Source organism: Aquarana catesbeiana, linkage group LG01, assembly GCF_042186555.1.
Source record: "Aquarana catesbeiana isolate 2022-GZ linkage group LG01, ASM4218655v1, whole genome shotgun sequence".
In the NCBI taxonomy this organism is placed as follows: Eukaryota; Metazoa; Chordata; class Amphibia; order Anura; family Ranidae; genus Aquarana; species Aquarana catesbeiana.
In genome coordinates, this window is record NC_133324.1 from 444,236,026 (window position 1) to 444,308,114 (window position 72,089).

The following is a 72,089-nucleotide window of genomic DNA, read 5'->3' on the forward strand; positions in this document are numbered from 1 at the left end:
GGCTCCCTCTCTGGTGGTGCGGGTACAGTGTGGCTCTCTCGTGGTGTGGGTACAGCGTGGCTCTCTGGTGGTGCGGGTACAGCGCGCCTCTGGTGGTGCGGATACAGCGTGGCTCTGGTGGTGCGGGTACAGGGGTACAGTGTGGCTCTGGTGGTGCGGGTACAGGGGTACAGCATGGCTCTGGTGGTGCGGGTACAGGGGTACAGTGTGGTTCCCTCTCTGGCTTCCCCTAGCACAGTACTCTTTTTCTCCTCCTGTAACCCCCCCCCCCCCAGCAGAGTGCATGCATCCTGGGGGCTGTAGCATGATGTCTGTGGACACACAGGGGCCGCCACTCTTCAGGGACTAGTTTTCCCATTAAGCACCCAGAGTCTTCTGATTGGCCCTCTGCTGTGGCCAATCATGGGGGGGGAACAGCGGGCAGGAAGCTGGGCAGCGGCGCGGTGAAACCAATTAGAGCCGCTCTCTCTCTTCTGCGTTCGGCTGACAGAAAGGGGAGGGGGAGGCGAGCGGGGGAGATACACAGACAACCCGCATCTCTCCTCTCCCTGTCACAGCGCTGCTGCTCCATTTACCAGAGAACTCGGAAGCAGCAGAGAACTCCCCCGCTCGCCCCCCCTCCCCTTTCTGTCAGCCGAAGGGAGAAGAGAGAGAGAGCGGCTCTAATTGATTTTGCCGTGCCGCCGCCCAGCTTCCTGTCCGCTGTTTCCCTCCCCATGATTGGCCACAGCAGAGGGCCACTCAGAGAGAATCACAGCTTTACGGGGGCGGCTTGATGGCTCCTGCTTAAACTGCTTTCTGGCCCCATCTGCAGCCGCGACGCCACTGCACTCCTAAGCTGTACTCTCCCGATGTGCCCTGCTGTGCGGGAGGAGGGCGCGGGTGCCGTTTTGGGGGGGGGGCCTTTTTTGCCGCCCCCAGCAAAGTGCCGCCCTAGGCCTGGGCCTTGTTGGCCTAGGACAAAACACAGCACTGGTGGTGCTGTCTGTTAAATACCTGGCCATCGGCCATTTTCTTGTAGTTCAAAACATATGATTTTCAGTCGGCCATTTTCTCATCCACGGCTTGGCACTATTAAGGCATGCTATAGAGCGGTGCCCTAACGCACCAGACCCATGTGAGTACCCTATAATAGGGCTTTGTTTGCATTAAATAAAATCTTTTAAAACATTTTTGAGCAGTGTTTGGACCTTGCAACCTGACCTGGAATCCGCTTTGATGATTCAAAAGTGTGTACTAACCAAATCACTGCTGCAGATCGCTTTATTCACAGTCACCTATCAAGTCACGTTTATTATCTCTATATTAAGGTCGCTGAAAACTGACCTTGGGTGGTCAGAGTATCACGGACTTATATGCTCTTGAGCAATTTATGGATCACTTTTGTATCAATATTTATATTTTTTGATATGTGTGTATATTCACGATATATGATGTAAGCTGTATGACAACATCAGTCGCTTATATATTTTTTTAACCTTGGGTTTGATTTTATAGGCATATCACTTTAGTTAACAATTTCGTTTTTTAGGTTTTTGCTGAAGATCATTAAGGGGATAGCGCAGAACATGATTTATCTACTTATCTTTGGATCTCACATAAGACATTTTAACAGGGGTGTGTAGATTTTTTATATCCACTGTGTGTATATATCTATATACCGTATTTATCGGCGTATAACATGCACTTTTTTCTCCTTAAAATCAGGGGAAAATCGTGGGTGCGTGTTATACGCCGATCCCCGCCGATCCCCGCTGATTGTTTGTGATCGCTCCGACCTACACATCTGAGTGTACAGATTTAAATATGACGCCAGCGGACTCGGCGGAGCAGAGCGAGCACCGCTGAGATCGCAGGGACTGGGCGGAGCCGAGATACACATAGCCGAGTGTACTCGGCTCTTCTCGGCTCCGCTCACAGTCACACTAAATCCCGCCATTGGACCTGTGTTATGTCCATCATAGGGCGGGACTGGGCGTGACTGTGAGTGGAGCCGAGAAGAGCCGAGTACACTCGGCTATGTGTATCTCTGCTCCACCGAGTCCCTCCGCGGCGCCATATTTAAATCTCTACACTCGGATGTGTATGTCGGCGCGATCACAAACAATCAGCAGGGATCGCAAGGCTGCTCTGGGGCAAGGCTGCATAGGGGCAAGGCTGCAAGGCTGCACGAGGGCAAGGCTGCACTGACAAGGCTGCACTGGGGCAAGGCTACAATGGACACTGGGGAAGGCTGCACTAACAAGGCTGCACTGACAAGGCTGCACTGACAAGGCTTCAATGACACTGACAAGGCTGCATTGATGGGCATTTAAATGTAAGTTTTTTTCCCTTAAAATTCCCTCCTAAACTTGGGGTGCGTGTTATACGCCGGAGTGTGTTATACGCCGATAAATACGGTATATAGATATATATATACGCTTTTTTCACTATATATATATTTTTTTCACTATTCATTATCCTTTGCACATAAGTGGATGTTACTGTTATGTTGTTTAGTTTTGTTTGATTGCACAGAGTTTTAATTTATTTTCATTGCATTTTTTGGTGTGGGAACACATGACAACAGCTGCAGCAATCATTTATATTATTTATGGAATTTTGGTTCACAATTTGTGTGGTAGCGCAGGAGACTCTGGCATAGTATTATTAAATAGATAGGACTGGATATGAACATTACAGCCTGAGGGTGGCAGTGTTTGTCTTCAGGATGAAGGATTTCTTTTTTTCATTAGCGATTCCAGCCTGCATCTGATCATTTTATCAGAGCAGACAGTGATCACTTGATCAGTAAACACTCTAATTGGTTTCCAATTGTCAGTGGGGATCCCATCTGTTACTGACAGCCAGGATTGAGAACAAACAGCCAAGCAAACTGCTGGCTGATAAATCTCAAAGGGGATAAACTGTTCTTAATGGGGCATTGTGCAGAGGCATAATATTTTACAAATTGTGGACAGGAAGGGGTTAAAGAGGGACAGATTCTACATTCAAGATAATTGATTACTGCTTAGCTTGATGCATCATATTACACTATAAGCTCAATTCGCAAAGCTTATTTTAGCTACATGCCTGGAATTGTCAAATCCCATTAGACTCAATTTAAAATAAACTATACTCTTACCCTGGTTTGTTTACTATGTATAGGCATTATGCATATGATCTTGTGATATGCGTTCAAATTTCCCAGAAAAAAGAAAGTGGCCAAAGAAACTTCCAGACAAAACACATCTGGAGGATGCCCTAGCTGTTGTGGACTCCTGGCATCCTTTTCCTTTGCAACTTACCATGTCCACTATGGAAATTAACATTGCATGTGAAAACACTGCTGGACCAATATTGACACTATGGGGGTTATTTACAAAAGGCAAATCCACTTTGCACTACAAATGTACTGCAAATGCACTTGAAAGTGCCCAGTTACTGTAGATCTGAGGGGGACATGCAAGGAGAAAAAAAAAAAAAAAAAAAACATAATTTTAGCTTGCACATGATTGGATGATAAAATCAGCAGCGCTTCCCCTCATTTCAGATCTTCCCCTCAGATCTACAGCGACTGCACTTCCAAGTGCACTTGCAGTGCAATTGTAGTGCACAGTGGATTTGCCTTTCGTAAATCCACCCCTATATGGCTGTATACACTTTCACCTGTAATTTTTTATTTTTTATCCATCTACTGTGATTCTAACAGACTGTTAATTTACAACAAATTGACCATTGAGGTGACAGGTGAGTATACAGTATATGAGTATACACCTATCATAAAAGGACAACCTTATATACAGTATCTCACAAAAGTGAGTACACCCCTCACATTTTTGTAAATATTTTATTATATCTTTTCAAAAAGCACTGAAGAAATGACATTTTGCTACAATGTAAAGTAGTAAGTGTACAGCTCATATAATCAGGGCCGAAACTAGGGGGGGCAGGGGGGTCATGTGCCCTGGGAAGCCACATTGAGAGGGGCGCAACTGGTTTCATCCAATCCTCTCCCACATGGCTGACAGTTCAGTGCGTGTTCAATGATCTGCACTGGTCGTCAGTGAAAGAACAATCAGCGACTCCAATGTTCCCCCTGATGCCCGACCTCCTTCACATCACAAGTTCTAGAGCCGTAGCAATGATCCATGTAGCGGCGTGATGTGGAGGTGATTGGGCTCCGGGGGACATAGGATACACAGTGTGTTCTTTCACTGACATCCAGTGCAGATCGTTAAACATGCACTGCACTGTCAGCCATGTCCCCTGCCTGCCCTACTTTGCCTCACAACACCAGCCCCGCCCATTCGAGAACATCTCTGCGAATCCCGGGGTGGCACCGCTATTAGCCGCAGGGGAGTTACGTGGGAAAAGAGGGGGAAAAAAGTTCTCCTGGTTACTTTGCTTCCTCAGCGATGGCGAGTGTCCTGGTGGCGCAAGGAGAACGGGACTGGGAGCACCACATAGCAGGAGCACTAGAGGACAAGGATGATGCCCAGGAGAAGAGAGGCTGTGTTAAGTGCTTGAGGCTAAACCAAGTGTAGCACTGGTAGATTTTTATCTACCGCTGATAGGTAAATCTAGTGGGTCGCTTGTTATAGGAAGTTGTATTTGCCTCTGTTCCAGCTTGGCTGACGTTGCGTGTAGTTCCACACTGTGCCGGTGGGTGTCATTGTCACCATGGGCCAGTGTTGGAAAAGCAACGTGTTGAAGCATAGGAGTGCTCCTCTTTCCCGGAGATAACTCGGTGGAGGTGGTCCTCCGAGTTGCATTCTGGGAGAGGGTATTTATGGGACAGACGCCATGTTCTGGGGTTTGTTTTCCAGCCACCTGCTGGCCCTCCTGGCCAACAGGTATGCGTTAAGAGTACCACCTCATGGTCCTCCGGTCCGGAGGCCCACGTCGCTGCACCGTGTGGGTGGGCCCAGAAGCCTGTCTGGGGCCTACCACAGCAGCAGAGGAACGGTCCTGAGCTGTCTATCCTGAGTGAAGAAGCTGGACAACCGAGGAGATCCCAGGGGAGGACCCATCATGGAAGGATCATGCAGAGTGCTGGTCTGGAGAGGGGCCTGGTGACTCGGTTGGAGGACGTATCCTGAAGTAGTTTTACCGCATAGTACTGCCGGGTTGGCTTAAAGGTTCAAGTACTATGTCTGATATTCATCGCAAACCAATACATCCTGTGGCAGAGGATCATACGGGTTTTATTCCAAACAAGTCTGTGGCAGAGACTTTTGTTCGTGCTACGTACTGGCTGCTAGACAAGTGAGAGAGGTCTATCCAGGCGGGCAAAGATTGAATCCCACAAGGGGAGTGCATTCAACTACAAGTGTTCAATTACTAAGAATGTTCTGGAGAATACTAAGGAAAGGTATTTGAGCTTCCCTGCAGCTTTCCTTCTGCCTCTTTCCTGCTACTTCCTTTATTTGTTCATTAAAGCATTGGAAAACCTACTCAAGTGTTTGGTGCCTATATCATCCAGAGGTAAACTCAACGGAACCCTAGACCCGGTGCCGGTGAAACAGAGGTATCGAGAGTAAAGGTAACAAGCCCTCTTTAAACCAGCAGCTCCACTGAGAGTTAGTGCTACACAAGATAGAAGGCACATAGCAAAAGTAAGTGCAACTCCCTCAAATCTCAACATCTTTTCACTTTTTATGTTTCAGTCCAGTGTTCATCAACCTGCACTGGATGTCTGTAAAAGGACATGGCTCCAATGTTGTTACGCCTCTCTGACAATAAAGCACCATAGTAATCTATGTTCTAATACTGACCCCAGCCACTGCTCTACTGAAACCAGCCACTGCCCTACTGATAACGGCCACTGCCCTACTGACACCGGCCACTGCCCTACTGACACCAGCCACTGCCCTACTGACACTGGCCACTACCCTACTGCCCTACTGATACTTTTATGCTATGGAGCAGCAACGTGACTCTTGAAACATCTTCTTAATTCCAACCTATGTCAGAAATATTTTTTTAATATTGAACAGCTGGTGGATGTTAGAATTAGGAAAATACAGTCCTTGATATTCTTACTCTTTTCTTCTGGGTTCTTCTTCTCTTCATTCTGCCGATTGAAGCTACCCCCATATTTGTATTTCGTGGCTCTTTTGAACACTGTGGATAGATTGGCGTTCAAGAAGACTGAATAAATATGAACAAGCTAGCTGACAATACACACCGTTGCTACTGCTGAATATCTTTTTTTTCTTAAATCATTGTACTCACAATATGACACTCTAGCGATGATGATATTTCTCAGTTCTCACTGACATCTGTACATCTCAAAATATATCATGGATTTGCTTTTATAATGTGCTACTTGGATACTGCATTGTCTGTAGTTATTTCCATTGTCTCATACCTCTTTTCTTCAAGCTGTTTTCTCTGCATTGTATTGCTTCTTTTAACAACCTTTGTATATTGAAATGTATTGCTTATCTGTTTTCCATTCTTTATCGCTAGGATCCTTCCTTAAAACTTAATAATAAGAATGTTAATGCTTACTTGCTGTGGATGCATTCTATTGACTGTCTAGATGGTGGACATAGGTGACTAAAACTAATAACTGCTAGACAAGGCATTAAAAAAAAAAATATATATATATATATATATATATATGGAGGGTGTTTTATGTCCAGATGGGCTTGGGTTTTGCTCAGAGATGAACTGTAAGATGATTTTTGCCAAGTAAGTTTCTTTTTAAAGGTCACGGGATAGAAGAATTGACTGACAACAAGCTAGGCTCAAAGAACAGACTTGGGAATAATTTGTCCAGTTTAGGCATATCAGAGGTAATTGCAGACATTTATTTTGCATATTTGCACATTGCACATTTGCTTTGCAGTGACTTTTTGGTTTTATTATATGTTGTGTTGTACACATTAATCTTGAATAATGCTGCTTGCAACACACATTTTTTTCAGTTTCTTTTCCTAATAAAGCAGTATTCCCTGTTTATATTTGTATAGTTTTACAGTATGATGGTAACAGTCTGTCACAACTAGAAGGTCTTTGTTTGCAATGGTAATTCCACTAGGACCTTCTAGGTCATGTGTCACAACTGTAGACATCAGAGTTGAGTTTGGATTGAACATGGTGACATTGTTCTTCCATCTATCTGCTATAAAAAAGTTGCCATTTCCATCCACGCAGACTCCAGATGGGTTTACAAAACTGAACTTGTGTCCATATTGTGGTCCTATTGTTTTTTTAATAGATCGATCATTATCTATAACTTTAAGGCAACCACCTGAGTGTTGTCCAAAGAGTTGTCCTTCAGTTACTAGTAGGTCATCATCCTGAAAGACACAACATTCATGAATATGTTTATTGTACTGTCACTGTATACTTGCAGCAGTAACCATCCATAAGTTTAGACTACTAAAATAGGCATGTATCAGGAATAGTAATATATGCTGTCAGACTGGGGAGGATTTACTAAAACTGGAGAGTGCAAAATCTGGTGCAGCCGTGCATGGTAGCCAATCAGCTTCTAACTTACTTTAGCTTGTTCAATTAAGCTTTTGCAATAAAACCTGAAAGCCGATTGTTTTTTATGCAGAGTTGCACCAGACTTTGTACTCTCCAGCTTTAGTAAATCAACCCCTTTGTCTAAAGAGAGATTAAAAGCACTTATTTTTTAATAGGTTTTACAAATATAATAATAAAAAATGTGTCACTGGTACAAAAATCCAAACGAAAAAAATAAAGATGGATCAAATATTCTGTGTGGTTTGCTGCAGCTATGGTTCTTTCATAGTGTGAAACATGCTCATATATTGGTGAAATAGAGGCATAGTGGTGCAACGCACACATCACTTCCTGCCTTTGTTGCCACCGAATCTGAGATTTGAGACGCACGCTGGTTCCTATGCACGGAACGGCATGCAAGCCATCAATACAGATTGCTGTATAGACTCCATGCCGGTCAGAGTCACTTTTATATGTGAGTTAGTATTTGTTAAGTGGGTGTTTTTATGCATTAATGAAGAAAAACATGTTGCACAATGATAGACATTTTCTTGAGAAACTGGATATACACCATTGATGGACATTTGTTTGATAATTTGAATGTTTTAACATCTGAACACTAGCACTATAGTGGTGTTTGCACGTATATGAGCTTTATAGTTTTCACTTGTATTTTTATTTCTTGTAGTTAACCCTTTCAAAGGATTTGATATTAGAGTTAGCGTGCTATTTATTTAACCAATATATGAGGTTTTACAAATAGAAATTTGAAATAGCAAAAAGGAAAAAGGATATACAGTTGTGCTCCTAAGTTACCTCTGCTCCTTCCCTGGCGGAATTTATGATTCTATGGCCATTTTTCAGAGAATATCAATGATAACACAAAAACTTTTCTTTCACTAATGGTAATGTTTGGCTGAAGCCATTTATTATCAATCAACTGTGTTTACTCTTTTTATATCAAAATGGCAACAGAAACTACCCAAATGACCCTGATCAAAAGTTTTTCATACCCTGGTGATTTTGGCCTGACATGCACACAAGTTGACACAAAGGGGTTTGAATGGCTATTAAAGTTAACCATCCTCACCTGTGAACTGTTTTCTTGTAATTAATGTGTGTGTATAAAAGATCAATGAGTTTCTGGACTCCTGACAGATCCCTTGCATCCTTCATCCAGTGCTGCACTGATGTTTCTGGATTCTGAGTCATGGGGAAAGCAAAAGAATTGTCAAAGGATCAGCGGGAACAGGTAGTTGAACTGTATAAAACAGGAAAGGGATATAAAAAATATCCAAAGAACTGAGAATGCCAATCAGCACTGTTAAAATCAAGAAGTGGAAAATTAGAGGTTCTGTTGAAACCAAACCACGGTCAGGTAGACCAACTGAAATTTCAGCCACAACTGCCAGGAAAATTCTTCGGGATGCAAAGAAAAACCCACAAATAACTTCAGGTGAAATACAGCACTCTCTGAAAACATGTGGTGCGGCTGTTTCAAGATGCACAATAAGGAGGCACAGAAAGATGTGCTGCATGGTCGAGTCCCCAAAAGAAAGCCATTACTACGCAAATTCCACAAAGTATCCCACTTACAATATGCCAAACATCACAGAGACAAGCCTCAAACCTACCGGTACAAAAGTCATTTGGAGGGATGAGACCAAAATTTATTTTTTTGGCCACAACCATAAATGCTACATATGGAGAGGAGTCAACAAGGCCTATGATGAAAGGTACACCATTCCTACTGTGAAACACAGAGGTGGATCGCTGATGTTTTGGGGATGTGTGAGTTACAAAGGCATAGGAAATTTGGTCAAAATTGATGGCAAGATGAATGCAGTATGTTATCAAAAAAAAACTGGAGGAACATTTGCATTCATCAGGGAGCTGCGCATGAGACGTACTTGGACATTCCAACATGACAATGATACAAAACACAAGGCCAAGTCAACCTGTCATTGGCTACTGCAGAATAAAGTGAAGGTTCTGGAGTGGCCATCTCCGTCTCCTGACCTCAATATCATTGAGCCACTCTGATCTCAAACGTGCAGTTCATGCAAGACATCCCAAGAATTTACAGGAACTGGAGGCTTTTTGCCAAGAGGAATGGGCAGCTTTACCATCTGAGAAGATAAAGAGTCTCATCCACAAATACCACAAAAGACTTCAAGCTGTCATTGCTGTTAAAGGGGGCAATACACGGTATTAAGAACTAGGGTATGTAAACTTTTGATCAGGGTCATTTGGGTAGTTTCTGCTGCCATTATGATTTTAAAAGAATAAAACACAGTTGATGGATAATAAATGGCTTCAGCCAAACACTAACCATGAGTGAAAGAAAAGTTTTTGTGTTATCATTCATATTCTCTGAAAAATGGCCAAGAAATCGTAAATTCTGCCAGGGTATGTAAACTTATGAGCACAACTGTATGTAAATAATAATAATAAATAATAATACAAAAAACACTGTAGGAGTACAAACAAGTCTGTGTTTTGTTAGAATTGCCTTCTGAGAATTGCTTATTTTTCTATTTATTTTAAAGGCAAAAAAGTTAAATAAAATAAAAAAATGTTTCTAGTTTTAACAATAATAGTTTTAAAGGGAATACAGTATATAAAGATTTTGTGTATGTTTTATCATGTTAATACTGCTTCTTTTCACCTGATTCCTTGTGAAAATTTACTCAGACAGAGAAAGCTGGGAAGAAGGATGGAAGCTACACCCAAAAGAAAGAAACAAACAAAAAAATGATACAAACTGACCTAAACCTTTACCGTTCGCGTTATTGCACATACAATCTATCACATTTTATTCTGTGATGTCTCCTGTTTTTCATGATGCTTTAAATATTTATCTTGAAAAAAGCATAGTGAGGTTACCTACCAATAAGGTAAAGGAATTTCTATTTTAATCTTGAGGTGTTTGCCTTAAGCCTAAACTCCAGGCAAATTGCTAAAATGTATAGAGAGCTGTTTTACCTGCTCATAATGATCAAACTTTTCTCCACTACAATACTGTATAAGTTGGGTCACCTCCTGCCCCCAGTCTGTCACCGGACAATGAGAGATTATCAGCAGTTCATCCCTCTTTTCACATGATCTCTTCTTCTGTCAGCATGTTGCTTGTCAGCACATGTGCATGCAGCATATCTGATTGGCTTCTAGTTCTGCCCATCTATCTCTGATGGGTCAACTTCAATGAATGATACCACACATTTTTTTTAACAAATGTAATGGTTTTTAATGAATATACACCTGCATTAAAAATGTATTCTTTAAATCTGAATTCTAGGTATGAATATTTTTGCATTTCACAATTGCAGCAGGGCAGACACTTGGCATGGGACCCAAAAGCTAATGAAGATGGGAATAGCAGTGTCTACTACAGTAATTTCCAGCTTCTAGAGGGATCCCATAGGCATGGTATATGCTTAGTTACATTGATCCAGTGTAACTATGTAAAAAATAATTGCCCAGAGTTCATCTTTAAATCCACCTGCGGTTCAATGAAGCAAACAAGTCCAATAAACATTTGGTTGTAAGCATACAAAGAAATTAAAGAAAACAGCTAGCTGGGAGAACATAGTTAAATGGGGCTATTTAGGGTTAACTAGGGTAAAATTAAATGGTAATGGAAACCTTTATGCCCTGTACACACGGTCGGATTTTCCGATGGAAAATGTCCGATCAGAGCATGTTGTCGGAAATTCCAACCGTGTGTGGGCTCCATCGGACATTTTCCATCGGATTTTCCGACACACAAAGTTTGAGAGCAGGCTATAAAATTTTCCAACAACAAAATCCGATTGCGTCAATTCGGACCGTGTGTGACCAGTTCCGACGCACAAAGTGCCACGCATGCTCAGAAGAAATTCTGAGACGGAACCGCTCGGTCTGGTAAAATTAGCATTCGCAATGGATACAACACTTTCGTCACGGTGCAATGTTAAAAATGGTTTAATACAGCGCACTCTCTTCTTCTTTATAATGTGAGAAGAATGAAGTAGTTTTGCTGCTCAGATTCACACAGACTTCTCATAAACTTCTTTCTTTATTATTTATCGGGATTCCCTCAATATATTTTGACTTGTCACATCTGACAAAATTATTTTTGTGTTGTATTTTTTTATTTTTTTATTTTAAGGCATAATTTGTTTTTTTTTTTTTGTTTTTTTAGGTTTGTATTTTTTTAAAGGCTGATCTTTGTTATTTATTTTATTTTTACTTTTACTCCAGAATATTTTTGTGTGTGTTTTGTGTGTCAAGTTACCACAACACCATTATTATCTTGTATTATTTAATCTCCAGGAGATTGGTTGGTGTTGGTGTCTCTTGTTAATTTCACATTGTATTTTAGAAATGTACCTGAATCCTCACAAACAAACTGTGCTTTTTGAAGGAAAACAAACATAGGCGAGTATAATTGAAACAAAAATTCCTTTATTAAGGGCTCAGAACCAAACAAAGAGGGAGGCAACGCTGGAGAAACAGCAGAAATTAGTGCAGCCTTGGACCCCCAGGGCAGACATCAATTCTTTACCAGCAAAATTGGTGGCCTGAGGAGTCCATATGTAAGGGAGTGCAGTCTGGTCCAAAAGTCCCCGAGATCCGGAAAGCAGCAGATGACATCTGTGTCCCCAGGCTGTGGTACTACAACAGGCTGCATCTTTTGCCAGACCAGACTGAACCCAGGGTCATCACTTTCTGTTCTTCTTTCCACGCTTCCTTCCTGGCTGTGGCTCTGCTGTTGGAGATGTGGCAGAAGGAGGAGTAGGACCTGGAGGAGGAGGAGGACTAGTATGACCTGGAGGAGGAGGAGTAGTAGTAGGACCTGGAGGAGGAGGACTATGCGTGATGTCACAAATGTGGGTAGCAGATGTTATTTGGCCCCTCAACCCCTTATTGAGAGCTTCCAACATTAAGGACTCACACATGAGTTGTTGGCCCTCCTCCATCCACTGCATTTTGCAGGCAATTATGCCAGCAAAGTCCTCCTCCACAGTGTGGGGGGCTGTCAGGGCCTCTGTAGCCTTCCAAAAGAGGCCTATGGCAGCCTCCTCCAGGGTACTCCTCTTCCTGCCACTTTCTCTTTGCGGGTGTAGGGGAGGGACCTGGATATCAGGCAGCCTGCTTGGCCCGGCCACCTCCTGGCTGAGACTTCCCTGTGTATGAAAAAGGGACATGGTTTTACTTTTTGCATCATCAATCACAATCATAAATTAGTACTCCAAACTAACATCTAGTTAACATCATTGATTGGACAAGCAGAAATATTTAGAGGAATGCTATACCTGGCTCAAGCTGGGCTCCTCCACATGTTGCTGCCTGGAAGGCCCAGGTTGGGCATCTGAAGCCTCAGCTGGGTGGAAAGGAAGCGTGGAAGGAAGACTGGAGAGTGCTGGCCTGGGTTCAGTCTGACCTGCCAGAAAATGCAGCCTGTCATAGTACCACATCCTGGGGACATAGATGTCATCTGCAGCTCCTGATCTCTGGGAATCCTGGACCTTCTTGTGCTCCTTTAGATAAGTGCTCCTCAGGCCACCAATTAGGATCTTCAAATAGGTCATGTCTGCCGTGGGGATCACCGTCTTCACAAATTCCAGCAATTGATCCAGTGCTGCCTTCCTCTTTGTTTGGTTCTTATAATGTGGGTGGTTTATCTCCCAAAGATCGGTATCTTTCAAGATATCCATTTTTACTGCAAGACACAACACAAGACAAACCCTAATGTCAGGCAAAACTCTCCTAATCTAGTTACAATATAGGCCTCAATCTAGACGCAGTATAGGCCCAAGTTTGGCTCTTACCTTCGTTATCACGATCAGCGCCTCCGATACTCCTTCCTCCGCTCACAGATCGTACGTACTACGCACGCGTGTTACGCTTTATACACACTGCGCATGCGTGTAACTCCGCCCGCCCCTGACGTTCTTTCTAGTCTATTCCCCGCCCCTTTTCGTTCGGCGCAGTAGGTGAAGAGCACATGGCGGAGTCAGAGCAGCAACGAGGAGGAGGAGGAAAGCCCGGATCCGGAAACGTCCCGATCCAGAAGGAGACGATTTAAGGCCTCAAATATGTCCTTTGGTGAGATGTTGGAGATGGTCGACATAATGAAGAAGGCCGACTATGATGGAAAGTATGGACCTTACCCCAACCCCAATATCAGAAAGGCCAAGATCATGGGGAAAGTGGTCAAAAGTCTGCACTGGAATTTCAGGGTACGTCGATCGAAAGATCAGCTCAGGAAGCGGTGGTTGGACCTGAAATTAAGAGAGCCCGAGCAGTACAGAAAGATCCGGAGAGTGCTGCAAAAAAGTAAGTAGTTGTGCTGTGTTCCTATTCTTTTTGTCTTTCTTACGTTCGTGCTGCTCCATGTGCTTTTCTTAAGTGTTGTACAGTTTAAAATGGCAACTTTCATGTTCCTGGGCACATTATTCATTCATATCAAACATTTTTCTTTCGGCCTATAAAACACCATTGTTTTGGCCATATGCATTTGCCCACATTTTTTAGGGCCTACTTGTATGCAACAAATTTGGTTGTGTAGATGGGTTTGTTACTAGAATGAAATGCAAACTAGATTCTGTGTAAGGAGAGGACACTCAGCAGCTGTTTTCACATCTGGAAGCTGGAGCACTAGTGTGGGACACCAGAACACCCTTTTTATTAGGGGGTCCCACACAGGTGCTCCAGTGGATACTATAGGGGTGTCTCCATCTGTGAAGCTTGTACCAAACAGGTAAAGTATTGAAGCTTGACAAAGGACACTCAAAATTCTACATCTTGGAACTCCGACAAAATAGACAATTGTACCCCACTTCTAAGCAATGTTTCATATTTATAGTTCTGCCATCAAATATCTGTGTGCTAAGTATACCATTTTTGTTTTACATAGGGGAGAAAAGACTTGGAGGACACCCCTCATCCAAGGAGACCAGAGACCCCCCACCTCGGGAAGAAGGGGAAATACCCCCAACACAAGAAGAGCAGGAGGAGGAAGACGTGGTGGAAATAGGCACCACAACAGGTGAGTGTCTGCGACCACAGACTCAGGTAAGCGATGGATGCCGGCATATTTATAATCCCTGTTTTTTTTTTGTTTCTATCTTTTTAGGTGATTGTGATGTTGTGGATCCAGGGCATTTCACCTCGGAAAGTGCACAGATCCTGATCGGGGAGATTATGGGATATAATTTAGCATTGGAAAATATCAAGAAAACCAGCAATGATGTTATTCAAAAAAATAATAACATCATTGATGTCTTGGGGAGAGTTTAAAACCCCTCCAAATGTTTTAGCGATTTTGAGAAAAGCCAAATTTTGAAGATGCACACAGTGTGTCAATATGTGCTATCTGCCATCACGGGAGATCAATGGACGTGTTTTGGGGGTGCAACCCCCTTCCTCAATAATAAAGTAGCTGAGAGGAAGGGGTTTCTCCCCCAAAACCCGTCCCTTGATCCCCCATGATGGCAGCTAGCACATGTTGACATTCATAAATTGGTGTGCATCTTCAAAATTTGGCTTTTCCTGGGGTGACTTCACCCCATCTGAACGCAATATCAAACACAGTTCCTAAATACTCATGTCTGATATTGCCTTCAAGTTCTACCTAATGTGAACTTTGTAAGTTCAAGATTTGTGTCTTTCTTGTTGTTTTGAAACATGCCTGTTTTATCTTAAATGGACATTTCTATTTTTGATAATGCCACCACAAAAATTGTTATACAACAAACATGTTGGTTTGTTTTAAAAACCTTTTCTAAATGCACATGTGATTGTGCAGGTATTAAAAAGATTGTTAATCAAGAATGTGTGGATTATTGTCTCAACGCTACAACACTTTTGTGGTGATGTAATTGCTGCTTTCTGTGACAATGGGTGTTATTTCCTAAGGGCAAATCCACTTTGCACTACAAGTGCAGTTTCAGTGCATTTTCAAGTGCACTTGTAGTGCAAAGTGTCTTTGCCTTTAGTAAATAACACCCAACAGTGCTTTGTAAGGTTACTCAATCACGCCATTTTCAGGACTCACCACATTTCTGTCAGGGTCAGCTAAAACAAACACAAGCAGTAAATGTCACCAAAGATTTGCTTAATTTTTTTTTATTTGATCAAGGTTTCACAAATTGTCTGGCATATTGATGGCCCCCCTACCCGGAAAGAACTCAAGGTATCTTAGCCGGACATCACTCAGGGAGGGCAAGCCAGGACGGCCACTTTCAAGCGCCGTCAGGGTTGTTTCATTTATAATTCCGGCCTCAGGCCCAACTGAGCCAGCATAGTTGGCAGAATGTTGCCATAAAAAGTTATGTAGAACACAGCACGCCAGGATTATATGATTCAGTTTATACTCCGCCATATGAATGGGTGTAAGAAATAGGCGGAACCGGCTGGCCATGATTCCAAATGTGTTCTCCACCGCTCTTCTGGCTCTGGCCAGCCGGTAATTAAAAACCCTCTGGTCCGGGGTGAGGGTCCTCATCAGGAATGGCCGCATAAGGTGGTCCCCCAGTGCAAAGGCTTCATCCGCAACGAAGACGAATGGGAGTCCTTCCACATTGTCTTCTGGAGGTGGCAAGTCCAAGCTGCCATTCTGGAGACGCCTGTAAAACTCCGTTTGGGCGATGACTCCACCATCGGACATCCGGCCATTCTTCCCCACGTCCACATACAGGAACTCATAATTAGCCGACACCACCGCCAACATCACAATACTATTGAACCCTTTATAATTATAATAGTATGACCCTGAGTTGGGTGGTGGGACGATGTGGACGTGTTTCCCATCAATTGCCCCTCCGCAGTTAGGAAAGTCCCACCGCTGGGCAAAGTGGTAGGCCACAGTCTGCCATTCCTGTGGCGTGGAAGGAAACTGTGGAGGAAAAAAAAAATTAGTCTTTTTGCACATTAAAACGTGGAAAGCAGATTAGACACAAACATTCTTGGCCAACATCAAGATAACATTTATTAATGGGAATTTTTAAACACCAAAGTATAAGGTACACCTATCAGATTCCCCCTCCCCCACCCCCTCTCATGGGCCATTTCTAACATTATATGGGGGGGAGCTCTTGGACAGGTAACACTCTCCACTTCATTGAGAGATGAATGCCTAAATAATGGGTATTACTTTGAACAGCCCCTCCTTAGTTACACTATTGGCAGCCCACTGGACAGGTAAGAAGTTTCATAATACAAAGATATAAATACACATTGTACACATTTGAGCACATTTGGAAATTCTGCTATTACCTATCAAGATAATAATAGGATACAAAAACTTGAAACAGTACCATTTGAAAGTATACATGCAGGCCTTTGCACTACATGCTTTGGGGAATTCATCCATAAATCTGACCAACAAAGAGGTGGGTATAGTGTGTATGGGTTTGGCAAAGTCAGCAGATAGATGATTGAGGATAGATAGAGAATTGGTATCAGCTGACTTAGCAGTTGGGGGGAGGGAGGGTTAAAAATGATTTGGGGACCACCCAAAAAAAAGCCTCTGGCACTCTGCTTGAATTTAAAGCACCAATCACATTTTAAAACATTTTAGGGGGTGTTTGGGGTAAAGCACTACTATGGAGCTGACAAAATACATTGTTAAGTGACTACATGAGGTGAATATAGGGCCAGGAGAGCATGCTGGGGAGGTAAGTGAAGGCAAATATGTATGAAGGAGCAAAATAATAATTACATAAAAATCCAGCATGCATGACGACAAAGGGGACATTCACAACATATTCCAATCATGGTAATTAGGGAATGAGGAAAGAAATACAATATATTATCAAACAATAAATACAATAAAATGTGATATTAAAAAAAATCTTACCTTAATATACATCTTCTGCAGGACCTGTATGATGGCAGAACAGGTCTCTGGGATAATGATCCCCGGAGCCTGGGGGGAGATGCCTGTCGAGAACTTCAAGTCCTGCAGGCTTCTCCCTGTTGCCAAGCACCGCAGGGTAGCGACGAGCCTCTGCTCCGGAGTGATAGCTTGCCTCATGCAGGTATCCTGCCTACTGATATAGGGGGTCAGCAAAGCCAACAAACGGTGAAATACGAGGTCCGTCATCCAGAGAAAGTTCCTGAAATCATCAGGATTATTCTCACGGAGCAAAGGCATATGAGAGAACTGGTCACGCTGAAGCAACCAATTCTTGGTCCATGAACTCCTCCCCACCCTGTTCATGGACTGGACTTGTGTCAAGGTTAGGACCCCAACACCAAGCCCCCGCACAGCACGACCTCTACGAGGAGTACGTATACGCAACATGGCTAGAAAACGGTCGGCTGCTCAGAACGAAGTAACAGAACGCACTGAAGAACAGCAAGGCCTGTGAAGAGCGACCTGAAAAACAGTAACGAACAAACAAGAACACAATGACAAGTCACGCGTAGCTTGCTTGCACGCACTGAAGAGCAGATACAAACCCACAAGCACAAACTGAACAGCAGAAAACGATCTGAAAACGAGTCTGAAAAAGCGCGAATCGTCTCTCACCAAACTTTTACTAACACGAGATTAGCAAAAGGAGCCCAAAGGGTGCCGCGCTTGGTTCTGAACTGGCCTTTTCTAGTCTCGTCGTATGTGGTTTACGTCACCGCGTTCTTGGCGATCGGAAATTCCGACAACTTTGTGCGACCGTGTGTACGCAAAACAAGTTTGAGCCAACATCCGTCGGAAAAAATCCTAGGATTTTGTTGTCGGAATGTCCGATCAATGTCTGACCGTGTGTACGGGGCATAACTGTGAAAGCATCGCGTTACCTCGCTGTCATGCCAATAAAATTATGTTGATATTTTTGGAGTCACTGACCTAGAACAAGTATAAAAATAATGAGCTCAGATATCAATCTAGCTTTATTTGCTATTACCTGTTCTATAGTTTAATCCACTGGCCCTTTCATCCCTTCTGTGTCCCCTAGTAAGGTGCACATGAGCTGGGCAATATACAGGGTATTACAAAAGTTCCCCAGCACACTTTTTCTATTAGGCATCTAAAAACTAAACTTTTTCAACATCCGAGCCTCAGGTTAAAACAGGGCTTTTGCTTGCCCATGTGCAAGTATACACTTTACAGAGATGCCTTGATGCAGCAGTGTGGCTCTGTTAGTTGATGCAAAGGGTGAGAGCTTGACTTTGCTCCATTCCTCTATATGCTGTCCCTGCATTGTTTGGGGCTGCCTCAAACCAGGAATAAACTATTTCTATGCCCTGCATAAAAATTTTAGATTAACCTATACTGCATGTATAGTACAGTATGTTACAACCTGCATTGACCATAGAAAGGAATGTAGGTGCTACACCATTACATTATTTTAGGCCTTATCTGACACCTAGCTGAATCTGTAAAATCACTTCTATGCTGTCCAATTTTATAAGCCTTAGGCCAATGTCACATGGCAATTCTGCAGCTAATGGCAAATTGTCAGCAGCAGAATCACAGAGAAGAGTCTTACACTTATCTTAATGGAATTGCCACCTTGCTAGCTCATAACATTGCTTAGAGACTGATAACTACCTGGTTCAGCTAGCCAGGGAGCGCCTACACAACAAGAGATCTATGGTCTGTTAGTGATCCTGTCACCAGTGAAATGTTGCTAGTGACAGGATTACCCAAGTGACATAGGTTTTAAAGTTTAATTTCATCTTTTATAAACTCTGGACATTTTAGACCCCCCAAATACATACCTATTTTTCATGGATCTGCGTTATGATCATGTGACATCACAGATCCTCTTCCTCTGGTAGAGGGCTAGTTTTTAATACTGCAGAAAATGTCACATAATGAGATATCACCATTATCTGAAGTATTCGCTTATGAGCCCAGGGCAGCTTTGTCACTAGGCTGATGAAGGGGCCCTGCATGGCTCCAAAACGTTGCCTGTGTATGTACCATGTGACCATGTAATAAGGCTTTGGACCCCGTTAAGGAATTCTTGATGTGCTGGTGACATTTCTTTGCATTGAGGGCAACCTAATGACACGCCCTTAGGGGCTGGGTCATTCACACCCTTGGGTCACAAGAAATGTGTTGAATGGCGACCACTCAACCCAGAGGAGGGTTAACAAGAAATGACAGAGCGGGAAGTCTGTAGGCAACAGCACCACAGAAAAGGGGAATATTTCAGCTACAGATACTTTTTTATTTAAAAAAACTGTTGGGCAAATAAATGTTAAAGCTGAAATTGGGCTTTAATCACAAACGTCAGTTTCAGAATTTCTTAAAATCTGAACACTTTATCATTTGAAGAAGACTTTTGACAGTTGGTGGTAATCAGAAAACATATCCACATAAGGCATTAAAACACCTTGCCAGGAAAAGATTGTGCAGCCCATCCCAACTACTCATTGTATAAAATAAGAACATTTATCAGCTACACAAAAATGCTGTATAGACTAACAAGTTATTAAAACATGTTTTGACAAGTGTTTTGTCTAGCAACTCAAAGCTGGTAAAGTCAATAACAACAGAAAATTCCAAGTGCTAACCACATAGTATGACAGCACCCAGTAAAGCTCATGTGAGATTATGTTACCCAAACACATCAAATGCTGAAAGACTCGTCTGGCCCACAATGGCATTGGATTTCCCTGAGATTTGTGTTAGGGTTGCCCAAGTGATCAGAGATCTTAGCTGCAGTATAGTTTAAAACAGTCTGTGCATTTGAAATAAAGGCATTCTAAATGTAATGCAGTCTTTATTGCCCAAGGTTTTTCTCTGAACCCACACATAAATAATAAATAAATGTAAAATGATAATGAGAAAAAAAAGCCAGTCCGTCTTTCCCCTAAAATTTAAACACAAGAACAGATGGGGGGCTGGATTCAGATTTTCGAATGCAGCGTACACACAGCCGGCTGACTTTTCAACTGGACTGGTCCGACGGACCGAGTCCGGCGGACAATCCGATCGTATGTGGGCTTCATCGGACCTTCAGCAGATTTTTCCAGTCGAAAATCTGACGGACTTTAAAATTGGAACATGCTTCAAATCTTTACGTCGTAACTCTGCCGGACTCAGAAATCCGCTCGTCTGTATGCTAGTCCGACGGACAAAAAAAGACGCATGCTCAGAAGCAAATACGAAACGGAAGCGCTCGGTCTGGTAAAACTAGTGTTCGTATTGTAGGTAGCACATTCCTCACACTGCAAATTCTGTGATCGTTGAATGCAGCACATTAATTGTCTTCTTAATATTGCTAGAAGAAAGAAGTTGTTTTGCTGTTCATATTCACACAGAGTTCTCACAAACTGATTTCTGGATTATTACTCTTGATCTCATGAATGATATTGTATTTATTAAAAGCCATATCTTCATACTAATGTTTACACAATTGTTTTTTAGAGTTATCTTTTATTATTTTTTATTTCATCAAGATCTTTTTTTAGGATTGTTTCAAAATTATTTTCTCTTTATCTCCATATATCTTTTTTTTTTTTGTTTGTTTGTAAAGTTACCACAAAGAACCATTTCTTTTTATTTGTTTCTATTTTTATTTTTTGTTGTAAATTTACCACAAAGAACTATTTTTTATTTGTTTTTTTTGTAAAGTTACCACAAAGAACCATTTCTTTTGTACATTTTTAATTTTTGTTTTGGTATAAAGTTACCACAAAGAACCTTTTTTGGTATATTTTTTACATTTTTGTATTTTTTTGTTGTAAATTTACCACAAGAACATTATATATTCTTTTGTTTTTGGAACCTCAAGGAGGTTGTTGTCCCTTGTTAATTTGACATTGTCTATAAAAAAAATGATGTTAATAAAAACACATAAAGTATTTTCCTAAAATAAAATATCCATTTATTTATGGTAAACAAAATAAAGATGAAGTCAACGCTGGAGAAACTTTTTGAATTTGTGAAGACTTTTGGCCCTAGGGCACACATCAAGTCTGTGGAAAAGAAAATTGGGATCTTGAGGGAGCACAATCTGGTCCAGGAATCCCAGAGATCAAGAGCAGCAGCAGATGACATATATGTCCCCAGTGGTACTACACCAGCCTGCGTCTTCTGTCAGACCAGACTGAAGCCAGGCTTGACTTGTGGCAGGAGGAGGAGAAGGTGGAGGAGGGGCTTGCTCATTTATTTGTGTGTTGACAGTTAGCTCTCCCTTCAGCCCCTTGTGAAGGACATTAGAAAAAAGTTTTTCACACAGGAGGCGTTGTCCCTTCTCCATTTCCAGCAACCTGCTGGCTATATAGGAGCCATAGGCCTCTTCAGCTTCGGGGGGGTCTCTTGAGGAAATTAGTTGCTTCTCTAATGAGGTGCAGTGATGCCTCCTCTGTCACCGTCCCCTTTCTGGGCCTTTTTGTATAAAGGCGAAGGGGAGGAACCTGTGATTGTGTGAGGCTCCTACTGGGCCCGGCCACCTCCTGGCTGACACTAACCCCTGCCTCCTCCTGGATGACACTGGGCCCGGCCTCCTCCTCGATGACACTGGGCCCGGCCTCCTCCTGGATGACACTTTCCACACCTTCCTCCTGGCTGATCTCATCCTGTGTATAAAAAAGGGACATAGTTTGAGTTTTTGTTTCATCAATGACACACAATTTTCAGCTCATGACTTGCAAATTCAATGTTAATACATACAAAATAGTATCAATCTGACACCAGCATTTTTTAAAGCTGGTGACAAACATTTTTGGCCACTACTGTCAATTGATATGTATACATCATTTTTTGGATAAAATCCTTAATAGTTAATCAATTATAACATCTGGTTAACATCATTAATATTAGGACACTAAATATGTCTAAAAATAATTTACCTGACTCCAGATGGTCACATCCGGTTCTTCCAGGATAGAAGACCCAGCTTGGTCCTCATCAGCCTCTGCTGGGGTGGAGGTAAGGGTGGAGGGAAGGGTTGAAAGTGATGCCCTGGCTTCAGTCTGGTCATCAAGAAAACGTAGTTTATCGTAGTACCACAGCCTGGGTACATATACATCATCTGGATCTTGTTATGCTCCCTCCTATACATATTTCGCAAGATCCCAATGTTATTTTCAACAAACTTAAAGGTTGCTTCTGGGATGAAGTCTGCACAAATGCGAGAAGTTTCTCCAGCTTTGCCTTCCTTGATGCTTTAATATAATATGCAGGGTGTTTGACCTCCCATAAATTCCTCATCTCCCTGTATTTCTCAATAAATGGTATCAGAAATTCAGGGTCCTTAAATTTGGCATTCATGTTTTCTGTAAAAGATAATACACAAGACAAAAACACTAATGTTTCGGCTAAACTCTCATAATCTTATCCCAACATAGGCCTCATCAATTTTTAAGCAGTATAGGCTGCTACAAAGTTACAAAAATTTACCTTAGTTTTGGACGCACGCAACTTCAGTTCCTCTATCCTCCACGCACAGAACGTACGTACGGCACATGCGTAGTAGCTTTATATACACTGCGCTTGCGTGAAACTCCGCCTGCGTCACCTGCCCCTGACATTCTTTTTTAACGAATATTCTCCGCCCCTTCTCTCTACGGTGCGCAGTAGGAGCAACAATGGCGGAGACATAGCAGGTGTGTACTACCTCAGGTAGCGAGGAAAGCCCGGAACGTCCCGATCCGGGAAGCGGAGATTTAAGGCCTCCAATATGACCTTTGAAGAGATAGTGGAGATGGTGGCAGTTTTGAGAAAAAAAGATTATGATGGGAAGCATGGACCGTACGCCCGGCCTAATTTAAGAAAGGCAAAATAATGGCGAAAGTGGTGACCTTGCATCTTTGTTTTGGGGTACGGCGCTCTAAAGATCAGCTGAGGAAACGATGGTCCGACCTCAAACTCCGGGAGCCGGATCAGTACAGACGAATCCAGAAATAGCTTAAAAAAAGTAAGTACTTGTCGTGTGTTCATATTCTGTTTATTACCTTGCATACTGCTACATGTGCTTTTCTTTACGTACGAGTTTAGAACGTTAAAGTGGATGTAAACCCAATGTCATCCTTTCTAAACTACTCTCATAGGGGTTATCTATAAGGTTATACATGCCTCCTGCATGTATCTTTACCTGTCAAATGTCTTCCCTCTGTCTGTTATTAGACCCGAAAAACTGCATATTCTGTGGGTGGGTCTGTTGTCTGGAGCTCGGTGGGTGGAATCGTGATATCAGTAGACTCCCCGCCCACCTCTACACTCCCTTGTGTATTTCTAACACTGAACTTCTGCTATGATCCCTAACATCCAGTGAAAAGATAGGAAAGTAACCACATGACTTCAGCATGCCAAATCATGGTGAGGTGTGGAACAGCCAATCCTTGCACAGCTGCTGAAGAAAGGAGTGGGGGAGGGAATTAAAAAATACTGCATGTCTCTTAGGCTGTCACTCACAGCAAGGGAGAGTATTTGACAAAGTTTTTCTCAGTTTGTCAAGAATTCTCTCACTGAACAATAAAAGAGGATTGCTCAGAGATGGATTAACTCTGTGTGGCAAGACAGGGCTCAAATGATAGGAAATCTTATACTCTACAGTATGATATTTTTTTTTCGGGTTTACATCCACTTTAAACAATCGTAGTAAACATCGTTCGTACTAAACATTATATGTATATGTGTGTATATATATATATATATATATATACATGTGTGTGTATATATATATATATATATATATATACACACATACATATATATATATATATATATATATATATATATATATATATATATACACACACACACATATATATACACACACATATATATGTGTTTATTTACTATTATTCCACATTATTTAGGAATAGAGGCATGTCAGCGATTGTTAATTCAATCAGGCATCTACAAAACCGAACAAATTTCATTTTTGCTTGACCTTTTAAAAATTACTCTTGAGGAGAACTATTTTCTTTTCAGGGATACTCATTTCTTGCTTATCCTTGCTTTAATGGCATGTTATAAATAAACATATGCATATATAGATGTTAAATGGTATGCGATTTGAACTAATTAGCCATATTGATTCCATATGTGAAGTACTTTACTAAACCTGTATTTAAATGAATGATTGGAATGAAACCTTCAGGTGTGCTTCAATGGATCTCAGGAAGGGCACAAGCTGACTAGCCCAAAACGTAATCCATCCATCCATCCATATCTGAATCTACTCATGTCTGAAACTGTGTAGGCATTTGTTGCCTTTGATACTGCTTGAAAGGATTATACTTGCTTTGTAAATCTCTCCTGAAGATATTGTGAAATAAAGCAAAGAAGTTTTTAAGTGCAGCAACCTCTTGGACTTTTTTCTATGTACAGGGTCGGTGGGAGGACCTGATTGTTGGCACTAAACTGTAAGCAGAGTGCGGTTCTCCTCTACAAGTGTATATATATATATATATATATATATACACACACACATACATATATATATATATCTATATATATATATAGATATATATATATATAAATATATACACACACATATAATATATATACACACACATATAATATATATACACACACACACATATATATATACACACACAATGTATTTAGTTGATACAGGGTTTAAACAACATTTTGGTCTTGGTAATTTGTCTTATTAAAAGAAGTTTAGGACATTGTTGTCTAGATGTCTTTTGAAACTAGAATGAATAGCAAACTTCATTTCATTCAGTGGACACCAGAATTATTAAATTGTCAAATTTGCATGCAGGACAAAAAAGAGCATTAAAAAATTACAGCATGCATGAGGACAAAGGGGACATTCACACTATATTGCAATCATAGAAATTTGTGTTTGAGTAAAGAAATACATTACATTAGCAAACATTAAATACAATAAAATGTGATGTTAAAGGATAATTCTTACTTTAATATAGTCCTTCTGCGGGACCTGGATGATGGCAGAACAGGTCTCTGGGATAACGATCCCCAGAGTCTGGGGGGAGATGCCTGTCGAGAACTTAAGGTCCTGCAGGCTTGTGGTCCTGCAGGCTTCTCCCTGTCGTCAAGTAATGCAACGTGGCGACTAGCCTCTGCTCTGCAGTGATGGCTTTCCTCATGCAGGTATTCTGCCTGCTGATATAAGGGGTCAGCAAAGCCAACAAATGGTCAAAAACGGGGTCTGTCATCCGGAGAAAGTTCCTGAAATCCTCAGGATTATTCTCACGGATCTCACGGAGCAATGGCATGTGAGAGAATTGGTCATGCTGGAGCAACCAATTCTTCGTCCATGAACTCCTCCTCACCCTGTTCATGGACTGGACTTGGGCTGAAGAATGAACTACAGCACCAAGCACATACAAAGCACGAGCTCGACGACAAGAACGTACTCACAACATGGCTTCAAAACGGTCGGCTGATCAGAATGCACTTAACAGAACGCACTGAAGAACAACAAGGCCTATGAAGAGTGAGCTGAAAATCAGCAACGAGCGGACAATAAGACACAGATAAATCAATGCGAACTGACTAGACGCACTGAAAAGCAGATACAAACCTCACAAGCACATACTGAACAACAATTAAATGAAAATCCGAGTCTCACAAGCGCAAATTGTCTCTCACCAAACTTCTACTAACACGAAATAAACACGAGATTAGCAGAAGGAGCCCAAAGGGTGTCGCACAAGCTATTGAACTTCCATTTTATAGACTAGTCGGACCTGGTGTACGTCACCGTGTACTAGGCTGTCGGACTTTGGTGTGATCGTATGTAAGCAGGTCCATTCGTTAGAAAGTCCGTCGGAAGTCCGCCAAAAGTCCGTTGAAAGTCTGTCGGACTTTTGTTGCTGAAAAGTCTGCCCGTGTGTACACAGCATAAGAGTCACTATATTGTCACTAGGCACACTGGCCCCAGTTCAGCTGCACTCCACAAAAGGGGATTCCCCCAGGAAGGACCCAGAGGTGAGAATCCACACACAAAAAACATCTAACAGGAAGATGGCCATGTGTTTTGAAAGGGAGCGTAGCTGGACAAGGAAGGATAAGCAGCCCTGCAGTTTGGTCTGAGCAGGACAGGTCTGCATTTGACCATTAAATACACCATGCAGCAACCATTAGAATGTTATACTAATTGAAGACCCAGGTTTAAATGTTAGGTGAAATTAAAACCCTTTTTAAAGAAGAATTCTAGGTATGGCATTTATTTACATAGTTACAGTGGTCAAACTTGGACCAATGTGACTATGCATATACCATTGGGTAGCGCAGAGGTACCCTTGCACACATTCATTTGCATATATCATATCTGTGGGATCCTTCTAGAAGCTGGAAATCACAGTTGTAGTTACAGCTACTCCAGTAATCTCTACTAGCTTCCAGGTCCCATGGCAAGCAATTGTAAATGAGACTCTAGACATGCCTATATTCACCTATCTTTGATCTTGACATTGTTTCTTTTGAAACTGTATTGGAGGTCCCAAAGCTGTTTGCCCCTGTGTTGTTTGTTTGTGCCTCTTTTACCTTGTAAGGGAACAAAGAGACACCTGTGGGTGCGCACTACTAAATGGTGCTGTGTGCATCCATAGACACATAGTACCGGACAAGAAACATCTCTACTCCCTCCTCACAGAAATACGACTGACAGCAGATGGAATCTAGTGCTCCACTGCCCTCAGTGTATTCTGGAAGGAAGTTCGGGGATCAGTGCAGATCAAACCCATAGCCAACACCAGTGACAACACAGCAGGTGGGTGTTTGGGGAAGATGGGGGGGGGGGGGGGGGGTGACACATGTACGACTTTTTTTTTTACTTTAATGCTGTGAATGCATTAAGGTTAAAAAACATTAAAGTTTTACTAAACTCAGGAGTCTGCATTAACTATATCTGGTCTCCTACAGTACACAGAACATGGAAATGCAATTATTTTAGTAAATATGAACTGCTAAATACCTTTTCTCATCAGCAGTATAAAGCAGTCTTGTGACTTCTATCAGTGTCTGTTTAAAGCTTGTAGGAGGAGTTTTCACTCTCCTCTGGCTGTTCTATGAGGCTGCAGGACCCCCGACCCTCTGTCAGGACAGAGCTGATTGGCCCTGTGCTCATCACATGCACCTTCCCAATGAAAAAACTCTCTAGCAATACACCCCAAGGCTCTGTACTATCAGCAGATCGATTAGGGACTGTGAAAGGAGTGGAGGATCAAACAGCCTTTTTACACAATGCAGAGAATTAACCCCACAGTGGGCATAACAAGCATGCTTTACTGCATATACAATCTGATTTTACTGTTGTGGGTTTAGTAACACTTTAAGCCTTACTACTACTTTAAGTTTATTTTTTTGGTTTGAGTGTACGTGAATGTGAGTGTTTTAGATCCATTATTTTTTCTGCACAATTTATTTACCCTTTTAAATGTGGTTCAAAAAAATTCAAAAATTTGTTTTACCTTAATGCATTCTCTGCATTAGGATAAAAACCTTCCACTAGCTGTTCCTCCACCCCTCACCTCACTTACCTGAGTCCTCTCTCAATCCAGTTCTGTGCCCATCTGCAGCTCCGCTCACCTTTCTTTCTCTTCTCACAGGACACACAGGCAGTATGTCCCGCTGCTGTCAGTCAAATCCCGTGAGCAGGGAACAGGGAGTGAGGCTGTGTCTAATGCCCTGTACACACGACCGGTTTTAATAAATAATAAACTCTGAAGGTTTTTCCGACGGAGTTCTGACAGATTTCCACTCAAGCTGTCTTGCCTACACACAGTCACACAAAATTCCGACAGTCCAGAATGTGGTGACGTACAACAAGAAGTTGAAGTGGTGACTAGAAAACAGAAGTTCAATAGCCAGTAGCCAATAGCTTCCGTCTCGTACTTGCTTCAGAGCATGCGTCATTTTTGGTACGTCGGAACAGCATACAGACGAGCGGTCCGTCAGAATTTTCAACATAAAAAGTCCGATGGGGCATACACACGATTGGAATATACGATGAAAAGCTCTCATCGGACTTTTTCTGTCAGACATTCCGCTCGTGTGTATGCGGCATAAGGGCGCACACAGCCCGGCTTGGGCGCACACCCTCACATTTTTCCCTATAGCACATGGCCTGCTATGGGGGCATATGCAGGAGACTAGGAATGGACTGCTCTGTTGGGGGACTCCAGAAGAGGAAGGGGCTGCTCTGTGCATTATCATTTCACAGAGCATGCAAATATAAACCTCTTTTTTTTGTTTTAGGAAAAAAATTGAGCCTTTAGTATCACTTTAACTTTCTGAAACGGGCATTTTTTAAAATCTTTATTACAATATAGTCATCTGTTTTTGTTATTACTGTGGCGTGCCAATAAAAGCTGTGTTCCAGCCACACAAATAAATACACAGTGAGCCAAATGGAAAGTATAGGTACTGCTCAGGCTTTGGAGGGTCCTCATCCAATGCCAACTGTTGGGAGTGTCGGTCGGGAACGGAGCTCATCTGGGCTCCAGATGTCACAATGTAGCAGGAATAGTGTCCCATAAGCCGCCCCAACATGTTTCACTCAGCCCCCCGGAACTTGATCATGATTAAGCTCCGGGGGATGGAGCGAAACTCGTTGGGGGCATGGCCTGATTTTACAGGACCTAGGTTGCCTTCTCATACCATCAGGACCCTCTAAAAACCTGCAGTTCTGGCTGAATACTGCACTGTTCTGATACTTTAAAAGCAGGAAATTAGGGTATATAGAAATGCTTCCTTGTGCCTTTTAGGTCAGTGCCTGCTTTACCATACCCCCAATTTGCTGAATAACAGCTCCACAAATCACTGCCTCATGTGAATAAAGCCTCAGATGTGATATATAGGGGAAACTGCATTACACAAAATATAAATTTTGACTGCTGAAAATTGAAACTCGGCACAAACATTTTTTGAGTCAGGAAGATTCAGCACCAATAAACTCCAAATTTTTATTACCAATATTGCTCCCCTTAACATTTATTAGACCTTAGCTGTGAATTTACCAATGTTCTGTTTGGCCTAGCCTTCCCACAACCAGCTAGTCCTTGGAGACTCCTTGGAGCCAAAAACCTGTGACTGTGGGGTATGGGTGCCAACCATAGAGATATAGCTTGTTAAAAGCCATTAATGTTTATGCCTGATGTTCATGCAAATAATGAATTGAGGAATTAAAGGTATGTTTGGATCTGGAGAAAAGCCTCGTACACACTATTTTTTTTTCCTTCAACCCAGTGGGCTGAATGAAAAAAAAACTGACAACTCAGGTCAGAGCCACTGTACTAACAACCCAATGTTAGTACAGCAACCCCCCCAGCTGAGCTATATTGTTCTGACAGGGGTATGCCCCCCCAGAACACTCTGGTTAGTGTATGTAATCAGCCCCCCTAAGTCAATACTTTGTTAAACCACCTTATTACAGCTGCAAGTCTTTTTGGGGATGTCTCTACCAGCTTTGCACATCTAGAGAGTGAAATTTTTGTCCATTCCCCTTTGCAAAATAGCTCAAGTTCTGTCAGATTGGATGAAGAGCATCTGTGAACAGCTATTTTTAAGTCTTGCTACAAATTCTCTATTGTACTTAGGTCTTTAGATTTAGACTTTGACTTGGCCAGGCTAATACATGAATATGCTTAGATCTAAACCATTCCATTGTATCTCTGGCTGTATGTTTAGGGTTGGTGTCATGCTAAAAGGTGAACCTCCGCCCCAGTCTCAAGTCTTTTGAAAACTCTAATGCCACGTACACATGGTCGGACTTTCCGACGGGAAATATTCGATGTGAGCTTGTTGTCAGAAAGTCCGACCGTGTGTATGCTCCATCGAACATTTGCTGTCGGAATTTCCACACACAAATGATTGAGAGCAGGTTCTCAAATTTTCCGCCAACAAAACTTGTTGTCGGAAAGTCAGATAGTTTGTACACAAGTTCATCGCACAAAAGTCCATGCATGCTCTGAAACAAGCAGAAGGAGCCGCACTCTGCTATCAGAAAAAAATCCACGGTTTTGTTGGCGGAAAGTCCGATCGTGTGTACACGGCATAACAAGTTTTCTTCCAAAATTGCCCTGTATTTGGCTCAATCCATCTTCCCATCAACTCTGACCAGCTTCAATGTCCCTGTTGAAGAAAAGCATCCCCACAACATGATGCTGCCACCATCATGTTTCATGGTGGGGATGGTGTATTAAGCGTGTGCAGTGTTAGTTTTCCACCACACATAGCGTTTTGCTTTTAGGCCAAAAAGTTAAATTATGGTCTCATCTGACCAGAGCACCTTCTTCCACATGTTTACTGTGTCCCCCACATGGCTTCTCGCAAACTGCAAATGGGACTTCTTATGGCTTTCTTTCAATAATGGCTTTCTTCTTGACACTCTTTCATAAAGGCCAGATTTGTGGAGTGCACGACTAATAGTTGTCCTGTGGTCCTGAGATGTGGATCTCTGCATGGGCCTCCAGAGTTACCATGGGCATCTTGGCTGCTTCTCTGATTAATGCTGCCCTTGCCCGACCTGTCAGTTTAGGTGGATGGCAATGTCTTGGTAGGTTTGCAGTTGTGCCATTCTCTTTCCATTTACAGATGATGGAATGAACAGTGCTCTGTGAGATATCCCTGACCTGTCTGGTATGGTCCTTGGCCTTCATTATACTGTTTGTTTACTAAGGTTCTCTAACAAACCTCTGAGGGCTTCACAGAACAGCTGTATTTATACTGAGATCAAATTACACACATGTGGACTCTATTTACTAAAGGAAGGCAATTGGTTCCACTAGATTTTAGTTATAGGGATATCAGAGTAAAGGGGTCTGGATACAAATGCATGCCACACTTTTCAGATATTTTTTTGTAAAAAATGCTGAAAACCATTTATCATTTTCCTTTCACTTCCCAATTATGTGCCACTTTGTGATGGTCTATCACATAAAATCCCAATAAAATACATTCACATTTTTGGTTATAACATGACAAAATGTGGAACATTTCAAGAGGTATGAATATGGAAAGTAGCAATATTAGGGAATTTGGTGGTGTGGTACAACACCTGAGGAAACATGTAAAGTAGCAATATAGGCTAGACTCCAGCCTTCAAATTTTCTTTAAGCCTCAACTGGCGTCTTTCCATGTGCACTGCCCGTTGACGGTTTTTTCGTGACTTGACCCTGAGTCGCAAACAAAAGATCCTCATTTGGGTGAGCGTTTCATGATGGGCATGTTAGTCAACAGCTCATTCCAATATACCATTACCATTATTATTTTTTTCTTTATATTGTATTTCTAGTCCTTGCAACGGTTTTAATTTTGGTTTGGTTTTATGCAGTGTTACATCTAACTGTCTTCAAATCATCCCCTGATGAGCCCAGAGGGGCGAAACATGTCGGGACCATCACTCTAACATTATCTCCGAGTGATTATAATTTGTCATCTACTTCGAATTTTAGATGTATTTTTGTACTTGTGCACATAACTTATACCAAACCTTTTATCATGTTCTGTATCTAACATTAATAAACTTGTAATTTTTATACCTAGTATGGATTAAAATTCCTTGTTTTTTCTCGTGGGCACCTTTTAAACTCCTGGCAAAAAATCTCCCTTTTCTACAAGAGGTATGAATACTTTTTCAAGGCACTGTATATTGCTTGAACATACATTTGTTGAGCCTCTATACCAGCAACAATATTACATTAACAGTTTTTTCTGACTTTGTATTGAGCTTATTTAGAATTTCACTGAAACCAGTCCTATTTTACATACCTTAGTAACTGCAATATATTCTGGTCTTTGAAGTCCATCAACAACATTTGTCTTCAAGACAGCGTTCATTCGCCAGTCCACACTAACAATGTGTACTTTGCCCCCATCTGTCCAGTCAGTCACTGCAATACTGTTGGAACACATTACAGCCAGCCCATAAGAATGTTTCCAATCCGCTTTAGATGACTTCAAAAGATGTATCATTTCCCCTTCCTTAGTAAATACTTTAATACCCTTAGATCCATTTGACACAAGAAGAAGACCTTCGTTTGTGCATGCCACATTTCCAAGACATTTGGTATTTTCAGACCCATATGAAAATGTTTGCTTGTGGTGTCCTTCTAGAGAGAAGATCTGGATTTGGTGGTTGCCTGTATCTTTAATGGCCAGATCACCATCTAAAGTGTTTGTTACGCTTGTAGGCCAAATGAATTTCCCATCCTCTGAGCCAAAGCCTCCCCATTCTCCAACAAGATTATTGTAGAAGATCCGCTGTATACCTGAAAGCTTCCATTCCTTATTGAATTCATGCATGGCTTTCTAGATTGAAAATGGGATTAAGATATAATTTGGAAGAGTTATACTACTATTCTACTACTATTGTAAAACTATTATTATTTTGTAATATAGCAAGCAAAGAAAAAGCACAGGGTGCAAGGCCCCACATCCTGTTTGATGACAGTGCATTATGGGGCGCTACGAGGCAGACGAACTTGCCGCGAGCGCCCCATATGTTTGTTTGTTCTACGTACAGCTGATGTTTGAGTCGAACATCAAGCCCATCCCTAGTTAATGCTGATTGCAAAAGTAAAGGTCTGCTGTAAACTGTATGCCCTGACATGTGAGATCATTTGCTTTTAAACTTTCCTATTTATGTCATAATCCTTTTTCTATTAAATAAAAATAGGGCTGTTACCGATTAAAACTTTCGTGTTTGATTAATCGTTTTTTTTTAATCAATTAATCGACTAATTTTGATTAATTATAACGCACATACAGATCTGTGTCCACCAGATGCAGCCTTGCCTGTGTCCCCCAAATGCAGCCTTGCCTATGTCCCCCAAATGCAGCCTTGTCTGTGTCCCCCAAATGCAGCCTTGTCTGTGTCCCCCAAATGCAACCTTGTCTGTGTCCCCCAAATGCAGCCTTGTCTGTGTCCCCCAAATGCATCCTTGCCTGTGTCCCCCAAATGCAGCCTTGTCTGTGTCCCCCAAATGCATCCTTGCCTGTGTCCCACAAAATGCAGCCTTGCCTGTGTCCCACCAAATGCAGCCTTGCCTGTGTCCCCCAAATGCAGTCTTGTCTTTGTCCCACCAAATGCAGCCTGTGTCACATCAACCCTCCCCCCCCCCTGTTCTCCACGGGAGCACAGCGGTAGTGTACTACTTACCTTGCTGTTGTCATCTCCAGCGGTGTCTTCTTCATACTTCCTGTTTCCTCTCTCCCGGGCGCAATGGGAGAAAGAAAACAGGACGGAGGCACTTAGGGAAGGGGGGAGAAGTCTGGTGACGTCGGTGTCTGTGACGTCACCGGATCTCCGACGGAACTCCCTGAAGACCCAGAACCCGGCGGAGAGGTGAGTACCGATCAAAAGAATTTTGATCAATCAAAAAACTTAACGATTAATCGAGGAATTAATCATTAATTTCCGCAACCCTAAATAAAAACATATTTTAGTAAAGAAATACATTGTTTTGTGGATTTACTGGTTTAGAAATAAATAATGTGCACATAACGACACAGGCATTTACTAGAAAGGCTAAGGACAAGCTAAATACACACATACACAATACACATAATACCTCTTCTTCATCCAGCTCCTGTAAATAATAGGAATCTAACATTTTTTAAAATTTCTGTTTCCTTCGGAATGCATGAGAATAAAAGAAACCAAGTGTATTATTAACAGAGGAAAAAAAAGATGCATTGAAAACATCACAATATGTAAGTTAAAATAGCCCATTAAAGAGTTGGTCCAGCAAGACCTCATATTCAGTAGCTGATGGGTCCTGTAAAGGTAACTAACTACGTTTAAGTACCTGCTTAGGCATTACGTTGGAGTCTAATCTTCCTCCTGAACCCTTATTTACCCAGTCCACTATATATATATATATATATATATATATATATATATATATATATATATTTATATGTATGTATACACATATACAATCTATGCCGAAAAAAGTAAAACAAAATGGAATGTTAAAGGCGTGTAAAGATCTTGATGGTTGTAAAGAGACAAAAAACAAACGGAACTTCACTGAAAAAGGGAAAGGCATGCAAATGATTTTAAAGACACATAGGAGGAGATTTACTAAAACTGGAGCACACATAATCTGGTACATCTGTGCATAGTAACCAATCAACTTCTAGGTTTTAGCCCTCGTTCTCACTGAACGCAGGTTTAAAATCGTGCGAGTTCAGCTGAACTTGCACGATTTTAAACCCGCATTTCAGTGCGAGTTTCGGGGTGATTTGAAAGACATCTGTGCGGGCTCATGCACAGATTTTTACTGAAATCGCCCCCGAAGTTGCCAACAGTAGTGCAGGAACTATGATTGGGACAGTGCCGTTGCTGGCGCATGTCAAATTGCGCTGATACGAGCGGGGGCTTATTGTCAAAGCTTAATTGAACAAGCTGAAGTTAGAAGCTGATTAATTACTATCCACAGCTGCCACCAGATTCTGTGTGCGCCAGTTTTAGTAAATCTCCCCCTTATAGTAAAAAATAGGCACACATTGGGGGTTATTTACAAAAGGCAACTCCACTTTGCACTACAAGTGCACTGAAAGTGCACTTGGAAGTGCAGTCGCTCTAAATCTAAATCTCTAAATCTCATCTGAAATGAGGGGAAGCTCTGCTGATTTTATCATCCAATCATGGGCAAGTTGAAATGCTGTTTTTTATTTTCTTTGCATGTCCCCCTCAGATCTACAGCGACTGCACTTCCAAGTGCACTTGTAGTGCAAAGTGGATGTGCCTTTAGTAAATAACCCCCACTGCATCAGATCTGAATGTGAAATTAAAACTATAAAGATTTGTAAACAGTTCATATCATTTACTGATTTTATATGTAATTACTGTACTTGTTTATACAATGCACAGGGCACTTCATGTGATGTCATTTAAAGCAAACTAATCAACTAATCATGTTACTGACATGACACATTTGACATGATATATATAGTCTCCAGGAATAAGGATGGAAGTGCTTTTAAATTCACTTCCATGTAGCATTCTTTACAGACACTCAGTTAAGTATGCAATTTTTTTTTTAAATATTTGCACTTACAGTTCATTTTTCGGGACCTGTTTTTGGAAGAACCACTACCTGCTTCTGATCCAAGCAGTACTCAAAATAAATGCGTGCCACATATTGCACCTAACTGTGCCATAATACAGTTATGATCATTTTATACATGTAGTCTATACTGCAGTAAATGAACAAATGCTGGATTACTCTTTAAGTAAATTCAAAGTGCAGATTTGACATTTTTTAGATTAGACCATTATTTGAGATTGGGATGAATAAAGGTAGTTATGCATTTTATTAGTAAGGAGTAGCATTTATTAGCAGAAAAATGTTAAACCTACTTTGTGCTTTGATAGCATGCGCTATTCTTTTTTATTCAAACATGACTTTAGTAGCATGCAGTAGTCACACATTTTGTATTTTATTAGCATATAACAATAGAATTATCACATGCCTGATTGTATTATTTAGCAATAGAATCCTTTAGTATTAACAATATTATTTAACATTTTTATGTTGATAGCATTCATCAATCTAAACTAAATTAGTGTATTTCATGTCTGGCTATTTGGTGTATGGAATTCTATAATATCAAAAGAATTGGCACATGGTATAAGAGTTTGATGTAAGAACTATAGTAATTTGGCCATCTTACCTATTTTGTTGCTAGCATCTCTTCCACAGCAAAGGAATGAGTAAGTGCCTAATGTAACAGTGCTCATGTATCCACCCCTAAGTAAATGTTATCTTGGTCCAGTTACCATGGAGCAATTCCTAGGAGAACCTCTCAGCTGCATGCTTATACAGCTCAGGATATCCAGTTTACTTAGCTTAGATATATGTTTCATACTGCTGCTCCCCATTGACAGTACAACACAGGCTATATGTATTAAAATCTAGAATAGCCTCCCTGGAAACCAACAATGTTGTATGTACAGGCAGTAACGTCAACAGTATAATAAATGCTGGCCGTTGTAAGTTTTATATTCTGAAAAAAAACAAAACAGTAAACTGCAGCCAGGTGGGTGGTGGCTTGTTACCATGAACTGAGATGAAAGTATACTATGGTTTAATCATTGCCTGCTAGTTTATTACATGATGATTTCCTCCGGAGAGGCACACTACTAATAGGTCCTCAGACTGTACTGCAGCTTTAAAATGACACTGTCACACCATCCATCACATTGGTAAACAGTCTACACATCATGCATGTCACGCACACAACAGGACAATTCTGGGAATCGATCTGCGATGGATACCATCTGTCAGGGGTTGTGCTTTTACCATGTACAAAGAAAACATTTAACACATATATTAAACATGCTTCTTCAAAATTAAAAGGGCAAGAAAAACCCAGTATAAAGGAAGGTATACATACACTGAGCAAAATTGTAAACGCAACACTTTTGTGTTTGCCCCTATTTATCATGAGCTAAACTCTAAGATCTACGACTTTTTCTATGTACACAAAAGGCCTATTTCTCTCAAATATTGTTCACAAATCTGTCTAAATCTGTGTTAGTGAGCACTTCTTCTTTGCCGAGATAATCCATCCACCTCACAGGTGTGGCATATCCAGATGCTGATTAGACAGCATGATTATTGCACAGGCGTGCCTTAGGCTGGCCACAATAAAAGGCCACTCTAAAATGTGCAGTTTTATCACACAGAACAATGCCACAGATGTTGCAAGTTTTGAGGGAGCGTGCAGTTGACATGCTGACCGCAGGAATGTCCACCAGAGCTGTTGCCCTTAAATTGAATGTTCATTTCTCTACCATAAGCCGTCTCCAAAGGTGTTTCAGAGAATTTGGCAGTACATCCAACCGGCCTCACAACCGCAGACCACGTGTAACCACATCAGCCTAGGACCTCCACATCAAGCATCTTCACCTCCAAGATTGTCTGAGACCAGCCACCCGGACAGCTGCTGCAACAATCAGTTTGCATAACCAAAGAATTTCTGCACAAACTGTCAGAAACCGTCACAGGGAAGCTCATCTGCATCCAGCCTAGGACCTCCACATCAAGCATCTTCACCTCCAAGATCGTCTGAGACCAGCCACCCGGACAGCTGCTGCAACAATCAGTTTACATAACCAAAGAATTTCTGCACAAACTGTCAGAAACCGTCTCAGGAAAGCTCATCTGCATGCTCGTTGTCTTCATCAGGGTCTTGACCTGACTGCAGTTCGTTGTCGTAACTGACTTGAGTGGGCAATTGCTCACATTCGATGGCATCTGGCACTTTAGAGATGTGTTCTCTTCATGGATTAATCCCGGTTTTCCCTGTACAGGGCAGATGGCAGAGAGCGTGTATAGCGTTGTGTGGGTGAGCAGTTTGCTGATGTCAATGTTGTGGATCGAGTGGCCCATGGTGGCGGTGGGGTTATGGTATGGGCAAGTTTATGCTATGGACAATGAACACAAGTGCATTTTATAGATGGCATTTTGAATGCACAGATATCGTGACGAGATCCTGAGGCCCACTGTTGTGCCATTCATCCACGACCATCACCTCATGTTGCAGCATGATAATGCACGGCCCCATGTTGCAAGGATCTGTATACAATTCCTGGAAGCTGAAAACATACCAGTTCTTGTATGGTAAGCATACTCACTGGACATGTCGACCATTGAGCATGTTTGGGATGCTCTGGATTGGCGTATACGGCAGCGTGTTCCAGTTCCTGCCAATATCCAGCAACTTTGCACAGCCATCGAAGAGGAATGGACCAACATCCCACAGGCCACAATCAAAAACCTGATCAACTCAATGCAAAGGAGATGTGCTGCATTTCATGAGGCAAATGGTGGTCACACCAGATACTGACTGGTTTTCGGACCTCCAGGGACCCCCCCCCCCCATGCAGTAAAACTGCACATTTTAGAGTGGCCTTTTATTGTGACCAGCCTAAGGCACACCTGTGCAATAATCATGCTGTCTAATCAGCATCTGGATATGCCACACCTGTAAGGTGGATGGATTATCTTGGCAAAGGAGAAGTGCTCACTAACACAGATTTAGATAGATTTGTGAATAATATTTGAGAGAAATAGGCCTTTTGTGTACATAGAAAAAGTCGTAGATCTTAGATTTCAGCTCATGATAAATAGGGGCAAACACAAAAGTATTGCGTTTATAATTTTGCTCAGTGTAGAAATAAGTCAGAATCCATCTTCACTGGATTAGTTGCTATGGGTTTCTGCACTTTTAATTTCAGTAAATCCATAACATTTTATGCAAAAAAAGAACCATTAATGGCATCATTATGTCAGATAAAGGCATACACATTTCATTTTCGTTTTTGTTTGGGCAAATATTCCTTCTCACAAGTCACACAACCGAGACCTGAGACAGAATAAAAGTTTAGCTCCCATAACATAAAGGACACCTTTTCTGTTTTACTTTTATACAAGACGTGCCTGGGAGGGATGGTCATTAATGAATAGCAGCTGATTAAGCAAGGTTGTTTTTTTTGTTTTTTTTTTCTTTTGGTCCTTCCTTTTTTATATATAGTTTATTTTTTAGTGAGTTCAACAATTCCTCATTTTAAACAATATCTTCCTTCCTTAATCCATAATTCATATTAATTCAGTTTCTTGGGCAAACACAAATGATTTGCTGATGTTCCTATAACTATCTCCATCACCAAAGATTCAAATTGCCTATATATATTAATTATTTATGATTACTACATCTTAAGTTTAAACCGTCAAATATTGCCCAAAATCATGCTAAGCTACTCCTTTACTACATGGATCTGAGTATAAAGATTGAAGGTCAATGTTATGAGGCCTGCCTTTTACTTTTCTGTGAACCAGATATCAGTTTATTTTAAATATTGGCACTATGAAGCACAACTTTGGGGTTGGAAACAGAACAGACAGTACATCACTAATTGGTCAGCCCTATAAAGTAAATCACAATACTCTATCGTAATAATCAATGCAATGAGTAATGTGTATTATCGGGTGTTAACAGTTACTGTTTTTTTGAAAATCATGTTTCAACAGCCCTAAGTATATAAAAATATTAATAATATTAATTATCCTTCTAATATAGAATGGGCCCTTTGGGCGCATCCACAGTAATTCCAATGGCCGTGGCTTCCAGTAATTAAATAAAGGTTCAGCAGGACTAAGTTTAGCAGCAAGGGGCTATTTGCTCACTTTTAGGAGCAGGCAAAGTAATCATCCATGCCACAGCTCCGAATAATTTAATTTAAGTTCTGCCCTCTTCTTCTTTATCAGTCCCCCCGTGGAACGTCAATTTGTGGCAGAACAAATAATTTCTCTGCCTGGTCCTAAAAATGAGTAAATAGCTCTCTCTCTATCCCCAGCTATATCTCTATCCTGTTGCTGAACTAAGGGGCCCTGGGCACTGGTATAGTTAGGGAGTTAGGGGGGTGCATCTGCACACTGGGGATGCTGGCTGGCCATCCAACACCTTTATCATTATTTCTCTCTTTTTTGTGTTGCTGTCAGACAGGCAGAGGTAGCGACTAAGGGGGGGGGGGGGGGGGGGTGTGGTCCTCTCCGGCAGGCTGTAGGAGCTCCACAATTTCTAATGGCGCTCCTATCGCTGAAGTCAAGGGGATTCAGATGATTGTAATATAAAATGCACAAGTATCTGGAAGGTCCATGTTTTGGTGAGGCCATATCATGACATAAAGTACACCATAAAACCAAAAGACACCCCAAGTAACTCTGGGAAAAAAATTGAAAAGCACATATCAGGGGACAGATACAAGAAAATTTCCAAATCACTTACTATTCCTTGTTATACATTTAAATAATTAACAAGAGACCTATGACTACTTTGCTGGAGAGTCAGTGCATACAGTTGTCCTAGCACTTTTGCCATCGGCAGCTTTATTGGAGAGCGGCTAAAGAAAGGCACTGTTAACAGAAGCCTACATGATATCTTGCATACAGTTTTCCAGGAGGCATGTGGTGATTCTGAATTATGCTGGAAAAAGGTTCTATAGTCTGATGAGACTGAATTTTGTCCTTTTGACCATGAGACCAAACAATTAAGTTTGGTGTAAACCAAAAGCTGCACATCATTATAAATACACTGGGGTTGATTTACTAAAACTGGAGAGTGCAAAATCTGGTGCAGCTCTGCATAGAAACCAATCAGCTTCCAGGATTTTAGTCAAAGCTTAAGTGAACAAGCTGAAGTTAGAAGTTGATTGGCTACCATGCACAGCTGCACCAGATTTTGCACTCTCCAGTTTTAGTAAATCAACCCCATCATCACCAATAATGAAGGACGTTGGTGGGGGTATCATGCTCTGGGGATGTTATGGCAATAAGACATAAAAACTTTAATTGGGGTGGACAGTTTTCATAGACACTCTATTTTTAGTTTATTTTTTTCAGTGCAAACAAGGTTTTTTTTTTATTGGTAAGGCATTCTTACAAAAATTGTTTTATGCCCCCATAACAAAACAAAAAGTATATAGTTTGAATAGTGATAGCTTTAAAACAACTTGCATAAAAAGTACAGATTTTCTATCATTTGGTCTAGTTAACTCTGGTACAGAGCTTTTATTTGAAAAAAAGGCTTTTTTTTTAATTGTTGATTTTTTTTTTTTGCTACAAAACAAAGCAACAAAATCAAATAAAAGAAAAAAAAAAGGTTTACATATTAATGGTAACTGGTTTAATACAAACAGATTTTCTAAAAAAAAAAAAGTTTTGTTTTTACATCCTACTAAGATAATTTTAACTGACATTAAATGTCAAAGGACATCCCTCTAGGACATCCCTCTGATCGTCACAGGAAAGAACAAGTGTAAACACAATGTAACAGCAATACAACAGTTATACTATTGATGCCTGCAAATGCTGTGTGCCTACATCATTAAAGGAAAGGTTCACCTTTTGAAACATGTTACATGTTCCACCCGTATGTAAGGTGTAACATGTTCCAGTAGCTGCAGCCTCTGTTGAAAAGCTGAACTTATCCTTTGAAACAGAAGCAGCTGTAGCTGTTTCGCAGATACAGATCAAAAACCCGCTGCCAAATGACAGATGGCCATGCTAGGGGTGAAAGACTTAGGCAGGCCATACACGGTTCGAGTCTCGGCTGGTTCAGCAGGAGATTCGAACCGTGTATGGGCAGGCTGAATGTACCAAGTTGATTGATTGATCAACTTGGGTACAACCAGCATGTCAGGTTTTACCTGCGATTTTTGCTACTGGTTGCTATAGCCGCCAGCAGTAATCACTGTCTTCTCTCACCGGGCATGGTTTCCTCCGCCCTCCCCTGGAAGAAAACAATGGCCCAATGGGAGGGATTCCCGCATCAACACTGTCTGGCATTCTAGCAGTTTTATTATCATTATTATACAGGATTTATATAGCACTTTACAATCTAAAGTGGATTCACCTTATATGGGACGGAGTGTATATTCAAGTGTGTCAAGGGCAATGTGATGTCTAAATACAACCCTGTCTTATCAAGTCTTATCAAAAGTGTACATCATCATTTGTAAACAGGTCCACATCAAAAAACAGATTAGGGGAGGTGCTAATTGGTCTGTCCACAACTGCCATTTTTCTGACTGCACCTGTCTATGGACTGAACTGCCAGACCTGCAATACTATTGTACCATGCTGCAGACAGTGGACAGTGTTCTACTGCAAGTGTTAGCAAGCAGCTACATTTTCTGGGTCTGAGAAAAGTATACATGCCTTATACAGTCAAGTAATGTTACCACTTGGATTAGGTAGGCAGAAATTGGTGATGGACAGCAATCAATGGGTGCCAATCAATGGGTGGTGTCAGTATGCATGCCTCACCACTTTTTGAGATGGGAAGAAGGGACACCTATTAGCAGAAATATGTAGGTATAGGACACGCCTCCCCTGTCACACCCCCTCTAAAGGAGAAATATAAATAAATATATAAATGTGTTGATGGGGGAATCAAGCTAATTTTTTCCCTGCAACCATGGGTTGAAAGAAATTTGCTCCGTGTATGGCTGGCCTTAGATGATCACTTTGCCCTAGGACAATGATGGCGAACCTTGGCACGCCAGATGTTTTGGAACTACATTTCCCATGATGCTCTGTAGTGTAGTTGAGCATCATGGGAAATGTAGTTCCAAAACATCTGGCGTGCCAAAGTTTGCCATCACTGCCCTAGGAACTCAACTGAATACACTGATAGCTGTCTATCGGTTTTTGGGTTTAGAACTTTCAGAGTCATGAATCCAGAACAAGGATGGAACAAGTAAAATGGTGGCAAAGCTTGGAACCCTGACCAATGCACTTGCTCCAGGTCAGTGGCTCAAAGTATTAGGGATGTTACATACAAGCAAGGCATTTAGCATTTTCAGAGGTAAGTGACGGTAGTATAATTGTCTTCACAAGGTATGGACATTTAAATGCCTGGCCAGATGAGTGGAGGGGGGGGGGGGGGGGAGGCTGGGTTAGATGGTAAATTTAGAGGAGGGATGGTGGGGAGATAGTTTTACAGCAATGTTACTTACATTACAATGTTTTGTCAAACATCAGCAGCTAAGTTCTCGTCTCCTTCTCTACCCACTCCCATTAGCTCACATATAAAGATATCAGCAAAACATGTATAGGGCAGAGGTGTCTAGCATGGGGGCTGTGGTTAACAGCCTGGCTTCACCTTCTCTATACTGTGTGAGAAACAAGATGGCAACTGCAAGTGGAGACATACCTGGGTATTTATTCACTGAATTGAATTGAGTTGTTAATAAACTGAGTTGTTCATATTTTCAGTAGTTTCTGTAGAGACTGCGAAGGGAAAGAGTTGCTTTTCAATTTTGCATGACGTTTTGTAAAAGACGGAGAATACATTTAACCATCAAGACTTCCACAGTATTTCTTAATTTGTAATTTTCTTTTCCACCAATGTGCACAGTATAAACATAGCATATGGTCAGCATTGAAGTCGTTTTTCTCAGTCCATTAACTAGACTAAAGGCATCAGTTACACATGGCTGCATACATAAGAGGTATACATGTAATACCACTCAGATTTTATTTGGAAACTGAACCTAGATATATGTTTACAGTCCTCTTCAGTAGTGAGCCACATCTTCATTTAATGAGATCATCCAGTATTCAGCACTTTCATAAATAATTACAGGTGACAGTTCCTAAAAACCACGAGCCTTTAATGCATGCTTTGTCAAGTGACTTTGTTGTATTGGATTAAGCGTTTAATCAAACTTTGCATTATCTCTTTGTATAGTGGATTTTCTTTTATTTGGATTCCCACAAGAACAATTAGAGTTTGTGGCTAGGAAAACAGAACCTGCTCAGCCTGCTTCTCCCGCAACTCATACAAGATGTAGGGGACTGAAAAATGATGGATAAGATATAATTGTTTTTTTGGTTCACACAGAGACACTTTAAACTGGAAAACACAGCAATCACTAAAAAATTATGCAAAATGTATTCTTTTGTTTAATTTCCATATTAAGCAATTATTTTAGCTAATCTTCATATCAAAGACTTAATGTACAATCAGTTCAGTGTATAAGGGAGATAATATTTTTTAAAATCATCTCTGGTTATGTCAGTTTACAATCAGTGGGAAACAAAAGGTCTCTGAATTACACAGAAACCTAGCACAGAACCATAAAAAAGTATTTTTTCTGTACAGAAAAGCAGGAAAAATCTATATCTACACACAAAGGATCAACTGTAAAACAGGTGTGTTCAGCACATTGAAAGCCAGACTATTGCTTGTGTCAGATGGGTTTCTCCTTTCCATACAGGCGTATGAAAATGCAAAACCCACTTAAAGCAGATCAAACACACGTCAGAAGGAGGTCAAATGTACTTACACATGTATTCTGAATGCTATCAAAAGCATCTCAAGCTGATGTCAAACCGAGGCATCAACACAAGCCCAAAACTTGTATGTCGTTTCAAATATTTATTGCAGTTATTTATGGCTGTACATTATGAAGTGTCACCTGTGTCTGTTGATTCATCCACATTTCACACCAATGATCTTCTTTCAATTCAAATTTCCTCTTCCTGTATTCTTAAAAAATTGTCATGAGAATATGATGCATTGATATGCACAGATAATAAGATCAGTCAGGATGCGAGGGGAATTTTTAGTAGATGAATGATTAGGGTTAGAGCATCTGTCAAGTTTCTATTGCATGAAGGGATACATCCAAGAGGTGATGGGACTTCAATACTCATTAATCCAGAGTATTAAAGGGGAAATGACAGTCATTCAAAGAGCTTACTGACTCTGGTTGGGTGGCTAACATGTAACCAGGCCTACATATTATTGGAACATTACTTATTACTTATAAAGGAGTCCAAAACAGCTTTAATGATTCATAAATCATCCAGCATGTTTTGGGGACAAAACATGCTCACTTTCATCAGGGCATAATTCTGTCCCATCTGATTCCTTTGTAAACAGTAAAGCTGACCGTAGATGGATCGAAAATCGGACCAGCCAAATTTTGATCCATCTATGGCTGTTCCCACTTGAGAAAAGTTGATTTAATAATTGGCTTCTCTCAAACAGGAATGTTGAAAAAGTTTCATGCGATCAGCATGTAGGTAGGTGCAGTCTACTTTCTCCACGGCAGGTGGCACTATTCGTAATGGCACTGCAGTTGAGGAAGGAAGTCAGAAGGAACATGGTTACTCTATGATTTCCTGGGTCACTGGGGAAGCGATCAGATTGGATGCTGCCGCCCCATGTGACCCTGGCGATCATCTTGGCAGAGTGTTTTCAACCTCCCTGGCGGTATGATTATTTCAGATTTTTGCGTCTCAAAGCGGTACAATTATTTTGCATAGAAATTTGGCGTTCTATATTGTAGGCCTGTAATTCTGAGCAATAACACACCTAAATCTGTCCACCAAGAGTCTAGTAGATATCCCGGGTATGATGAAGTTTGAAATACAAAATCATAAATTATAATATAATAAATAAATATAAATAATTAAACAAAATAATAATAATATAATATAAAATTAATTTCCCCACGATTCACTATCGCTCAACTCAAGTGTTCTAATTTACTATCGCTGTTTTCTAGCTGGTCTAAAGCCACTTTTGATGTAAAGGGACACTTTTTGGTTGCTATGGACAATCTCAAGTTTCCAGGCAGAAAGAACAGTATATATAATATAAAACTGCATACAGAGCATTGGACAAAGCATTGGGGACAAAAGTGATGTGAAATGTAAGATTACAGTTCTGTAAGTGTTATGATTTTTTAATTTTTTGAATTTGCCGCCAGGCTCCACCCCCGTGCGTTGCGACGCTTGCAGGGAACGGAGACTGGCACAGAGAGGCTTCGAGCGGAGGACAGAGCCCACAGACACGGCGGGGGGACATCGCAGGATCCTGGGGACAAGGTAAGTATACCGCACCAGGATCCTGCAATGCAATCCCGAGTGTGGCTCGGGGTTACCGCTAATGGTACTGAAATTTAACCCCGAGCCACACTCGGGAATAGGGCTACGGCCCTGTCTCCCAGGTTTGGTGCGCTTTTGGTGAGTTGGTAGAATAGGAACAAGTACCTGTGAGAGACAGTACTAGCGCTAGGGAAAGGTTCATGAAGAGGAAGAAAAGCGAAGGGTCGCCTCTCTTCTGGACACCCCCCCCCCTGACGGGGCATGAGATGGCCAGGCCTTGTTCTGCTCCCTATCTACAGAAGCTGTCAGTCAGGTGGGAATCTGCTTCTTCATGTTGGAAACCATGAGTGCACCCGGTTGGGGAGCTTGACTACTGGGTTAGTGTTGAACTGTCGCTGCATTACTTCAATACAAGTTTGCATTGCCCCTGACTGTAAATTATTACCACCGAACACGCTCCACCCCCTCCTACAAGCGCATGCAGCCAACTGACTTCAGATCAGTGTATTCTGACAGCAAAGGAGTTCCTACTGTCAGAATACAATAGCACAGCAGGGAGGATTCTTCCATACACCTTGCTTGTATGGATAAGGGATAACTTTTTTTTTTGTTTTTTATCAGCCTGCTGAAAAAAAAAAAAAAAAAAGAAAGAAAGATTCATCAATGGCTAAATTAAGTTTAAGGTTTCTGCCTCCTTGAGTCAGTTTAAATACTTGTAAACATTATTGAGCCCTGATTAAAGGGGAACATGTTTTGCCTCCAAAATGTTTTAACGGTTTTGTGAATCATTAAAGCTGTTTTGGACTCCTTTAATGATTTAGTCTGGTGTGCCTTCTGTTGGTTTAAGCTCTGAGGTTTCTATTGCTGTCTGTGTCCCCTTTGGGGATGTTTTCCCTCACTTCATATTCTACTAGCAATCAAAACTTTCAGAGGTTCTTACTGTTCCCCATTCTCTCCAAAACCACAGAAAATAATGTTTTTGTTAGAGTTGCGCTTCAAACCACTCCTCAAACAAAGCACAAAAGTAGAGCCAAGCTGGTTTAGAAGCCAATTTACCTACCATTATGGGGCATGGATATAACATGGCCTTCCTAAGTAGCAAATTGCCTGTGTGTTGACTGGATTGTTAGTTTTTGCATATACCGGTATGTTCAGTCATTGGATTAACATATGTGGTATACAGTAACAAATTATTGTACTAAAGTTTTTAATTGTATACTCTTTTTAGGAATATGCAACCTCCGCATTCCTGATGAAGCAACTCTTTTCTGCAAAATGCATGTAGAGTTATAATATCCTACTTTGGGAATTGATAACTTTTTTTTGGATCAAAACTTTTTTTATTGACAAGAATAATGGGTAACTGGGTTACAGTAGGGGGATAAACATATTTCCCCACAGTTGGATTGTGCACAAAATAAAACATGTACATACATATAATGCAGTTACCTAGTGTTAGGCACATACAACCTTGTTTTTTGTAGAACTTAGAACAAACCAAACTAAAAAAAAGAAAAAAAAGGGAAAACTTTTAAAATAATAGGAAAATAAGATAAAATAAAATAGAATATTATAAGGAATAAGCTCCTTCCTCCAGTCTTGTCTATGGGCCTTTTTGCCACATAAGTTACCATCTGCACAGCGTATGCATTATAGGAGAGGCCTCAATCTCAGGAGGAGGTCTTATCAATAACATTAGAGTCTATAACTGCAGCAGTCTATCCATTATTAGTTGAGGGGGAGCAAGGTTGGGGTTGTCCAACCAGTTTGGTAATTGTAACTTGGTGTGAAATTAAATTGTGGGATATTTTTAGAAGGTTATGCATTGAAGATATTGGTAATAGTAGGTGAGGTTTAAAAAAGACACAAGTCCATCAAGTCCAACCTATGAAATGAATATATGAAATGTATGTATGCTGTACAATACTTTTAAAAAGCTATTTTTTTATGGTGTAATATTAATAAATATTCATTTTAGAAAAAAATATTTGGCTATTCCATTGGTGATTGTACATACTTGCCACCTTTCAAATCCCCTTATTTTGTTAATTTACTGGTTCTCCGTATGCTGGGATGATGGTGCTATAAATGTAATAAAAAAAATCCCTATAGACATTCAAATATACGAAACATTAACATGAGTGTTGTGCAAAAGGTTTAAAAAAAGATACTGTAGGCAATGATTCTGGAAACAGAGCCCACTAAAACATATACTGCACAGACTCTATGCAGGCAATAATGTGGTGGGAGTTAAACCCAGTATCCCTGCGCTGAAACACAATACAGTAATGCTAAGCAGTGAACCATACAAGGAATAGATACTGTTCGTGTTAGAAACACGATTGGCATTCAGATGTGTGATTCCAATAATTATTGCTACATACTCCCTAATGATACTTAATCTATTTGAGTCATAAAAAATAGGTCAAGCACATTGTTCCCATAAGCCGACCTCCCTGTAAAAGCTCTGCACGTGTAGGAAGCTGATATTAATGATGCTAACCACACCACTTCCCATAAAGCTGAATAGTTTACATAGTTTTACTTTATAATGATGTGTAGGAGGTCACAACGAGGATAAAATAAATATGAAAAAAGAAGGCTAAACAATATATTTAAAAACAACAAGGCACGGTCTAAGAGGTTTTACATACATTAACATTTTAATGTTATTTGAAAAAGCTGCATGGGTTAATTAATATAGGTGGTTAACTTGTCTTGCGCTCCAGGGGGTTTTCGCAGGTCAAATTGCTCATAATTGTTGCCATTCACTACTGTTTTGACATGTTTATGTATCCCCGCTCATGGTTCTTTGGGGTGACTTCTGTTTGTACCTTATCATAAGGCCTATGCTGTATGTTTTTTCCTCTCTGACATATTTGTATATGGAGATGTTGTACTGTCTTGCTGATGTATGCAATGAAAATTTAAATGATAAAAAAAAAAAAACACGAAAAAGTTAACACCAGTTAACAATGGAGATAAGTCCAGGACCAGGAGCAATTTTTATAAAAATCTGAATTCTAAAATCATTATTTTAAATCGATTTGTCTACCAATTTGATAGCACTACAGATTAGTGATAATTTGACTGTCCATTCAGGTTAGAGAGACAAAGTCTTCAATTTATTCTGCACCTGGAAGAGAGCCACAAATAATTCCTCATCTGCTGGTAGATTGTCCACTGCATTTCATACTCAACTGTAGTTTTTCTGAGTGGCAAATCCTTTGTTCTTGATGCAGTCTTCTACTGACAAGTGAATCATTGATATGTGCATTGGACTTTGACTTTCTGACTTTACTATTTGGATGATATTTAAGAGTGAAACCTGGTTTAAAGGGGTTGTAAAGGTAAAAAATTTTTCACCTTAATGCATTCTATGCATTAAGGTGAAAAAACTTCTGACAATACCGCCGCCCCCAGCCCCCCCGTTTTACTTACCTGACGCCTCGAAAGTCAGCTTCTCGTTCCCGACATCTATTCCTCCGCTCACCCTGGCCGCTGATTGGCTACAGTGGATGGATTGGAAGCAGCGCAGCCATTGGCTCGCGCTGCTGTCAATCACATCCAATGACGCGGCGCGCTGGGGGGCGGGGCCGAGTGATACAGTGAGCGGCTATAGCCGCCGGCTGTATCACGGGAGCGCGCCCGCAAGCACTAACCACCATGCGAGGGAGCTCGCATTAAGGTGGTAAATGCTTGCGGGGAGGAGCTGAAACAGCCGCCGAGGGACCCCAGAAGACCAGGTTCGGGGCCACTCTGTGCAGAACAAGCTGCACAGTGAAGGTAAGTATAACATGTTTGTTATTTTTTAAAAAAAAAAATTTTACCTTTACAACCTCTTTAAGCTTATAAATACTAATTCCGTTATTTTCTAACCTGATCTTTGGAAACTATTTGACTTGACATTAAAATGGTTTAAAACCCAAAACCAAAAATGTAGTATATTGCAGCTTCCAATCATTAGATGTGGAGGCTGCATTTGTTTTTTTAGGCTTTTTCACCTCCATTTTCAGCTGGTGATCCAGCCAGTAACACACTTCCTGTCTTAGGGTGTCTCTATACTAGATGAAGAAGCACAGAGACACCTTTGAACAGCGGCATTATCAGTCTGGGGGAAGGGGAGTGTTAAATGCACTAGCAGATATAAATATACTAACAAATTGAAAGCAAACTCCAGCTAACACTTTAGAAGCAGTTACAGCAGCAGTTTTTTTTCTTTTTGGGAAAAAGAGATTTTACCTAAATAAGCAAAATCTGATCATTGTAAGCAACCCTGTCAATGTTTTGTGGGGCTGCCTCGCGGGGGGGGTGAGCACCGCTGGCAGGCGGGGTTTGAATGGGAACCGTTCTCTCAGCCCGGGGCTGAGAGAGAGTAGAGGAAGAGGTGGGCTGGCCGGATTATCAGAGAGCGGGGATTGCCCACTGTGACAGCTTTCATTTGTTCCTGACACTCATCGTCACACAGTCGTCACACAGCCTCCTGGCCCGGTGCATTTGATAGACAGAACACCGGTCCATGCCGGGACATGTGTCGCCATTTCAAATCTATACTCTGTAGCCTTGCTGTCAGCAGTCATGCAAACTCTGTGACCTTTTCCAACCTATTTCCATAGGGACAGAGCCTCGCTCTGTCACAAAGCATGCAGAGAATTTCCAGAGCATAAGAATCGGTAAACATTGAAAGTCAAAAATATGCCCAACAGCACTGATCTTTTAACCTATGGTAACATACGTAAGTACTGTATCAGTTCAAGGTATCAGGTTATGCCAATGGGTCTTCCATGCATCCCACTTACGAGAAAACAGGTGCATCTTTTCCTGTAAAGGTATATAGGATCCTTTCCATCAACATGACACCATCAACTCTATTCAGTATTGTGGATAAGGGAATTGTTGGGGACTTCCAGTGTAGAGCAATAACCCATATAGTTGACACACAAATAGTGTGAATTAACCTCTCTTCTTTACGTAAGACACCTGGAATTGGGGCGTCAATAAGACATATTTAAAGATTTAAAGGAGTGCCTGATATCGCTGAGGCTATAGCAAGGCAACTCTTTTATAGTGGTTTGGTCTTGTTATGGGTCTTTGCGATTATCCATCCATCTCTGGGACCCCCATACTGCCCAACATTGGTGACATTTACCATCCTTTTTGCTGATTTAAAATGTCCTATTTTTCATCAAACACTGCACAGCTGTATCCTTTGAGTGACACCATACAGGAAACAGGCAATCCAGCTCTGAGGGGACACGCACCCGCACGTGAGCGGCAAAGTGTCTGAACAGCTGACACGCTAGCAGTTCTCACCAGTGAAGCCGAGTCCTTCCTCCTCTGAACGGCATCTCAGCGGGGCTGACGTCATCGCCCACTGACAGATGGAGTCTCGGCTCTCTCCCCCTTTGCGGCCAAGCGACTGTGTCTCTCTACGCCGGACCTGTGGAGCGGTACCCGGAGCCGGTGAGTCATCCCATCAGGGCACGCACCTCACATCCAGCGGGGGTTCTGCAGGTCGCCTGAGTATCTACTACACTTGGGTTCCATCACCAACCCCCCCCTTTTTCCTCCATCCTCCAGCTTGTGATGGTTCAATCAGATGGCTCTCCTGGTTTGACCCTTGTTGCTCCCTGGACAGCTTGTCATTTTGCAATATGTTTCCAAGCTTTTCTTCTAAGCACTGTGGATCTATATGACTATTTTCATGAACTGTGTTTTTTTCCTATGAACTGTTTTTATCAGATTATTCACATTATTCAGTTCACATGTCTGGATGTTGCAGTCTGATTTTTTGATACCCAGAGCGCTGGACTAATCGTGTTTTGGTTCTATTCAGTATTGTGGATAAGGGAACTGTTGGGGACTTCCAGTGTAGAGCAATGACCCATATAGTTGACACACAAATAGTGTGAATTAATCTCTCTTCTTTACGTAAGACACCTGGAATTAGGGCGTCAATAAGACATATTGGCATTGTAAGATTTAAAGGAGTGCCTGATATCACTGAGGCTATAGTGGATACCTTGATCCACACAGAAGAATGTTGCCCGCATTCCCAGAAGGTATGTTTGAAGGAACCTATAAGTGGACAACCACAAAAACAGAGTCCCGGGGTACCAGGAAAGATAGCATGGAGTTTAGAGGGGGTGTAAAACCACCTGGTCAATACTTTAAAGGAAGTCTCTCTAATTGCAAGAGATTTAGTGCATTTACGCAAATTATCCAGCATAATATTCCAGTCCTCCAAAGTAAATTGTGTAGGGCAGTCAGCCTCCAATTTGCTCATATAAGGGAGTGCACCGGTGAAATTGGAGGCGACAGCTGATTTGTAGAGGTCTGAAATGAGACCTTTACCTCTGGGAGAGTCACAGCAAAGCCTTTCAAAAAACGTAGTTGGAGGGGTTGGGGAAAGGCCATAATGGAATGTATAGAAATGGCTAATCTTTAGGTAGTGGTAGAACTCCTGAAGTGGAATTTGTTTCTGTGTGCGTAAAAGATCAAAAGTAGAAAATGCTACACCTATTTGCTGGCAGGGCGGCACTACCACCCCCACCCACCCATCCTGGGTGACTGGTGGTCCGGTACTTACCCGATACATGTGGCGGGCTGTGGTGTCCTCCAGCACGGTCCTTGCAAGTGGCAGGGTGCAGGCAGCGGCTCCATTGTCCGCTCCTTCAGCCACTTCCCTTGCCATGTGTCTCCTCTCTCTTCAGCCTAAGCACTAAGCATCCAATATGATAGCCTGATGCATTGGCCAATCGGGAAACAGGTCCCACGACCTGCCTCCTGATTGGCGGGGAGGAACTTTAGTGTGAAAATAGTGAAAATAAATTTGCTATCATCACACAACTGGGTGGGCTCGGAACGCAATGCTCTGCGCTCTGAGTCCACCCTTTTTTGAAGCCTATTAGAACCTTTCGCTCTAGTCAGGTACTCCAAAAAAGCACCCACCCCACATTGGAATCCATAGTCCGTTGACCTGATATGTAGATCAGGGGGCCGGATGCATGGATAGGGGAGACTCAATAATAGCAGCTAGCCTATCAGCCAAAGCAACCCTGTCAATGTTAAATGGTATGTCTCATCCCTCTAACTGCTAGATCTGCAGGGCAGCTTGTTCTGTTGAAAAACAACAGACTTGCTGGCAGGATCACCAGGTTAAAATATAAGAAAGAAATCCTAAAAAAAGAAAACTAATGCAGCCACATCTAAGAATTGGCAAGTTGCAACAAAATAAACGTTTGCTTTAAGGTAACCACACATTTAATCCTACAGGGAAAACACCCAATTGACATTCTGAGTATTAAAGAAAACCATAATGAGATAAATTAATAGGGTGCTCTTACTGTCAGCAGCTTTCATTGTTATTAAAGTGACAGAATCTCTTCAAGGGAAGTGACTTTAAGTGGCTGTAAACCTCTGGAATGAAAATGAACAAAGATAATCCTTCTATAGTGTGTACTTGCCTCAGTACAAAGCACCTATTGTGATTTTTGCCTAATATCTGCATGGGTCACTTCTGACAGTCTATGGTGGAACCAGGCAATCCTGGGGGGTAGAACTTCCCCCCACCAGCACACAGCAGGGGATTGTCAGCCTCAGCTGTGCATGGTTCCCTATGAGACTGTGTGTGTGTGTGTGTGTGTGTGTGTGTGTGGGGGGGGGGGTCCATTCCCTCCACCCAAGTCCCAGATTACACTCAGCTCTGTGCTGGACAGTGTGTATCATCGGATCTCTGCCCTCTGCCTTTGACAACATATGGCCACATTTGAAACCCACCTCTATGATAAAAAGGTATAAAGCAAATAAAAGACTCATTGCTTGTTGTCAATTAATTGTGAAAGATACATGCACAGTACATTCAACAACTAAAATATAATTCAAATATGTAAAGGTAACCTAGATAAACATGTACCCACAAGTATTTGTTTTTCAATGCGTTACTCCCAATTGTATCATAAGAAATTTTAATCAAAACCAGACAAATAATACAATGCAGACACATGTTTATACAATGAGGATGTCACAACATGCCATGGGGAAATCTCTTTTTTTTCTGTTGTATCATCCAATTAGTGTGCCAAGAGAATGACATTGACTCATTAGTATCAATAATTATTTATGATAACTTAAGTTTCTATGTATTCATTCATTAGGTAGCAACACTACAAATGACATGCAACCAAGCTTAACAATAAAAGCACTGACATCTATAATTAGGCTGCAGAACTATGGGCACATGTCTAGATGGCACCCAAGGTGAAATACCTGTTGCCTTCTTCACCGAGGTCAAAAGACATTCCCTCACATAGGATGTCATGTTTGAAAATACGGGGTCTTTTAAAGTGGTTGTAAACCCAGATGGAAAAAAAACCTGCAAGACAAAGACATAATGAGCTAGTATGCATCATATAGGCTTACCTGTAGGCAAATGTTGTGAAAAAGGGTTTACAACCACTTTAAAGGATATCTAAACCCAAGAGCAAAGTAATGCATTGCAGCTTATCAGTCCTAGGAAGCAGCGGGAACATTTCATTTTTTCAAGTATGTTTTCTGCAAGTACAATAATATACACTATATTACCAAAAGTATTGGGACACCCGCCTTTACATGTACATAAACTTTAATGGCATCCCGTTCTTAGTCCGTAGAGTTCAATAATGAGTTGGCCAATCCTTTGCAGCTATAACAGTTTCAACTCTTCTGGGAAGGCTGTCCACAAGGTTTAGGAGTGTGTCTATGGGAATGTTTGACCATTCTACCAGAAGCGCATTTGTGAGGTCAGGCACTGATGTTGGATGAGAAGGCCTGGCTCGCATTCTCCGCTCTAATTCATCCCAAAGGTGTTCTATCGGGTTGAGATCAGGACTTTGTGCAGGCCAGTCAATTTCCTCCACCCCAAACTCACTCATCCATGTCTTTATGGACCTTGCTTTGTGCACTGGTCCAAATCATTCGGTGGAGGGGGGATTATGATGTGGGGTTGTTTTTCAGGGGTGGGCTTGGCCTCTTAGTTCCACTGAAGGGAACTCCTAAGACGTCAGCATAGCAAGACATTTCATGCTCCCAACTTTGTGGGAACAGTTTGGGGATGGCCCCTTCCTGTTCCAACATGACTGCGCACCAGTGCAAAAAGCAAGGTCTGTGGTTTGGGGTGGAGTTTGGGGTGGAGGAACTTGACTGGCCTGAGTCCTCACTTCAACCAAATAAAAAACCTTTGGGATGAATTAGAGCGGAGACTGCGAGCCAGGCTTTCTCATCCAACATCAGTGCCTGACCTCACAAATACCTGTGGACTAAGACTGGGATGCTATTAAAGTTCATGTGCGTGTAAAGGCAGGCATCCCAATACTTTTGGTAATATAGTGTACCTGTTGATCTTACTAGAATTTGAGTGCCCTTGTAGCTTCCTACCAACTGAACTGATATGTCAAACAATAAAAACGATTTCCCAGTTATCTTCTGTAAACTACAATACACCTCCTCCCTATGTAGAAGAGATGAGGAGAGAGGGTGTTTGGAGTCCAAAGCAGAAAAGCAGCCCAAGGGGGCAATGCTGCTCCTCCACAGATGCAGTGCAGAGACTGAGCTTTGTTACCCTAGGACAAAGTCAAATGAACATGCTTGATCATTACTATACAGTTTTACTGTACACCAGGAGCTTCTGATAAACCTGCAGATCCAAAAATTAAGTGCACAGAGACAAGTGGTGGGGAAGCGCATGGAGGGTTACAGGATAACTCCATACTACAACAATGTGGGGACGATCCCCAAAGATGCTCACGATAGCATTGTAACAGTGGTATGTGATAAGCACAGAATGCTTAATAAGGAGTAAATCAACTATTGTAATAACACTTAGTAGCAGAACAGTATGGTCTATGAAACACTCAGATAAATGCTGTAAGAACTGTAAAGTACTAAGGACTACTTGTGTATTACTTGGGACAACTCCTCTCTTACAAGGAGGTAGACTGGCTCTGCAAGTCTAGGTGGCTGGCTGGAGGGTTCATTGTACTTGTTCCACAGGCAAGTGGCATGAAGAGTCTCTGATCTGGACACTGGTAAATGGCTATGGTTGTAGAACCACCAGTAACTCAGCACCCTGGAGCCAATTGAACCTTTGCCCTCAGCAGTGGCAGGATCTTATGCTTAAGCTGTGAGCAATTGTGCCCCAAACCAACTGCCCACATGCCAAATAAATCAGTAAGGGATCAGTTAGCTGATGACAGTGCTCATGCCCAGTCAACTCTATTTCATCAGACGCAGTCTTCCAGGATTGAAGAGAGCAGGAATCAGGGAAGCTTATGTAGCGCTGTCCCCTTAGGGCTTGCTGAGTGTTGACTTCATAGGTCTCTCTCTGGTTACCTGCACCCGGTTGCTAATAGTTCCCACTTAGTGGCTGAAAGTTCCCACTCAGAGGCTAAGGGTCCCCACTTTGTTGAGGACGGTTCCCACTTGGTTGCTGAGGGTTTCCCACTTTGTTGATAGGGGTTCCCGCTTGGTTGCTAGGGATTCCCACTTGGTTGCTAGGGGTTCCCACTTGTCCCACCCTTACTCCCGCTTGCTCGTTACTCAATGACCGGTCCAGGGTATTTGTGTTTTTGTATTTTGGCTGGCTGGGAGAAGGAATGAGTGGGATATGCCAACTGGAACTATTCACAATGAATAAGGACAACTCTCACTTGACTTCACTGGATTACTTGCTAAAGCAGTCACACTGCGTCAACCATACAGCCACATGAATGGAGGAATTAAGTCTTCTTGCTCTCACTAGCAGCAGACGTGATGCACTTCATTATCTTCAGGATACTCTATAGCATCCCCTTTACTGACACCCATCCACTGACTCTTTTAGCTGAAGGGGGCGGCCCTTACTCAACAGGCCCCAAAGACACAGATCTGTACTCACAGTAGGAATAATCAGATCCTTCCTGGTGTCTGCCTTCCAGTCAGCTCTGCAGGACCTGTTGGTTCAGCTTCTCTCTCTCTAGGCCTCTTGGTCGACCACCCAGGGCCCACAATCACCTCCACAGAAGAGAGGGACGCCACCATTCTCCCTCCTGGACTCTGTTTCCCAGCTCAACTCACCCTGAGCACATGTACTCTGGCCTTATATACAGTATCCCAACCTGCAATGCAGCACTTTTCCTCTGCCAATTGACGGGGCTGTAGCAAAGCCTGTGCAATTACTTGTCAGGTCCCCTCCCACTGTCCAATATGCCTCCCTATTGGACCAGTGGGGGACCGTCAGAACAAGCTGAGCTGCACCTGAGTACAATGAGCAGACCTAACCAATAGATCCTGCTCCCTAGTAGGCAGAGAGCACTCTAAATTTTACCTAACCATCTTCCTGGTAAGCAGAAAGATCAAAAACTATACTCTTTTCTAGCACCTACCCAGGGCTTGTCCAGGTGCCCAGGGGCTTAAGGAAAGCCAAGGGATTGTGGAAGCCCAATGGATTGTGGAAAAAATTAACAGAACCTGCACCCACCATTGAACAAGGTGGGAAAAGATGGGCTACACTACAGCATCGTCAAGTGAAACCTAAGAACATCAACACTGTTGACTGCAATGCATTGTCAGTTTCATCCATTTCCTACAATAAGTTTTTCATACAATATACAATCTGATCTGATCTGTAAATAGCATGCCCAATTTAGGATCCTTAGTGGCCCCAAAATGTCACAATTTTCTTTGTTGATGTGATCATTTAAATATATTTTTGGATGTTATTCTGAAGATTCCTGGTGTGCTGATAATATATTCTTTGACTTGTGTTGATATGACTCCCCGCTGGTAGTTTGTACAGCACCTACTTGCTTTAAGCCACATAAGAATGCGTGCAATGGGAATACTCTATTCAATTTACTGTTGAAAGGACAACTGCTCCCCCCCATTCATTCATGAATATTCACCTTTATCTGTACAGTCCTACCACACTGTCTGAGACAGGAGTCAAAAACCCTGTGTAAGCTCTATGTTGGATGATATCAGAGCATACACTGGATAACGGTTTCCCCACATGACAGTAATATACCCTGGCGATTGGCTGCTCATGTCCAAGTCCTGCATAATTGGAGGAGCTTACATGTTTCCGCATATCTTGAAGTACCAGCTACCAAGGGTTATGATGGAGCAAAATGAGGAGCACAGTAAAGGTGAGTATCAGTAGGTGGGGGTTGTTCTTTTAAGAGAACCTGTCACTTTGCCCTGTGACAGAATCTTTTTAAGTAGCACAATAGTTCGTTTTAAAGCTTCAATTTTACCAACTGTATTTTTTATAAACAGAAATAAATTCACTCCCCATCTTAAGTTGTATCTAATCCCAAGAACAAACATTAAATATATTGCAGTATGCCAGTCCATAGATGAGGTAGCTACATTAGTTTTGGTGACCATGCCAGTAACACACTTCCTGTCCTAAGGTGACAACTTTTACTTTTATCTGTACTGTATCTATGGAGGGTTGTCACCCTGGGACAGGAAGTGTGTTAAAATTACATAACACAGGAGAAGGTGTTCCATAGTCCACATAAGTTAACTGGGCAGGGCTGATAACACTGGTTGAGGTTTTAATGCAACAAAAGCAGATTGTACAGGAAGTTAAGAGCTCACTGGACTTCTGGCAGGTTCAACAGATGTTTTTCTGTACTAGCATTTTTAAAGAGACAAAACATGGGGAAAATGCATGCAATAAAGAGAAGTACTGAATACTGATTTTTAATTTTTATTTTTCCATACATAGACTTTAACTCTGAATATGCAACATATCTGTAATTTTATTGTTACCAAGTTCATAGGACACAGACAACTGAATTTACGAAGTACATTCATGCGAGCACTTCAGACCTCAGATCATCCCCAGTTCATGGCCTTTAGACCTCAGATCAGCCCTAGTAAATGGCTTTAGACCTCAGATCAGCCCCAGTGAATGGCCGTTATACCTCAGATCAGCCCCAGTGCATGGCCTTTAGACCTCAGTTTAGCCCCAGTGCATGACCTTTAGACCTCAAATCAGACCCAGTGCATGGCCTTTAAACCTCAGATCAGCCCCTGTGAATGGCCTTCAGATCTCAGATCAGCCCCAATGCATAAAGTTTAGACCTCAGATTAGCCTCAGTACATTCATTCCAAACCTCAATTCACCCCTAAACCCTGTACCTTTATGAAGAAAAAATACTGCAACTGTACAGCACACTGACGTCCTCATCTCCTGGCAGGCTTTAAGTGACATCGGAAACACCACCATGTTAACATGGAACTTGCCCAGTGTTCGCAGCTCAGGTAAAGTGATCAATGGTGATGCAGGTTGAATTTATTTGTGGTAATCTGAGAATAGCTTTCATACAGGCAGGGCTCGACTGGGACAAAAATGTGGCCCTGGACTTCATCCAGACCGGCCCAGGGCACAACACATCAAGGTACAGTGCATACCAGGGCACGGTACAGAGCCCAGCACATCAGGGTACAGCACATCAGGGTACAGGGCACAGCACATCAGGGTACAGGACACAGCACATCAGGGTGCAGTGCACAGCACATCAGGATACAGCACATCAGGGCACGTCAGGGCACAGTACATCAGGGTACAGGACACAGCACATCAGGGTACAGCACATCAGGGTACAGGACACAGCGCATCAGGGTACAGGTCACAGAGCATCAGGGTACAGGGCACAGCACATCAAGGTACAGGGCACAGCACATCAGGGTACAGGACACAGCACATCAGGGTACAGGGCACAGCACATCAGAGTACAGGACACAGCACATCAGGGTACGGGGCACAGCACATCAGAGTACAGGACACAGCACATCAGGGTACGGGGCACAGCACATCAGGGTATAACACATCAGGACATAGCACATCAGGGTAAAGGACATCAGGGCACAGGTCACAGTACATCAGGGCACACGACATTGAGGCACAGCACACTGGGGCACAGGACACGAGGGCACAGGACATCGGGGCACAGCACATCAGGGCACAGGACATTGGGGCACAAGGCACATCAGGGCACGGGACACATCAGGACACAGGACGTCGGGGCACAGCACATCAGGGCACGGGGCACATCGGGGCACATAGCACATCAGGGTTCATAGCACATCAGGGCATGGGGCACATCAGGGCACATAGCACATCGGGGCACATCAGGGCACATAGCACATCAGGGCGCATAGCACATCGGGGCACATCAGGGCACGGGGCACATCGGGGCACATCAAGGCACATAGCACATTAGGGCACATTGGGGCACATCAGGGCACGGGGCACATCAGGACACGGGGCACATGGCACATCAGGTCACATGGCACATCAGGGCACATAGAACATCAGGGCATGGGGCACATCAGGGCACATAGCACATCAGGGCATGGGGCACATCAGGGCACATAGCACATCAGGGAACGGGGCACATCAGGGCACATAGCACATCAGGGCACGGGGCACATCAGGACACATAGCAGATCAACGCACGGGCACATCAGGGCACATAGCACATCAGGGCATGGGGCACATCAGGGCACATAGCACATCAGGGAACGGGGCACATCAGGGCACATAGCACATCAGGGCACGGGGCACATCAGGACACATAGCAGATCAACGCACGGGCACATCAGGGCACAGGGCACATAGCACATCAGGGCACATAGCACATCAGGGCACGGGGCACATCAGGGCACATGGCACATCAGGGCACATAGCACATCAGGGCACATCGGGGCACATGGCACATCAGGGCACATTGGGGCACATCAGGGCACATTGGGGCACAAGGCACATCAGGGCACGGGACACATCAGGGCACAGGACGTCGGGGCACAGCACATCAGGGCACGGGGCACATCGGGGCACGGGGCACATCAGGGTACATAGCACATCAGGGCATGGGGCACATCAGGGCACATAGCACATCGGGGCACATCAGGGCACATAGCACATCAGGGCACATAGCACATCAGGGCACGGGGCACATCAGAGCACATCAGGGCGCATAGCACATCGGGGCACATCAGGGCACGGGGCACATCAGGGCACATCGGGGCACATCAAGGCACATAGCACATTAGGGCACATTGGGGCACATAAGGGCACGGGGCACATCAGGACACGGGGCACATGGCACATCAGGTCACATGGCACATCATGGCACATAGAACATCAGGGCATGGGGCACATCAGGGCACATAGCACATCAGTGCATGGGGCACATCAGGGCACATAGCACATCAGGGAACGGGGCACATCAGGGCACATAGCACATCAGGGCACGGGGCACATCAGGACACATAGCAGATCAACGCACGGGGCACATCAGGGCACAGGGCACATAGCACATCAGGGCACATAGCACATCAGGGCACGGGGCACATCAGGGCACATAGCACATCAGGGCACGGGGCACATCGGGGCACATGGCACATCAGGGCACATTGGGGCACATCAGGGCACATTGGGGCCCATCAGGGCACGGGGCACATCAGGGCACATGGCACATCAGGGCACATAGCACATCAGGGCACATGGCATATCAGGGCACATTGGGGCACATAGCACATCAGGGTACATGGCACATCAGGGCACGGGGCACATCAGGGCACATAGCACATCAGAGCACGGGGAACATCAGGGCACATAGCACATGAGGGCATGGGGCACATCAGAGCACATAGAACATCAGGGCATGGGGCACATCAGTGCACATAGCACATCAGCGCACGGGGCACATCAGGGCATATAGCACATCAGGGCACATAGCACATCAGGGCACATTGGGGCACATCAGGGCACGGGGCACATCGAGGCATATAGCACATCAGGGTACATAGCACATCAGGGCATGGGGCACATCAGGGCACATAGCACATCGGGCACATCAGGGCGCATAGCACATCAGGGCACATCGGGGCACATCAGGGCACGGGGCACATCAGGGCACATCGGGGCACATCAAGGCACATAGCACATTAGGGCACATTGGGGCACATCAGGGCATGGGGCACATCAGGACACGGGGCACATGGCACATCAGGTCACATGGCACATCAGGGCACATAGAACATCAGGGCATGGGGCACATCAGGGCAAATAGCACATCAGGGCATGGGGCACATCAGGGCACATAGCACATCAGGGAACGGGGCACATCAGGACACATAGCAGAACAGATCAACGCACGGGGCACATCAGGGCACAGGGCACATAGCACATCAGGGCACATAGCACATCAGGGCACGGGGCACATCAGGACACATGGCACATCAGGGCACATAGCACATCAGGGCATGGGGCACATCAGGGCACATTGGGGCACATCAGGGCACGGGGCACATCAGGGCACATGGCACATCGGGGCATATGGCACATCAGGGCACATAGCACATCAGGGCACATGGCACATCAGGGCACATGGCACATCAGGGCACGGGGCACATCAGGGCACGGGGCACATCAGGGCATATAGCACATCAGAGCATGGGGAACATCAGGGCACAGGGCACATAGCACATCAGGGCACATAGCACATGAGGGCATGGGGCACATCAGAGCACATAGCACATCAGGACATGGGGCACATCAGTGCACATAGCACATCAGCGCATGGGGCACATCAGGGCATATAGCACATCAGGGCACAGGGCACATAGCACATCAGGGCACATAGCACATCAGGGCACATTGGGGCACATCAGGGCACGGGGCACATCAGGGCACATGGCACATCGGGGCATATGGCACATCAGGGCACATGGCACATCAGGGCACATTGGGGCACATAGCACATCAGGGCACATGGCACATCAGGGCACGGGGCACATCAGGGCACATAGCACATCAGAGCACGGGGAACATCAGGGCACAGGGCACATAGCACATCAGGGCACATAGCACATGAGGGCATGGGGCACATCAGAGCACATAGCACATCAGGGCATGGGGCACATCAGTGCACATAGCACATCAGCGCATGGGGCACATCAGGGCATATAGCACATCAGGGCACAGGGCACATAGCACATCAGGGCACATAGCACATCAGGGCACATTGGGGCACATCAGGGCACGGGGCACATAGCACATCAGGGCACATGGCACATCAGGGCACATGGCACATCAGGGCACGGGGCACATCAGGGCATGGGGCACATCAGGGCACATAGCACATCAGAGCATGGGGAACATCAGGGCACATAGCACATCAGGGCACATAGCACATGAGGGCATGGGGCACATCAGAGCACATAGCACATCAGGACATGGGGCACATCAGTGCACATAGCACATCAGCGCATGGGGCACATCAGGGCATATAGCACATCAGGGCACAGGGCACATAGCACATCAGGGCACATAGCACATCAGGGCACATTGGGGCACATCAGGGCACGGGGCACATCAGGGCACATGGCACATCGGGGCATATGGCACATCAGGGCACATGGCACATCAGGGCACATTGGGGCACATAGCACATCAGGGCACATGGCACATCAGGGCACGGGGCACATCAGGGCACATAGCACATCAGAGCACGGGGAACATCAGGGCACAGGGCACATAGCACATCAGGGCACATAGCACATGAGGGCATGGGGCACATCAGAGCACATAGCACATCAGGGCATGGGGCACATCAGTGCACATAGCACATCAGCGCATGGGGCACATCAGGGCATATAGCACATCAGGGCACAGGGCACATAGCACATCAGGGCACATAGCACATCAGGGCACATTGGGGCACATCAGGGCACGGGGCACATAGCACATCAGGGCACATGGCACATCAGGGCACATAGCACATCAGGGCACATGGCTCATCAGGACACATAGCACATCAGGGCACATCGGGGCACATCAGGGCACATAGCACATTAGGGCACATGGCACATCAGGGCACATAGAACATCAGGGCACATAGAACATCAGGGCACATAGCACATCAGGGCATATAGCACATCAGGGCACGGGCACATCAGAGCACATAGCACATCAGGGCACATAGCACATAAGGGCATGGGGCACATCAGGGCGCATAGCAGATCAGCGCACGGGGGACATCAGGGCGCATAGCACATCAGGGCACGGGGCACATCAAGACACATGGCACATCAGGGCACATAGCACATCAGGGCACGGGGCACATCAGGGCACATAGCACATCAGGGCACTTCGGGGCACATCAGGGCACATGGCACATCAGGGCACATGGCACATCAGGGCACGTGGCACATCAGGGCACATGGCACATCAGGGCACGAGGCACATCAGGGCACATAGCACACATCAGGGCACATAGCACATCAGGGCACATAGCACATCAGGGCACATTGGGGCACATCAGGGCACATGGCACATTGGGGCACATCAGGGCACATAGCACATCAGGGCACATGGCACATCAAGGCACGGGGCACATCAGGGCAAAGGGGCACATAGCACACTGGGGCACATAGCACATCGGGCACGGGGCACATCAGGGCACATGGCACATCAGGGCACATGGCACATCAGGGCACATCAGGGCACATAGCACATCAGGGCACATAGCACATCAAGGCACATGGCACATCAGGGCATGGGGCACATAGCACATTGGGGCACATAGCACATCGGGGCACATCAGGGCAAGGGGCACATCAGGGCACATGGCACATCAGGGCACATCGGGGCATATAGAACATCAGGGCACAGGGCACATCAGGGCATGGGGCACATCAGGGCACATTATGGGGCACATCAGGGGGCACATCATCAGGGCACATGGCACATTATGGGGCACATTATGGGATTGTTTACTAGCCTGGCCAGCATGCAGGAAGCGTCTGTAAGTTCTCTCTCTCATGTCATGCAGAGCTGCTCGCTCCCCGGCGGCCCCTCCTCTCTTCTCGTGTATGCCCATTGGCTTGTGACATCATCTGGGATAGATGAGAAGAGAGGAGGGGCCGCCAGGGAGCGAGCAGCACTGCATGACATGAGAGAGAACTTACAGACAGACGCTTCCTGCGCTACTCTGCATATCGAGCTAAATCTCAATCTACCCTTCGGCGATTGACGGGTAGATCGCCCCGGACCTCCGAGGCAATAGGAGGCTACTGAAACTGGCCGACTGAGCCATCGGCCCACCGGAAAACTCCCGGTAGTCCCGATGGCAAGTCCATCCCTGCATACAGGGTTGGAACTAGGAATGGGCGAACGGTTCGGCACAAGCATAAGTTCTGGCCGAACTTTGGTTGTTCGGCTGTTCGGCGAACAACGAACATTATGCAGTGTTCGCAGCGAATTCAAAATGAAATATTCCTTTAAATATCGTGCCTGGGGAGTGTCTATAGTATGCCTGTAAAGTGGCACAGTTTTCCCATGTTTAGAACAGTACTTAAGCAAAATGACATTTCTAAAGGAAAAAAGTCATTTAAAACTGATTGCGACTTGGCCTTCATGATGCTGTTTGTGCACTAAGGTTCTATAAGAAACCTCTGAGGGCTTCACAGAACAGCTGTATTTATACTGATATTAAATTACACACAGGTGTACTCTATTTACTAATTCGGTGACTTCTAAAAGCAATTGGTTTCACAAAATTTTAGTTAGGGGTTTTAGAGTAAAGGGAGTTGAATACAACTGCACGCCACACTTTTCCAATATTTATTTGTAAAAAATTTGGAAAACCATTTATCATTTTCCTTCCACTTCACAATTATGAGCCACTTTGTGTTGGTCTATTACATAAAATCCCAATAAAATACATTTACGTTGATGGTTGTAATATGACAAAATGATGTGGCTAATTTTAAGCGGTATGAAAACGTTTGCAAGGCACTGTGGGGGTTATTTACGAAAGGCAAATCCACTTTGCACTACAAGTGCACTTGGAAGTGCAGTCGCTGTAAATCTGAGGGGTAGATCTGAAATGAGGGGAAGCTCTGCTGATTTTATCATCCAATCATGTGCAAGCTAAAATGCTGTTTTTTATTTTCCTTGCTTGTCCCCCTCGGATGTACAGTGACTGTACTTCCAAGTGCACTTTCAGTGCAATTTCAAGTGCACTTTTCACTTGTAGTTTGCACTTGTAGTGCAAAGTGGAGTTGCCTTTAGTAAATAACCCCCTGTATGTCATGTGCAGCCTGTGTAATACTACTAGAGCCAACATGACCTGCAAGAGGTGACAGACACCCAGGTGTTCCAACTATAGATGAGCCGAACACCCCCCGGTTCGGTTTGCACCAGAACATGCGAACAGGCAAAAAACTTGGACGAACACACGAACACCGTTAAAGTCTATGGGACATGCACATGAAAAATCAAAAGTGCTCATTTTAAAGCTTATATGCAAGTTATTCCCAGAAAAAGTGTTTGAGGACCTGGGTCCTGCCCCAGGGGACATGTATGAATGCAATTTAAAAAAAAAAAATGGTAAAAAAGACAAAAGACAGTTTGGGACAAGTCCTTTACTAAAAAATAAAAAAATAAAAATGTATATTCATACCAGACCCAAAAGCCTGGTAATGGACTGGGGAGGGAACCCAAGCCGTTTTTTTCAATGAGTTTTATCAATATTGCAGAGACCGACAATTCATTACAGCCGCGATCAGTTTTAAATGACAATTTTTCCTTTAGAAATGTCATTTTGCTGTGGTACTGTTCTAAACACGGGAAAAATTTGCTACTTTACAGGCATACTATAGACACCCCCCAGGTACAAAATTTAAAGGAATATTTCATTTTTATTGTTTCACTTTAAACATTAAAAAATCACTGCTCCTGAAAAAAACGACCATTTTAAAAATTTTTTTTTGCATTGATACATGTCCCCTGGGGCAGGACCCGGGTACCCAAACACTTTTTATGACAATAACTTGCATATAAGCCTTATAAGTAGGGAATGCAGCGAATGGGTTTTTTGGTGCCGAAACCGATACCGAAAAGAAATCTTCCTTGATCCCGAAAACCGAAACCGATACCAAAACAACACAGATACTGAAAGTGACTGTTTTTAAAAATATTTTTATACAGGAGATGGTCAGAGACTGGGGACATGGTACAGGAGATGATCAGAGACTGAAGAGATGGTACAGGAGATGGTCAGAGACTGCAGAGATGGTACAGGAGATGATCAGAGACTGCAGAGATGGTACAGGAGATGGTCAGAGACTGCAGAGATGGTACAGGAGATCGTCAGAGACTGCAGACATGGTACAGGAGATCGTCAGAGACTGGGGAAATGGTACAGGAGATCGTCAGAGACTGCAGACATGGTACAGGAGATGGTCAGAGACAGGGAAATGGTACAGGAGATGGTCAGAGACTGAGGACATGGTACAGGAGATGATCAGAGACTGAGGACATGGTACAGGAGATGGTCAGGGACTACAGACATGGTACAGGAGATGGTCAGCAACTGGAGACATGGTACAGGAGATGGTCAGAGACTGCAGAGATGGTACAGGAGATGGTCAGAGACTGCAGACATATTACAGGAGATGGTCAGAGACTGAGGACATGGTACAGGAGATCGTCAGAGACTGGGGAAATGGTACAGGAGATGGTCAGAGACTGAGAACATGGTACAGGAGATGGTCAGAGACTGAGGACATGGTACAGGAGATGGTCAGAGACCGAGGACATGGTACAGGAGATGGTCAGAGACTGAGGACGTGGTACAGGAGATTGTCAGAGACTGAGGACATGGTACAGGAGATGGTCAGAGACTGCAGACATGGTACAGGAGATGGTCAGAGACTGCAGACATGGTACAGGAGATGGTTAGAGACTAGGAACATGGTACAGGAGATGGTCAGACTGCAGACATGGTACAGGAGATGGTCAGAGACTGAGGACATGGTACAGGAGATGGTCAGAGACTGCGGACATGGTACAAGAGATGGTCAGAGACTGGGGACATGGTCAGAGAGTCAGAGACTGCGGACATGATACAAGAGATCAATGCGGCCTCACCAGTGCCCGTCAGATTCAGCCAGCCAGTGTCCCCAATGCAGCCAGTGTCCCCATTGCAGCCAGTGTCCCCAGTAGTGCAGCCAGTGTCCCCATTAGTGCAGCCTGTGTCCCCAGTAGTGCAGCCAGTGTCCCCAGTAGTGCAGCCAGTGTCCCCAGTAGTGCAGCCAGTGTCCCCAGTAGTGCAGCCAGTGTCCCCAGTAGTGCAGCCTGTGTCCCCAGTAGTGCAGCCAGTGTCCCCAGTAGTGCAGCCAGTGTCCCCAGTAGTGCAGCCAGTGTCCCCATTGCAGCCAGTGAAGGGAGAGGAGAGTCACCGTCGCCTGTTTGATTACAGCGCCGGGAACATTACAGCTTTCATTTCAATAGCTGTGTGTTCCCCGCCGCGCGCCGTCACATACAGCCCCTCTCCCTTGTCCGGGCACTTTGATAGACAGATCACCCGTTCCAGGATTGGAACGGGTGATCTGTCTACTAAAGTGCACGGACAAGGGGGAGGGGCTGTATGTGACAGCGCGCAGCGGGGAACACACAGCTATTGAAATGAAAGCTGTGATGTTCTCGGCGCTGTAATCAAACAGGCGGCAGCGGCTCTCCTCTCTTCTACGATATAGGAAGCCCCCCTGATAGGCGGCACCAGGGGCGGGGTGGAGCCCCTCCCCATTTTCGGCGCCAGTATGGGCAAGAATCCTCTTTCGGCTTTTTGCCGAAAGGGCCACTTTCGGCCGATATGTTTCGGTGGCCGAAGTTTGGGTTCATCCCTACTTATAAGCCTTTAAAATAAGCACTTTTGATTTTTCATGTTTGTGACCCATAGACTTTAACGGTGTTCGTGTGTTCTTCCGAATTTTTTGCCTGTTCGCATGTTCTGGTGCGAACCGAACCGGGGGGGGTGTTTGGCTCATCCTTAGTTGGAACACCTGGGTGTCTGTCGCCTCTTGCATGTCATGTTGGCTCTAGTAGTATTACACAGGCTGCACATGACATACAGTACCCTGAAAAACTATTCATACCCCTTGAAATTTTCCACATTTTGTCATGTTACAACCATAAACGTAAATGTATTTTATTGGGATTTTATGTGATAGACCAATACAAAATGGCACATAATTGTGAAGTGGAAGGAACATGATAAATGGTTTTCAAAATTATTTACAAATAAATATCGGAAAAGTGTGGCATGCATTTGTATTCAGCCCCCTTTACCCTAAAACCCCTAACTAAAATTTTGTGGAACCAATTGCCTTCAGACGTCACCTAATTAGTAAATAGAGTCCACCTGTGTGTAATTTAATCTCAGTATAAATACAGCTGTTCTGTGAAGCCCTCAGAGGTTTGTTATAGAACCTTAGGTTATAAAAAACTACCCCGAGCTTTGAACATCTCACAGAGCACTGTTCAATCCATCAGTGGCGGCTGGTGCTCAAAATTTTTTGGGGGGCGCAAACAAACTGAAAAATACTGAAACACCCCCATCAATTGCAGCCTCACTGTGCCCATCAAATGCAGCCATTGTGCCCAACAAATGCAGCCACGTGTGCCCATCATATGCAGCCACTTTTGCCCATCATATGCAGCCATTGTGCCCATCAAACACATCCATTCTGCCCATCAAATGCAGCCAATTGTGCTCATCAAATACAGCCACTTGTGCCCATCATATGCAGCCACCTGTGCCCATCAAATGCTGCCACTTGTGCCCATCAAATGCAGCCACTTGTGCCCATCATATGCAGCCACTTGCCCATCAAATGCAACCACTTGTGCCCATTATATGCAGCCACTTGTGCCCATCATATGCAGCCACCTTTGCCCATCAAATGCAGCCACTTGTGCCCATCAAATGCAGCCACTTGCCCATCAAATGCAGCCACCTGTGCCCATCAAACACAGCCACTTGTACCCATAAAATGCAGCAGCTTGTGCCCATCAAACATAGCCACTTGTGCCCATCAAATGCAGCCATTATGCCCATCAAATGCAGCAACTTGCCCATCAAATGCAGCCACCTGTGCCCATCAAACGCAGCCACGTGCTGATGGGGACACTCTGATGTAAGGGGGGAGCTGTTGGGGACACTCTGATGTAAGGAGGGTGCTGATGGGGACACTCTGATGTAAGGGGGCACTGAGGGGGACACTGTAATGAAGGTGGGTGCTGATGGGGACACTGTGATGTAAGGGGGTACCTAGGGGGACACTCTGATGTAAGGGGGACACTGATGGGGACACTCTGATGAAGGGGGGTACTAATGGGGACACTCTGATGTAAGGGAGTGCTGATGGGGACACTCTGATGTAAGGAGGCGCTGATTGGGACACTGTGATGAAGGGGGGTGCTGATGGGGACACTCTGATGTAAGGGGGTGCTGATGAGGACACTCTTATGTAAGGGGGGGTGCTGATGGGGACACTCTGATGTAAGGGGGGTGCTGATGGAGACACTCTGATTTATGGGGAGTGCTGATGGGGACACTCAAAATTAAAGTGGGCCAGTCTGGATGAATTTCAGGGCCACATTTTTGTCCCAGTTCAGCCCTGGTTCAGTTTAATCTCAAGATGTATTCAGTAGTTCAGCTGGTATAGCTACAAAAGAAGACGCTGCCAGGTTAACTCTTAATCAAAGTTTACTGTACAGCAAGAAAACAGTGTAGTCACTGCATAGTAATTGATGAGCAAGTTTTTCCTGTTTGTGCTATGTGAAGTGCTTTTAGCTGGGAAGGGCAAAGTGTTGCTTTATTGTGGGTGATACGACAAGACATGAACACAGTGTGTAGATATCAGTGAAGAGAGAGCTGGCGAGAAAAATCACCTGATTATGAGAGGACAGCCGGGACCCTGTTTGGTCCCTGGAAATGCTCCAGCAGCAAGAAGACTTGCCAGAGCAAGGAAGCCTCCACCTATAATCCTGTGGACTATTGGCATCATCACCTGTCTTTTCTTCATGGGGTCAGCAGCCTTGATTGCAGTAGGCTACTTAAATCCATATGGGACAGTCGGGCTGTCTATATTAGGAGTTGGAGCAGTTGTGTACTTTGGAGGCATAATATTTTTGGTGCTTTCTTGTTTGTGGGTTGAGAGGAAATACCCTGGAATGCAGCCTCTCTCATTCAAAATTCTCTCCAGGAAACCACAAAGACCAATACCTACTGCTTTTGTTAATCCAAATGTTAGTGGACAGATTGCTCAAACAGTACCACCCTATAGGATACACAATGAAACACCTTCTAACGAAACAAGCAGTGATATAGAGGCGATAACAGAAAACATTCCCTCTGGGCCAAGTGATCTAACACAGAACAACAATGATAAGCAAAATGGAAATGATCTGCCTGAGGAAGTGTCCTCACTGGACCATGACAATCCATCAACTACGCAGCAATCACTGCAGGATGAAGGGTCTGAGGATATCATTAAAGATCATAAGCCTGAAGATATAACTACTACTGAAACAGGCAATCAGGATGCAAGCACCATAACATCTGAAAAGGATACCATTGAGTACAAATCAAATGCTCAAAATGACAATAAAACAAAAAATACCACTGACCAGAATGAAAACATTTCTCAAAACAATCAGAAAGAAAACCATTTGGCAAAAACTTCCAATGCACAGAACAGAGGAAAGGCACAGCAAAAAACTCACCAACTGGAGTTGCCAGTGGAAGATTATCCTATTTCAGAGAATTCTACCTCTGCTACCAGCAACAATAAAGAGTCTGGACCCAAAACTCAAGGAACCCAACCTAAGGATATAACACAACAAAGCAGAAAATCACAGGAAATCAATCTCTCAAATACTGCCGCTGTGCCATCCATTTCCACTTCTCAAGAAGAAAGAACTACAATGCACCCACAGAAAGATACACACAAGGATGATGTGCCTAGTTTATCTAGTTCTAGAGAACAACAAAGTACACAAAAACAATCACTACCTGTTCAACAAACTCAACAGAACACTTTACGAACAGTGGCTACAGAGACAGACAGGTTATTTAAAAGAGATCAAAATGCTAAAGATATCTCTCAAAGAGACAATTTACAGAAACAGCCCGCAGTTCGTGTAAGAAAGCCAATTAAAGAACCACAAAGTCAAGATATACAGGACACTTCACAAGAAAAGACAATGGGCATAACACTTACAGATAATGCCTTGCTTAATGAGGGTAGGAAACCCATATTACACATAAAAAAGGACACTGTACTACAATCCCCAAAATTAGATAACAAATCAGAGGTGTTAACAAAAACTTCTGGTAATGAAAGAAAAAGAGTGCAGTTTCAGGAATATCATGTTCAAAGTGTTCAGAACATTGTTAAAGAGAATCCAAAAGTGTCTTCTGGTGATGATGGAAAGGATGCATTACCGT

General features: G+C 43.3%; 2 protein-coding genes across 4 annotated transcripts in view; one reads left to right on the plus strand and one right to left on the minus strand.

Moving 5' to 3' along the window:
* Nucleotides 1-6,601: 6,601 nt before the first annotated feature.
* Nucleotides 6,602-44,337, minus strand: LOC141146702 (NHL-repeat-containing protein 4-like). Of its 3 annotated transcripts, none has more exons than XM_073633408.1 (3): nt 44,211-44,313; nt 32,117-32,246; nt 6,602-7,289 (listed from the first exon to the last, which is right to left on the minus strand). In XM_073633408.1, exons 1-3 carry the CDS (start codon nt 44,237-44,239, stop codon nt 6,924-6,926), a joined length of 525 nt encoding a protein of 174 aa, XP_073489509.1. In that variant the 5' UTR covers nt 44,240-44,313; the 3' UTR covers nt 6,602-6,923. The 3 variants fall into 3 exon arrangements, with proteins under 3 accessions (XP_073489509.1, XP_073489418.1, XP_073489332.1); XM_073633317.1 differs by having other exon boundaries at nt 6,604-7,289; nt 32,117-32,656; nt 44,211-44,337; XM_073633231.1 differs by lacking the exon at nt 44,211-44,313 and adding an exon at nt 36,029-36,206 and having other exon boundaries at nt 6,604-7,289; nt 32,117-32,656.
* A 26,113-nt stretch (nt 44,338-70,450) lies between these two features.
* LOC141148656 (uncharacterized) overlaps nt 70,451-72,089 on the plus strand; it is an 11,130-nt gene continuing 9,491 nt past the window's right edge. Inside the window, exon 1 of the mRNA XM_073636290.1 lies at nt 70,451-72,089. This exon is cut by the window's right edge and continues 9,491 nt beyond it. Coding sequence (XP_073492391.1) covers nt 70,538-72,089 — 1,552 coding nt within the window. The 5' untranslated portion in view covers nt 70,451-70,537.

Bases quoted from the DNA above. Each gene is read 5' to 3' on its own strand.
- LOC141146702 (XM_073633317.1), bottom strand. From the start codon at position 32,650: ATGCATGAATTCAATAAGGAATGGAAGCTTTCAGGTATACAGCGGATC. The intron at 7,290-32,116 runs GTATGTAAAATA...TGTGTCTTTCAG, and splicing joins AATATATTGCAGTTACTAAG to GATGATGACCTACTAGTAAC.